The following is a 72,089-nucleotide window of genomic DNA, read 5'->3' as shown; positions in this document are numbered from 1 at the left end:
AAAGGGGAGTTGACTGAGGCCCAGTGCTTGCTTTTGCAGATTTTACCTTGCCTTTCACCGTTTATACAGATGCAAGCCAACGTGGACTTGGAGCTGTGTTGTCCCAATTCCAAGATGGACAGGAGCGTGTCATAGCTTATGCCAGCCGGAGCTTGCACCCAGCAGAGCGGAATGATGCCAACTACAGCTCTTTCAAGTTGGAGCTTTTGGGATTGAAGTGGGCAGTAGCAGATAAATTTAAAGAGTATCTAATTGGAGCAAAAGTGGTAGTATACACTGACAATAACCCTTTAGCTCATCTCCATACAGCAAGACTTGGAGCGGTGGAACAACGCTGGGTGGCACAACTTTCAAGTTTTCAACTTGAGGTGTAGTATCGACCGGGAAAGATTAACATTAATGCCGATGTTCTTTCTAGACTTCCAGAAGCAGGTTATGTTCCTCTGCTGGTGGAGATGGAACCAGCAAGCATTCTCCCTCTGCTGGCAGCTTGGGTCCTAGGACTGTGGAAGCACCGACTTCCCCCTCTTGGGCTATGGAAGCACCGACTCCCCCCTCTTTGGGCTGTGGACGCACCGACTCCTCCCTCTTGGGCTGTGGACGCACAGACTCCTCCCTCTTGGGCTGTGGACGCACCGACTCCCCCCTCTTGGGCTTAGGACGTTCGGGCTCCCCCCACTCAGGCGTAGGACGTTCGGGCTCCTCCCACTCAGGCATAGGACGTTCGGGCTCCTCCCACTCAGGCATAGGACGTTCGGGCTCCTCCCCCATCTCTAGGAAGGTGCAGCTGGTCATGAATCCACCTGCTGGAGACGCTGCTACCTGGGCTGCTGTTCCACTTATAGCTGCCTCCAGGTAGCTGAGGACCAACTCCACCCCTTCCTCCCAGGTGCTTATGGTGTGTTCCCTCTCATAGGCCTCCCATCACTCCCTGTCTATCAGCCACAGGATCCGGGTGGCTATGGGCATAGAATGGGCCTCCAGCCCAGCATTGTCCAGGATCCAGTCCCGTAGTTTAATGACGTCTTCTGCCATTGTCAAAAATAAAAACACTTTTCAAAAAAAAAAAAAAAAAAACCCTTTGTATTCCTGGTCTGGCTCCTGGAGGCCATTATCCCACGCAGGACACCATATGTGACGGGAATGACGAGCGGTGACATCACGGCAGAAGCAGGAAGGACAACTGACACCAGGTACTGCAGTTCAAAAGGCTTGCGCCGTTTTAATTAAATAATCCAAAAATAAAATAAATATTTTAAACACAAACACTGTGCTCACAGAGCAAAATAAAAAGGTTAAACAAAAACAAATCTCAAACACAAAATAAACAATAAATAATACGATCCCAGGTCAGGCTGGGCAGTTGCTGTCAATGTTCCTGGAATCTTTCTTTACGTTTTCTTTTTAAGTTTCGTTTCGTTTCGTTTCATTTCATTTCATTTCATTTCATTTCATTCCATTCCATTCCATTTCATTTCATTTCATTTCATTTCATTTCATTTCTCTCCTCGCTCTCTCCACTCTTGCTCCTAACACCCACCGAGCTAGAGAGCTACAGGCTTTTTATAACAGGTGACCATCTCCCGATTAGCAACAAAATTAATCATTTAATTAATTCGGGAGATGGCCACCTTCTGCACGAGTTTTTCCCCTACTCCTGGCAGAGGACGAGCACCGATCTCGCCTCTGCCAGGACACGTTTTAAAAATAAACAAAACAATAACACGGCGGCGCTTCGCTGTCATAAATATAATTACAATAAAAATAATACAAAATAAATACACAATACACTGCACAGGGGCGGAGGGGGAGACCCCGATCTAAAAATAAATAAACAAAACAATGTACAGGGCTGCTCGCCCTGTTACATGCTGTTTAGTGTATGAGACCCAATGTCTTGTAATTTGCCCAAACATCAATATTTTTCAACCAAACCTTCAGGAAGTATTGTAAGGTCCCTCAGGTCATAGAATAACACATTTTTATTAGGGCTGCCCCAATTAACAGAGTAATTGGACCAATTGACAGATTAATTGGGCCAATTAACCGCGTTTATAGGTGTCACGGGTGACAAAGGTGTATGTGATTTATTGAATTATATTGTTGTGATTTTTAGAATGTTTTATTTATTTTTCCTTTTTTTACAATGTGTTGTTGGAATGATTAATTTAACCACGTCATTGATGTATTGATTTATTTTGCTTTTACATTTTCGTACACACGCTGTGTTACCTGTTCCTATGGCAACGCCACCAGGTGTGGACAATAATTTAATCAGCTGTGCACTATAAAGAGGGAGAAAAAAGAGGATATTGGGAGACGCAGTTCAGAAAACGAGGTCAGAAAACAAAGTGAGAAAACGAAGTTAGAACAAGGCAGAACGAAAAGAAAAGAAAGATAGGCAGAACGCGGGGATAGAGAAAAGAACAAAACAAATACAAGATTAAAGAAAGCAAGGAGATCGGAGTGTTGCAGGTAGCGGCACGGGACTAGGATGTGAGGAATTTGGGGTGTTGTTGGCAGCAGTACGGGACACTTGGTGTACTGGGAACGAGACTAAAGAGAAATCGGGACGTGAGGAGCTGAAGATGATCAGCTGAGCGGCGTTGGCTGGAGAGAAGTAAAAAGCACGAGGACTTTGAGAGAGAGAGCTGCCCAAGATGCTGGACTGGGAGTTGTGGGTCGTCATCCATCAGCTAAGTGTTTTTGTTGTGGTGCCTTATGCTTAAATTGCAGTAGAGTCACACACCTTCTCATTGAGCTATTGTTACTTTTTATTGTAACTTATTAGCGGAGTCTTTTCCCTGTTCCCTGCCTTACATTACAGCCAGAATTAAACTGATGCCGGGCTGTAGTTTACTGCTACAAATGCTGTTAGATTATACTTGGCTGCTACACTAGACAATGCTGCTAAATTGTATCTGCTGCTAAAATTATATAATGCTGCTAAATTGTATCTGCTGCTAAAATTATATAACACTGCTAGACTGTATCTGTTGCTAAACTACATAAAGCTGCTAGGTTGTATATGCTGCTAGGTTATATCTGTTACTAGATTATACTGTGTATTTATATATAGATCTAGATATGTGTATTGACATATGGTTATAGATATGTGTTTGTGATTAATTTTAATCAGTAATTTGCTTAATAGTAATCTTTCTGGTTTTATTATACTATTTTAATTTGTTGTATAAAGTAGCAGATGAATTGAAATGTCTTGAAGTGCACTGATCCTTTGCTTTATTTTTATCAGGAAACCTGTGTCGTGTGCAATATCCTATTTTAGATCGAGAGTGGAGGCCCTGCTCTGTTGCAGATTGAAACGTTTCTTTCTCCACTCAATTGACTCTGGGGAAGGCTTGGTGTTATTAGTCTGTTGGCTTGGACTCAGTGGTGGAGTGGCGCCCCCTGTTGGGGAAAGGGATAATTGAGCAGTTTTGAAATTTGGGGTGGCAGGAGATTGGAACCACGTCCCCTACCGACAATCCAGCCAGGGCAAGTGCAATATTGAATACTGGTCATGCACATTATTTTACTGTATTACTTTGACTTTTCTTGTTAGTGACGAGGTGTGCCATGCCAAGTTTTGAATATTACCTGTTTCTAATAAAGAATTGCATATTGCTTCTCGTCTGTGTTCTTTGATGTGGGCTAGTTGCTGTCCCCCTTTGTTGATAATTCGAACCTGTGTCAATGAAAGTAGAAGGTAATTATAATAGAACAGAATTCCTTATTTTCTTTAAACATAAGGTGGCGTAGTCTGGCTATTTATTTTGGGGGCGCGACATAGGCATACCTAGAACCACCATGGCTGGACAATTTGATCGGCGTATTAAAAACACCATAAATATTATAATGAAAGGACAAACAATTGAATATAAGTCATAGTTTTATTCAGCGTCATATAAAGCATTTACAATGCATATTCATTGCAAGACTCAATGCACGAAATACTGTTAATACAAAAAAAACACGTACAAATACACTAAAAGGCTACCCCGTTAATATCAGGAAACAAGTTTGTATTTGGTTTACTTTCAGCACACTCAAAAAAGCTTCACAACTGAATAACGTCACAAAAAAACCTGTATGCATTATGTGTACCTTAAAATAAGTTAAATCCAGTTTTCTTATCATTTCATCCTGAGCCTCAGGGTCACTTCATTGCTGTTGAAAAACAAATTGGTAAGTTCGCTGTACAGCCATGTGTGTATTTATTGGAACATTCAGTATGACGTGCATTATATTATTATAAATATTTAAAAGAGACCCAGCATCTATTTACCATATTTCCCAGGAGACCCAGCGAGTATTGGAGACCTGCGATTATTTGAAGTTTTACGGTATACACAACCGAAGCTATGCATTTATACACAGATGTACTATAATCGAAATGACATGAATAATAAACATTTGAACACAATGGCCTTCATTTACAATCATTTACAAAGTAAGTGCTGGCAGAAATTACACAGATCCTGCGCTTTTCAAACTATGCAGTGTACTGTCTTTGCGCATTTGGCACAGCTATCAACAGTAATCCAGACTTCTCGCACCAAATGCTCCACGGGCATATACTAGTGCAATGAAAGTTTCTAATTCCTCCAAGGGCATTGACCCGGTATCATCTTGTAGTTGTTGGTGGGCTTCTGCTTCAGTGCAACGTTGCATGTGGTAAAGCTTATCCATGTCAATCAATAGGTGAAAAGCACTCAATGCACTCTCATCAATGTTACGTTTTGCATATGCCGTGGGCCCTGGAACTTCCCTCAAAATGTTATGTTCACCCCTTCTACCTGGAGCTTCAACACCAGGATTTATAGTGTTCCAAACAGTGCCTTAATTATCAGCCTCTCTGTGCCAGGTGGTGCTGGCTGCCTCAGGTGAAGTAGCGGCTGGCATCCTTGCAGGGGCTGCCACAGGATTCCATGGGATTTCCTGCGCCCCCTTCATGCATTTGGTCCTGGTACTTCGCTGGCATCCTCCTCACTGTCACTGCTGCTGGAAGATTCACCTTTGCAAACCCTATCAGGAGGCTCATTGAAACAATAAAAATGTCAGAAGACCGCTCACTTGAGGAATGCAGACTGATATAAACAAACTTCAATACAGATTTATCAAGGCCCAAACTGATAAATCCAAATAATAATGCAACATTTAATTGCTGTAATATGTTTTATATGTATTGGTCAATTTGATAGTATTTTATCTTGCTAATATCTGCAGCTGCACGATTCTTGCTTTGTCAGGGTAATTAGTACATATATTTAGGAAGTCAGGAAAGCACAGCTCCGTATTTTAAACACACGCACAGCAATTTAAATTTAAATTCCAAAAATTGTCAAAATGACCACTGTGGTCGTTCTAGTGTTAATCAATTAAAGAGTTGATCGCAGATTATCATTATTTTTTTTAATTTAATTGTGCAAACTTTTATTTTTGTACATAAAATAAAATCAGCCATTAGAAGATCTGCATTTTCTCTGCGGCAGCACAATCATAAGTGAGCAGAGGCGGGACATAATTGGGGGTTTAACCAATGGGAAAGCCCAAGATCTGACTGGATTTGCAGCTGTCCAATCATTAGTGAGCAGAGGCAGGACATAAAAATGATAGGGTAAGGGTGTAAAAATAGCTGAATTTCACGCGATATTGCTTATTATAGAGACCTTTTGAGTATTATATTGAGAACTTCAAAGTACTATTTCAAATTGCTATTTACAAATAAAAATATCATCAGACAACAGAAACATTATAGTCAATTTGGTTACAAATCAATTTGCAAGAAGAACTTTCTAAAAAAAAAAGAGGTGTGCACCACAAATATCCAAACTGACACAGGAAGAGAAGGGATATACTTGCAACTTCCAAAATTGAAATTATAAAAGGTTTACCGGTAGCTGTCAATTAAAAAAAAAAAAGTATACTGCTGGAACTGCATTTTGTTCAGTATAGAAAAGGCGACATGGAACAGCACTGGCTACAGCAATCTAAGATATCTAACGAAGTCAGCACAAAAACATGAGCGTTTCCAAAGTCACTTGCGAGCCACTTTTACACTCAAAACTTTTGGACAAACCCGGATTGATGTTAAACTGGATGAGCAGAAGTGTAGAGATACAGTACATCACAATGAGCAAGTAAGAAAAAATCACAAGGTTCTTAAACCCTTGATTAATTCTGTTGTTTACTTTGGCAAGCAAGAACTGGCATTCAGAGGGCACGATGAAGGCACCAATTCCTCAAAAGAGGTAATTATGTGAAATTACTTTCTCTGATTTCTGACTATGACAGCATTCTCGGGTACCTCTTTCAAGATTCAGAATGGCTTAATCTCTTCGGTGCCTCAGGTTCTGCTAGATGCAGAAGTACAGGAAGCCAAGTACGTAGCTATAATGGTAGATTAAACCACCGATTTTGGAAACTCAGCTCAGCTGTCTTGTGTTTTCAGGTATGTGACTGACAGTGGCCTGAAAGAACGGTGGTTCTGTGAAAATGTGTTACATTTACTAAAATAAAAATAATAATAGAAATGCTTTTAAAAAGACCACATTCCCATTTTAATATTGATTTTTTTAGAATTACTATGCAGGACAGCTGCTATAAGATCGTTATCTTTGTTAAGAATGTGCATGGATTAATCAACTAATGCCCATAAATTAACCAATCAAATATTTGAATGTATCTCTTTGAAAACACTAAGCAGAATACATAATAAAAAAAATACTAAATATAGTGTTGAAAAATGGTTTTTGAAGTACTTTATAATGTTCCTCAGTGTTCTGAAAAAAGGACACCAATTCCAAGATGCTACTTTAAAAAAAGAGAGTGTAATACAGCCCAAAAAATCCTGGTCCCTTGAGAGCATAAAGGGTTAAAGATTGAAGTAAATGCTTTCAAAGTATGTCCTATTGTACCTCCAGACTAACTTCCTGATCTGCACACTTTCTGGCAGAGTCTGAATGCAAAGGGTGCATATCTAAACTCAACGGTAGTTTTCAGCATTGAGTCAACAAAAATGTTACTAAAAGGTCACCATTTCTGGGTATTTAGGAATGCTTTGTTGATTAATGGACGCCACTGCAGTGGCTGCTGCAGCTGTCTGTGAGGGTTTTATGTGGAGAAAAAAAAAAATAGAAATATCTTACAAAGCAGATTCTATGATGGAAGCTCTGGATATATTGGCAGCTTACTGATACAAAGCGCAATGCAGAGACACGTGCAAAAGTGCACAACTATGTACCAGACCGGGTCAATCTATATTCCGAAATAGATTTAAGTAGCAATTCAGACTTTCTCGGAGCTCAGTGCCGGTATATGCTAAAACTTAGCTAGGGTGTAGGGAGAAATGATAGTGGAGCTAGGAGGGAGCAGAAAGGTCAAGACAGCGATAGGAGAGTACAAGAGTTTTGAATTGGATGCGAGTAGTGATAGGGAGCCAGTGCAGAGAGCGGAGCAGCGGTATAGCATGGGAGAAATGAGGAAGAGAAAAGACAAGGCGAGCAGCAGACTTTTGGATGAGCTGGAGCGGATGGATGGCAGAGGCAGGGAGGCCGGCAGGAGGGGGTTGCAGTAGTCAAGGCGGGACAGTACCAGGGCCTGAACTAGGAGCTGATGGAGTAGTCAGTGAGGAAGGGGTGAATTCTGCTATGTAGCTGAGGAAGAAGCGACAGGTTAACTACTTTCAATCTCCAACCTCCTTTCCACGTATTCAAATGCTGCTACGCGGCATCCAATGACCCGTATGTTGCTGAGGAAGAAGCTACAGGAGTGTGCCAAAGTAGAGATGTGCTGAGAGTAAGAGAGAGAGGGGTCGAGGGTGACATCAAGGTTCTTGGTGGATGAGGAGGGAGAAAGGGTTCTGGATTCAAGAGGAATAGAGAGATCAGCAGTGGGTGAGGAAGAGGGGGGGAAGAAAATGAGGTCTGATTTGAAGAGGTTAAGTTTGAAATGATGCAAGTACATCCAGGAGATGACCGAGAGGCACATCGAGATACGGGAGGAAACGTTGGGGTCAGAGAGGGAAAAGGGGAAGAAGGTCTGGGCATCATCAGCATAGAGATGGTACGAGAAGCTATGGGAGGAGATGAGGGGACCAAGGAAGCGGGTGTAGAGAGAAAACGGGTCCCAGGACTGAGCCTTGGGGGACACCTGTCAAAAGAGCAAGAGGCAGAGGGTGAGCCATGCCAGGACACCAGCTACGTGCGATCAGTGAGGTAGGAGGAGAACCAGGCAAGAGCAGTGCTGGAGAGTCCTAGATCAGCGAGGGAGGACAGGAGAATAGAGTGGTCAACCGTGTCAAAGAGGAGGGGGGTCGAGCAGAGAATATGTTCACAGGAAAGCAGAGAGCTGGTGATGTACCACTCGCTCAAAGGTTTTAGAGAGGAATAGGAGAAGGGAGACAGAACGGTAGTTCTGGAGGGATGAGAGATCAAGGGAGGTTTTTTTTAAGATGTGGTGATGCAGGCCTATTTGAAGAATAATAGGGGTTGCAGTGGCTGACGGGTGATGGGTGAGGTGAAGAGTTTGAGGATGTCTGTGATTTTGGAGGACAAGGAGGCAAAGTCATCAGCCAAGATAGAGGAAGCTGGAAGAGGGGTGAGGGCTAGAGAAATGTTTATGGGGATTGTTAGTGGAAGACTGAATGATAGAGTGGAAGTAGGAGCGTGAGGTGAGTGTAGAAGAGAAGGAAGAGAGGAGCAAGCGATAGAGATCTAGTGTGCTAAGTATTAATTTGATTGTACTACTGTACTGTATAGGCTTATTGTACAGATTTATATTTTTGTAAAGTGTTATTTCAGTGCAATGATTTATATTTAAAATACACTGAGAACTGTAAATGTATGTGTGTGCGATTTTATTGTATTGTTTTTAAACCCGACCTCCTTATGAAGGATCGGACAAACATGTCTGGTTATGTGAGGGGTTACTGTATGATTATGAAAAGATTTTGGAGGTGAATAAGAACATTGCGATGTTGGACCAGGACTGCAAAGGGTTAACAAAAAATGTTATTTTGATTCTTGCACCCTTGCATGTAAAGATGTTATCCTTTGGACACTCTCTGCTTCAGAAAACCACACCTCAACTACCACTATTTTATTTGAAAAAATGTCACACAACTCTCGCTATAAATCTTGCTAAGACGCAAATAATATTTAAATTAGTATATTGCAGCTCTCTTCTTTAACATATTTTTTCTTAGTACATACAACAAAATATGCACTTTGAATTGAATTGTCGTAACGAAAATGCAAATTGCGGTATGTTTGCGCTGCGACTGGCCCATCTTGGTACATCTACCCTTGAGCTGGAGAGCTATCTCGAGGAAACGCACACAGATTTAAAAACGCAGGAGGCTATGTTGATTCCTTCAGACATCCCACCTATCAATCCACCAGAAATCCAAATGGAAGACTGCACACCTAAATGGAAAGAAGTAGAGCGAGCTGTGAAAAAGGCAAGGGCGTCATCATCTCCTGGGCCTAAGAGCTCCGTACAGAGTGTACAAGAGTTGTGTGTTTTCAGATTTAGATGTAGGCTCATGTGTAGGGCTGTGCTTTGCGTTTTCAGATTTATGCTCATGTGTAGGGCTGTGCTGTGGGTTTTCAGATTTAGGCTCATGTGTAGGGCTGTGCTGTGTGTTTTCAGATTTAGGCTCATGTGTAGGGCTGGGCTGTGTGTTTTCAGATTTAGGCTCATGTATAGAGCTGTGCTGTGTGTTTTCAGATTTAGGCTCATGTGTAGGGCTGGGCTGTGTGTTTTCAGATTTAGGGTCATGTATAGAGCTGTGATGTGTTTTTTTAGATTTAGGATCATGTGTAGGGCTGGGCTATGTGTTTTCGGGTTTGCATAGCTGCTCTACAAGCTCATTGTTGTCTTTTTCACAGTAGATCAGCAGAAAATAATATTTAAGGTGGTACACAACAGTTTTAGATACATTCTGGTGGGCAATGTTATACATGAAAATCAATGCAAAACATAACTTTTTTTTTCGAATTTGTTATAAACTGGTGCCGTGCTTTAAAAATACTTGCATTGCACATTTTGTATAATTTAATGTAAGAATAAGAAAGATGTTGACAAAGCACAGCATGTTATTCATGAATATCAATGGATTTATTTTTCTTACATATTTTTGCCGTATGCAAATGTTGGTATTATTTCGGCAAAAACTTCAGACTTACAGACTGGTGTTAACAAATTTGCCTAGATGAAAGCGGGACGCTAGCCCCTTATTTTATTTTATTTTATTTGTGATTATCTGCATATACAGGTTATTTAAAACTTTGCTACATATTTCTACTTTTGACATTCACAGAATTGTGGTGCTTATTTAGCAGTTTATGTTCATTGGTTTATATTTGATACAAAGTGTCATTCTTTGTGGAAAGTAGGTGAAATGTATCAAACTTAATTCAAGGTTGTAAGTATTGTAGCGTGCACGGGACAAGGCAGCAGTAGGGCTGGTAGGTGACGTAATCACCCACAAAGACATAAGCCCGATATACGCTCCTTGCAAAGGACCCGGTTCTTTTGTACAGCGGTATCGGCGCTATGCTTTAGTGCGAGAGGTCCCGGGTTCGCGCCCGCCCTCCGCCTGTGGGTGGATTGCCTCGCCCCGTGTGATGCGCCTGCCTGCGGGAACCAGGATCGCTACAGTATGTATCAAATCTGGTGAGATATATGTGGATGGACACTCTAATACTAGAACCCCCATGTCAGTCAATTTGTCCGTTCTTGACTTTTCCTAAATATATGAAGTAAATAACCAGACAGTGTTTGAGCAGCAGATTTGCATAAATGACAAAGATAAAAATGCACCCCTAGAACCGCCAGATGGTTATATTGACCGAGTATTACAATACAAGATTTTTTTTTTTAGAATATTCAATTTTTTTTTACATACACTATACAAGACACCCCCCCTCCCACCTTTAGGCCACATCACTATGTATTTCATTGTGGAATGTGGGATGGTGTAGCTGTATGCTATTCCTTTGCAACTCATGTCTTTTTTGACATGCACAGCGTGTGGATGTAAACACCTGTGGATTACAATTTTTTTTTTTTTTTTATAGACAATGTCACAGAATTTTTTTCGAGAAATATTGAGATATTATTTAGTTTTATTTGAGAGCAACGAGTTACGCCCGGCTTCAGACAGATATTTGCCCTGACTGGATTTGTACAACAATAACAATTTATTACAGTTTTTTAAAAAATTTTGTAGTTGTGCTGTATGTGCTAATTTGAAAAATAAAGCCTTTTATCTTTAATTTGCCATTTAACACTAGAAAGACGGAAGATATCCTCATACCTAAAGCACTGCAGCAGTCTTTTTTTGACGGCTGTATTCAAAACACTCTAAATAGTATAACGAAAGGAGAAACAGTTGGATGTAATTCACTTTTTTTTATTTAGTACGTCACATAAACATCTGAACAACTGAATTCTTCTCTGTGCATTCTTTGTAAAGTACCCATACATTGCAAAACACCTGACCAGGCCACCGGCAGGAGCCAGCTTTCACAGAATACTTCTGTGCCATCTGATCCAAAACATCAACTCCATATTTTGTTGTGTTGTAAAACTCCACGGTTTGTATTTCATGGTAATTGACTGATGAAGTGTGTTGAGCAGAAGTAAATTTTTCGATGGCTTACAGCTAAACACATTGCGGACTGGTAAATAAAAATAATAAAGTAGAATACCATTATAATCAAAATACAATTGTTTTCTGTGTGGCTGTCAATGTGACTGCTCCTGGGGCTTTTAGGTATAATTTAATATATCTCCTTTATTTCTGCACTCCCACGTTTGAGACTTTGTGACAGAAATACAATGATTCTTGGTTGTAAATCTCCCTCCCGACCTGTGAGGGTGCTAAGCAGCGAGAACAGTGTTCTTTCGATGGGCTGTTCTGACAGTTCTTTCCCAGGGTCGGGAAGTCGGCTAGTCTGGATGAAGGCGAGACTCCGTTGCAAGAATGCATTGACCCGGAAGGTAAACAATGTGGCTGCACTCATTTACCAAGGGGTCATGTGTGACAGCATAAAAGGGGACGGAGAATCGTAATCTGTTAATTCGTTTTGGGTACATGTATTGGACACCGGAAGGACCCGTGTTAAATGTACCGTGAGTGTTTTTTCTTCGTTTGTCTAACTGTTACTTGTCTGTTTGTTAAACGGCTAAATAGGAGCTGTCGCCAGAGGCCAGCACCCACCCAGAACATCACTGCACAAAACACTGTATTTATATTCACCACTAGCACTACTGCACTCACTAAAGGACTGGTGACCATGTATGTTTTGTCTGTGTGTGTCTATTTGTTTGTGGATTTGTGTGTTATCATTTGGGACTTCCCCATGCATTACTTATACAGAGCAGTACCAAGCATTGAGTACTGCCTGTATTTCATTATTGTTTTCTGTTGGTCAGTTTCGGCTATTGGATTAAAAATAAAAGAACCATCATATCACCAGTACTGTGTTTGTCATTGTTTGGAGCACTGCATCACCTCTACACCTGCACACTATAACCCACTTTGCAACACATACGTTATATGAACGCTCAGCCCCATATGTGTTACATGAGTGGAGAAAATTACATTTTAAAAACAAAAACCGCCAAAAGGACTGCCGCAGTGCTTCTAGTGTTAAATACTGTGTTTCTGCTATGCAAATGTTAGATATGATATTCATGAATAAAACTTTTTATTATTATTATTATTTATTTCTTAGCAGACACCCTTATCCAGGGCGACTTACAATCATAAGCAAATACATTTCAAGTGTTACAATACAAGTAATACAATAAGAGCAAGAAATACAATAGCTTTTGTTCAAGTGTGACAAACCACAATTCAATAATACAGCAGATAATAGTGATAGTTACATCAGGATATGATTAAATACAAAATACTACAGGTTAAACACTTGGCAGATTACAGTATTCTGAAGTACAAGATTAAATGCAGTAAAATAGGGGGCAGATAAGAGCAAAATAAAGCACATTTAAATGAAGGGTGATAGTGTCCCAGGATACAAACAGAGGAGTTCTACAGGTGCTCTTTGAAGAGGTGAGTCTTGAGGAGGCGCCGGAATGTGGTCAGGGACTGGGCAGTCCTGACATCTGTAGGAAGGTCATTCCACCACTGCGGAGCAAGGGTGGAGAAGGAGCGGGCTCTGGAGGCAGGGGAGCGTAGCGGAGGTAGAGCTAGTCTTCTAGTGCAGGCGGAGCGGAGAGGTCGAGTGGGGGTGTAGGGAGAGATGAGGGTCTGGAGGTAGCTGGGTGCAGTCTGGTCAAGGCATCTGTAGGCTAGTACAAGAGTCTTGAACTGGATGCGAGCGGTGATCGGGAGCCAGTGGAGCGAGCGGAGTAGTGGAGTAGCGTGGGCGAAGCGAGGCAGAGAGAACACCAGGCGGGCAGCAGAGTTCTGGATGAGCTGGAGCGGACGGGTGGCGGACGCAGGGAGGCCAGCCAGGAGGGAGTTGCAGTAGTCTAGGCGGGAGAGTACCAGGGCCTGGACCAGGAGCTGGGTAGCATAGTTGGTGAGGAAGGGTCGGATTCTTCGGATGTTGCTCAGGAAGAATCGGCAAGTGCGTGCCACAGTGGAGATGTGCTGGGAATAAGAGAGGCAGGGGTCCAGGGTGACTCCAAGGTTCTTAGCTGAGGAAGAGGGAGAGAGTGTGGTAGATTCCAGAGGAACAGAGATAGAGAGATCAGAGGAGGGGGAGGAGGAGGGAAAGAAAAGGAGGTCAGATTTAGAGAGGTTGAGTTTGAGGTGATGCAAGTGCATCCAGGAGGAAATAGCCTACAGACAGGTAGAGATACGGGAGGAGATGGTGGAGTCAGAGGTGGGGAAGGAGAGGAAAATCTGAGCATCATCAGCATAGAAATGGTATGAGAAACCATAGGATGCGATGAGGGGGCCCAGGGAGCGGGTGTAGAGAGAGAACAGGAGAGGACCCAAGACTAACCCTTGGGGGACTCCTGTTGAGAGAGGGCGAGGTGTGGAGGTTGCTCCATGCCAGGTTTACCTGGTAAGTGCGGTTGGAAAGATAGAAGGAGAACCAGGCCAGAGCAGTGCCAGAGATCCCCAGGTCAGCAAGAGATGATAGTAGAATAGAGTGATCAGCAGTGTCAAAGGTAGCAGAGAGCTCGAGGAGAATTAGGACAGAGGAGAGAGAGGCAGCTCGGGCACACTTAAGTGATAGGACGGCGGTTTCAGTGGAGTGAGCAGAGCGGAAGCCAGATTGGAGAGGGTCAAGCAGAGAGTTGTTGGACAGGAAAGCAGAGAGCTGGCGGTGTACAGTCCACTCAAGGGTTTTGGAGAGGAAGGGTAGGAGGGAGACAGGACGGTAGCTCTGGAGGGAGGTGGGGTCGAGGGCAGGTTTTTTGAGGAGGGGAGTGATGGAGGCTTTTTTGAAGGCAGAGGGAAAGATACCAGAAAGTAGAGAGGTGTTGAGGAGGGAGGAGATGAAGGGGAGTAGAGCAGGAGCAGCAGCTTGAAAAAGGTGAGTGGGGAGGGGGTCCAAGGCACACGTAGTGGGTTTGTGACCCTGGAGCAGGGAGGAGAGGTCAGAGTCTGAGAGGGGCAAGAAGGTGGAGAAGGAGGGCGAGTTAGTAGGGGATGTAGTGGGTGTAGGGGTTGGAGCAGGAGGGGGTGCGGGGGAGGGAGAGGTGTTAAAGAGTTTGCGGATATCTTTTGAGTTGTATCCGATAGTTTGTCTTTCATTTTCATATCAAAGGTGTTTAAAAATGTACCGGTTAAAATGCCTGGTGCAGGGATTCTAGGTAGTAAGAAAATCTGGTGGTTCTAGTGCTAAATTAAAGAGTGAAACTGCATTATTACCCCTGGCTCTTTTTGTAAAGCCCATGCAATACATTACCTTTTCTTTTCAATGATCTGAAATAAGAGTCAAATGTCCCTAGCTGCTACTCTAAAACAGTTTTTTAAAAATGATGTTGTACCGCTATTTGTTTAATGTAGCAGTAGTTACAGTATGTACCTGTGAAATGTTTACTTAACTGGCAGCAGAGCAATTCGGTTAGGGTTACCTACCTACTTTTAAAACACAAAAGTTTCAGTGAAAACGAAGACCGTAATGACATTTACGAGTTTGTTATAGTCAGTGTTGTGCTTTAAAAATTCTTGCATTGCACATTTTGTATTATTTATTTTAAGAATAAGAATGACGTTGACGAAGCTCTGCATGCTATCTCGTTGTAAACTGGCCCAGTTTTTTTCTCATTCATGATGCTATTTAAGACAGAGAATGTTCAATGTTGACACACCTTTGTCGCCGCCCGCCCCCGCCCCCATTTTTCTGAAATGACATCCCTGTCTGCAAGGCTAGGGGTGAATCACCTCTGAAGATCAATCAATTTCCCTTAATTGAACAAGTTATTTGCTTAATTGATTAATAACTTCCATGTGTTCCCAGTCTTTAGAAATTAGCAATTTAGGGTGACCTACAAAACTTACTGGATAGGGGCTCTCCAGGACCGTGTTTGGGCAGCACTGCCCTACTGCATTCAGTTTGAGAATTAATCTTTTATGTGGGACTTTGTCCCAAGGTCTGCACCGCAGCTAACATCAAATTAGGTTAATGTTGCCACAGGGCCATAAACAAGTTAAATTCCCACAAATTTTTTTTTATTTTTAACTTAGATTAAACAGTAGTAAATATATCAGAAAGTGGCATTTCAAAATCACACAAGCCTGATTGTACTTTAGTGAAAAAGTTGGCTACAATTATTTTTTCATTAGATTTTGTGACAGTGGTCACAGAAATCATGAAAATCGTGAATTTGAACAAAAGTCTGTGAAATCTAGGAAATGAATATAAAAACACATTTAGATAGGCCTTCCTTTATTTTTTTTTAAAAATTTGGTATGTCATGCAGGGCTGGCGTAACCGTATAGCCAGAACAGGCTACTGCCTAGTGCAGCAAATTAAAGGGGGCGCAAAAACAGTACATAATTACATTTTATACTAAACATTTCTTTAATTGTAAAATGTTCAACATCTTAGATCACTGTTTCTTGTTCTGCAAAACGTATTGCTGATGTTATGGAACCATATCATGAGCAGTGGTGTAGTCCTAAATCTGGAAGTACGGGAAAACTGGGGTGGGGGGCCGGGGTGATCATGCCGGTGCGGTGTCACGCGAAATCTGGTCTCCCCTGGGAACAGGCTCGTGGTTGTTGAGCCCGTTGCTGAGCAAAGGACGCATTGAAGTTCCTTGCATATTCAAATGGGGCGTGGCATTATTGGATTTTATTTAATTAGCCTGACAATGATTCTTATAAAAGAACATTGCTAATACAGAATAATCGAAACATTTTACTGATTTTATATCTCTGAAATTCTCTGATGACTATCTTGAAAATCGCTAGATTTGTAGCTAGATGCTTTTGACAACAAATCTTGTCAAGTCAGCCCTTAAAGTTACTAGATTTGGTGAGAAATTTGCTAAATTTGCAACACTGCTTGAAGGCACCAAAAAAAAATTGATTTCCCCACGGCTTATTATTGCTTTGACACAACAAGGAAAGGAGATCGCTTCATCTGTGCCCAGGCACTGAAATTAGAGCGGTTGTGTGCCATTTAAGCATTTTCGTAACACATCGGTAAAGATTCTTTAATATTTTGAAGTTAATTCATAAGTCAAGGATCTGCCTGTAGAACAAAGTACCAGAGGACTTGCTGTGCACGATTATATGATTACTAACCTACCCGTTAGATACCAGTTTTAAAGTAGTTAAGGAATGCAATAGGATACTGTACAAATAAGGTACAATGAAAATACGATGTGTTTGAAGTAACTTGCGTATCCTGTATCAACTGTTATTTATAACTCTAATGTCATGTATGGTGGTAGAATCCATTGATCATAAATAATATCATTCTAGACCTGACAGTAGATGTCATTACTGTTTGTAACCAGAGTGATGATTGTATATAGTTGTATATACTTTTGTGACGATGTAAAAAAAAAAAAAAAGCATAATCTGGTGTACAATAAATTGTTTATACGACCCTGACGTTTGCTGTGTCTCGTTTAGCGTTCTGTGTATGGTAAGGGTACAGGGCACGCCGTTAGTGTGTTTATGTGTGTGCGTGCATGTTGTAGACGGTACCCTCCTCCGAGGCTGTAAGTGGCGTGGGGGGGGGGGGGGGGGGTTGTTATGGAAGTACTGTTATAGAGTTCTACAGTTGAACACTAGAGGGGGTAGTCAGATTCTGAGAGAGATTAAGAAACAGAGTGGTTATTGTGGTTGTACTAAGATGGAGGAGTAAAATTGTTCAGTTTATAATGCTGCTCTCATTCTTTTTATTAAAGAATACCTAGACATAACAAATTGGCGACGAGGCTGGCCTTCCTTCACTGCACCCTCCTGCTTCTTTCCTGGAATGCCTGGGTGAACCGAAAATAACTTTTAAAGCTTGGAAGCGGGTGTTTGATAATTACTTACTTGCTATGGGTGGCAGTGACCTTTCTGCTGAAAGGAAAAGAGCCTTTCTAATTCACTGCCTAGGAACAGAGGAGGGCCAGAGGATCTACAATACATTGCCACTTTCTGCGGATACTTATGACGGTACTGTGCTTGCATTGGACACGTTCTTCACTCTAAAAGTAAATGTGGTTGCCGAACGCTATCAGTTCAGACAACAAGCTCAACATGTTGGTGAGTCTACCGATCTTTATGTTGCTGCATTAAGGGAACTCGTTATTTCGTGTGCGTTTGGGGAAATGACTGATGAAATGATACGCGATCAAATTGTAGAAAAGACGTGCATTCCTCGTATTCGGGAAAGTTTGCTACTGGAAACAAATTTAACCCTTGATAAAGCTCTTACGCTGGCCAGACAAATTGAAGCTGCCATTACAGAAGAAAAGTTATCACTGATGGGGAAACAAGACACGTTGCTGCTGTGATTAAAAAACCTTTAATGAGCAGACAAGGAAAAAATAATACTTCATATTGTTTCCGTTGTGGATCTGCTAGTCATTTAGCAAATGACCAGTCATGCCCTGCTAAAACCTCAAAGTGCAGATCATGTGGAAAAGTAGGACATTTTGCTAAAGTCTGCCAAACTGCCTCGAGTTCAGTAAATGAGCTTGCAGTACCCGAAGTTACAGTGCTTAGTGTGCAAAGCTATAACCCCAGTGGAGGTAGACTGCTGTGCAAAATTACCATTGCAATGCCACAGAAGATGTGTACCCTTCATGACAAACAAGCAAAAACAGAGTTCTACATCGTGGAAGCAGGAACACCAATACTAGGGATGGATTTAGTGACTTCTCTTAAACAACAAATCTCAGGAGACCAGCTGCTTTCAAATGTTCCAAACACATGTACTGTTCTGCAATCTGCTGACAAAGCAGATTGCCAAATGCCGGTTGCCAAATGACAGTTTCGGCAAACCAAACTGTGCTTCCTCGGATACTCCATTTCACCAGACGGCTTATATCAAGATGAAACTCATGTTACTGCTATCGTGGATGCTCCCACACCAACTGATGCTACAAGCTTGCACTCTTTCCTTGGACTCAGTGCATGGTACAGTAAATTTGTGCCAAATTATGCTACTGTAGTAGAGCCTATGAGAAAACGACAGCATGGGAGAAGTACAGTCATGGACAAGTACAGCGCAGTTAGAAGCAGAAAGGAGGAATTACATCTTGAATAGCTTTAATCAGAAAACATTGCAGCTTAAAATCTAACAGCGGCGTGTCTTTTTCTGATAACAAGCTGAAACTTGGAGCAGCTGATTCAAATACCGCGCCATTCTGAGACACGGGGGAGGGGGCGGAGCCCGCAGCACAACGCAGTAACAAACAAAAGGCAGACAGTTTTCAGAGCGACAGCGTGTGGAAGCGACAGCGTGGGAGAAGTACAGTCGTGGACAAGTACAGCGCAGTTAGAAGCAGTTTGAAAGCAGGTTGACAACTGCAGAAGCTAAACTTCCAAAAAAAATAAAAAAGGTCTTCAAGCTAGTAATCTGTGACAACTGCATGATGTGGGAAATCTGAGAAAACCCAAAGGAGCTCAACTAACTTTGTGTAAAGTGCCGCACGATCCAGGACGCTTCAGCGAGTAAGTGTGCTAGAAATGGAGCTGGAGGAAATGAGACAGCAACAGCTTGAGGAGCTGACACACCCACAATTCATGGAAGTCTGCACCCCTAGCAGACTGAAAGCGACCAGGGAGCTGGAAGAGAGTCAAAACAGCTGGGTTCAGATAGGCAGAAGCAAGGAAAAAAAGAAAGTTTGTCAAACACAACCACCAGAAATCCAAACATCCAACAAATTTGAGCCACTTCAACATTTAGATGACCAAAACCAACATCAAGAGAATGAAAGAAACAACATCCAGGACCCTATAACAGTGCTGGCCAGGCAGCAAAAAGAAGGGAGGTCATGATTGTTGGGGACTCCATATTGAGAAACACAGCAAGTTCAGTTCGCAGTTTGGACCCCCTTACTACAACAATTTGCTGCCTTCCAGGAGCCTCTGTCAAGCACATCACTGAGAACGTGGACAGGCTCCTAGAACGAACAGGAGACAACCCGGTAGTAGTTGTCCACATCGGTACAAACAACATTGGAAGAGACAGGCCAAGATCCCTGCAAAACAAATTCAGAGAGCTAGGAAGGAAATTAAAAGACAAGACCAAAACTGTGGTATTTTCTGGGATACTGCTGGCACCTTGCAAAGGACCATATGGACAGCTGGAAGTACAAAATCAAAATGCATGGCTGAAATCGTATGGAAACTATAATAAGATCTAAAATGGAAAATTACCTATATGGTAACAATATCCTGGGAGACAGACTTTTTTGAGAATGCAACACTGACAATGGATAATTGCAAAGCATATGACATGGTTTATTTAGATTTCCAGAACGTTTTTGACAAAGTCCCACATAAAAGATTAATTGTCAAACTGAACACAGTAGGGATTCAAGGAAATGCATGCACATGGATTAGGGAGTGGCTAACATGTAGAAAACAGAATGTACTGATTAGAGGAGAAACCTCAAAATGGAGCGAGGTAACCAGTGGTGTACCACAGGGATCAGTATTAGGTCCTCTGCTATTCCTAATCTACATTAATGATTTAGATTCTGGTATAGTAAGCAAACTTGTTAAATTTGCAGACGACACAAAAATAGGAGGAGTGGCAAACATTGTTGCAGCAGCAAAGGTCATTCAAAATGATCTAGACAGCATTCCGAACTGGGCAGACAAATGGCAAACGACATTTAATAGAGAAAAGTGTAAAGTATTGCATGCAGGCAATAGAAATGTGCATTATAAATATCACATGGGAGATACTGAAATTGAAGAAGGGAACTATGAAAAAGACCTAGGAGTTTATGTTGACTCAGAAATGTTTTCATCTAGACAATGTGGGAAAGCTATAAAAAAGGCCAACAAGATGCTTGGATATATTGTGAGAAGTGTTGAATTTGAATCAAGGGAAGTAATGTTAAAACTTTACAATGCATTAGTAAGACCTCACCTAGAATATTGTGTTCAGTTCTGGTCACCTTGTTACAAAAAGGATATTGCTGTTCTAGAAAGAGTGCAAAGAAGAGCAACCAGAATTATTCCAGGTTTAAAAGGCATGTCGTATGCAGACAGGCTAAAATAATTTAATCTATTCAGTCTTGAACAAAGAAGACTACGCGACGATCTGATTCAAACATTCAGAATCCTAAAAGGTATAGACAAAGTCAACCCAGGGGACTTTTTTGACCTGAAAAAAGAAACAAGGACCAGGGGTCACAAATGGAGATTAGATAAAGGGGCATTCAGAACAGAAAATAGGAGGCACTTTTTTTACACAGAGAATTGAGAGGGTCTGGAACCAACTCCCCAGTAATGTTGTTGAAGCTGACACCCTGGGATCCTTCAAGAAGCTGCTTGATGAGATTCTGGGATCAATAAGTTACTAAAAACCAAATGAGCAAGATGGGCTGAATGGCCTCCTCTCGTTTGTAAACTTTTTCTTATGTAAAACGTTTGGGTGGACTGATGCTGCTCAGAGCAGTTTTGACCAAGTAAAGAACATGATTGTGAACAGCCCTGCTCTAGCTCTGTTTGATACAAGGTTACCAACAGTTGTCTCTACAGACGCTTCAGATTACGGACTTGGTGCTGTTCTTACACAGATCACAGAGATTGGGTCTGAACAAACTGTTGCTTTTGCCTCCCGTAGCTTATCAGCAGCTGAAAGGAAATATTCCATTGTATAAAAAGAAGCACTGAGATGTGTCTGGGCTGTTGAGAAATGGCATACATGGCTATGAGATAGAAAGTTCCTTCTTCGGAACTTTATTTCTTAGCAGATACTCTTATCCAGGGCAATTTACAATTGTTACAAGATATCACATTATTTTTACATACATTACATTTTTTTACATACATTTATCCATTTATACAGTTGGGTTTTTACTGGAGCAATCTAGGTAAAGTACCTTGCTCAAGGGTACAGCAGCAGTGTGCCCCTCCTGGGATTGAACCCACAACCCTCTGGTGAAGAGTCCAGAGCCCTAACCACTACTCCACACTGCTGCCCTGCATACCTTAATTCAATATTGATTAATATATTTGCAATTAATGATCACATGGAATTGCTATATTTGGCTGGAGCTAATAGATAATGGGTAATGACCTGGAAATCGTCACAGGAGAGAAAGAGGGGAACCACAACCAGGAGCCCATAGAGGAAGAGGGGTTTGCATGCATGGTGGTACAGCAGCTCAAAGGGGAAGACGCAGAACAGATGTTTCCAATGACATACGTGCCACTGTCATTGACCATGTAATAAATCATGGCCTTTCAGTGCGAGAGGCTGGGCAGAGGGTGCAACCCAATCTAAGCAGGTCAACTGTGGCATCAATAATTAGAATATTCAGAAATGAGAATAGGTAAGTGTGGCAAAGTGCCCCGCCCCTGTGTGCATTTGTGTGTTCTGTGTATGTATGTATGCGTGCGTATGTTAATGTTGGTGTATAGATTGGTACACGGGATATAAACGGGTCTGTGTTTCACGTGTATTTAAAAAGTGTAGATTTGTATTTAGGCACGAGGATGGCACATCACTTCACGTGCAGATAAAATATGTATAATGTGTGGCACGGGGTTGCACAGAATTAATTCACGTGCTGGGATTCAAGTGAATAATTAATTAGTAATTGAATCCCAGCACAATAGTATATATAGACGCACATTTCATTCACTCAGGGTTAGGTGTTCGGTGAGTGGAGAACGGGATTGGAGACGGAGGTGAAGTAAAGTAATAATAATAATAGTAGTAAAAGTAATAGTTAAATCTGCTCACCGTGTTTGTTCGTCTGTCCTGCACCGTCTGTTTAGTGGTTAGTCGTTTTGTATGTCTGTTTATTTTGGCGCAAGTGCCGTGTCCTGTTTTGTGTACTGTTTTCAAACCTTTTATTTTGTTAATAAACGCTGAGTGCAGCCATTGCACTCAGCTCATCATCACCACCGTCTCTGTGTGTTTGAATTCCTTTCTGGTCTGACGCCACCCACTCTGGCCGTCTTTGTGACAGTAAGTGACCATATATTACTTCACTGTATTACAGTACTATACGATATACATGTAAGGAGTTTTTCCGTCATCCTCCTTGACCATCAAAATTTAATTATATCCATTTATAGAATTGAACGACAATCCCGCTCTGGTGGCCGAGGAAGAGTCTTCAATACTGAACAGGAGGCTGCCATTGTAGATATATATGCTGGTTGCAAACAACTCAATACATTTGAGGGAGATCCAGACTACAATTATACAAGACCAGAACATTTTTCAGAATGTACATAGTGTCAGACTGGCAACTATTGATTGGGTCTTGAAACGACACCAACTAAGGATGAAACAGCTATACAGGGTACCTTTTGAAAGGAATAGTGAAAGAGTGAAGGAGATTAGGTTCCAGTATGTACAGATAAGGGTTCATCACAGTAATGTATTTCCTTACAATATTTCATTGCAGACAGTTGGAATGGCTACCCATGTTCATTTTGTGTTTCTCTCAGAGAATAATGGAGCTTGAGGCAAATGTGTTGCCACATGTCTTCATATACATGGATGAAGTGGGATTCAATTTGTCCGAAGTGAGGAGACGTGGGAGGAACATCATCGGTCACAGAGCCACAGTCAATGTGCCAGGCCATCTCAAGAGAAGGTGTTCTTTCCCACATCCCCACTGTTGGACCATACAATACAGCACACCTAATTGCATTCCTCGACGTCTTGTACAATAGAATTGTACCCCCTGAAGAGAAAGAGCTGGTGAGGCCTGATATGCCAAACTTTGTGGTTATGGGACAATGTAGCATTCAACCACTCTCGTCTATTAAGAGAGTGGTTTGAAGCCCACCCACGCATGTCCACGAAATTCCTCCCTCCATATTCGCCTTTTCTTAACCCCATCGAGGAGTTATTTTCGACCTGGCGATGGAAGGTGTATGACAACCATCCGTATGACCAAATGTCACTTCTCGATGCCATGAATGTGGGTTGTCTGGCAATCTCCGCAGAAGATTGCCAAGGATGGCTCCGACATGCCAGGAGGTTTTTCCCTCACTGTATTGCGAGGGAAAATATTCAGTGTCATGTGGATGAGAATATCTGGCCTGACAGACAGCAAAGAATGGATTATGTAAATGAACAATTTTTTATTGTTGCTTTTTTATGTAATTTTTTTTTGTCGTAACTACCAGCTTGGTCCTGAGTTTATTCAGTGGACTTGATTTATGTTTACTATAAAGTATTTCCAGCATCATTCGATGTATCAGGAACACTACTGTAACTGAATAAAGTAAAATCTTTTGTCAAAGTATTTTTTGTTATTGAGTGAAATTCTTTCTACTTTGGTCTTCTTGATGTAACTCAACTCAGAGAACATGAATACAGCTCATGCTGTGGTGAAATGTTTACTTACCATTTACACTTATTTTACCAACAAGCAGACTATAGACAAAGAGAGCATGTACTCAGGGTTGACCATGTCATATTGATGCTCATAGTTAGTATTTATTGTGCCATGTGAAATGGCTGATAGAAAGAACTTTTCATTAGATAATAAATTATACTGTTTTGATGGACTTATTTGATTTTGTGACATGTATTTGCTGTTTTGAGAGTCTTAGTGCCTTTTGCAAATGAAATGGGCAGCAGTGTGGAGCAGTGGTTAGTGCCCTGGACTCTTGACTGGAGGGTCGTGGGTTCAATTCCAGGTAGGTGACACTGCTGCTGTACCCTTGAGCAAGGTACTTTACCTAGATTGTAACAATTGTAAGTTGCCCTGGATAAGGGCGTCTGCTAAGAAATAAATAGTATTTTGCAAAACATGTTACAGTTCGGGGGGTTGTGTTAAATGTTTTGAAAAAGTGGATAATGTTTCAAGAAATGTGCTCCACAGATTGAGAAAAACTGTAAATGCTTAATAATGGATCGCGTGCTTGCAAGTCACTTTGGATCCCTGCTAAAAGGCAATCTGGATGATTCCAGTGCATTTACAAGGTTAACAGCGTTAACCCTTTGAGTAGTGAGTTCTAAAATGCACTGCCGGTCCTACAGGAGTGAGTTTTTTTTTTCTGTGTTCTGCATGCACTTGATAATTAGTGTCTCATGCTTCAGCATAAGATACTTCTTGAAATATGGAGCAACGCACAGAGCTTGGCGCCGCCTCTGCTGTCACTTGATGTTGGTGGTAAATATTCTTCACTTATGTCTTCACTGACACACTCGCTGACATCCGATTCAGTGGAAGAATTGTAGGTATTTTAATTTAAAATCGGAATCTGAATTCAGTATTATTACTAATACTTTTTTCTCACTGAGTGATTTTTGCTGGTTTACAAACACTGTTGACATTTTTGTGACTGGGTTTATTATATGTAATTCAGTCAGTATCTGGCAGAGGGCGCAAGAGACCAATAAAAGGTGTTACAGAAACCTAGTTACAATATTATGTGATCAGGAGTTTTGTAGGCGCAGTAATTCAAGTTTAAAGTTGCACAAAGTACTGGTACGTTCGTACTCCCTGGGGACCAGAGAGCAGCGAACGTACCGGTACGTTCGTAATACTCAAAGAGTTACTACTTAACACAATAATACAGGTACGGTTATCACATACTTAGCCCTTAGCCCAGGCATGCAAACCTCTAAAGCACCCACCGCTAAATCCTAAAACATCCAATCAGTCTCTGAAGTGAAAATATAATTCCTATACCTTATAGCAATGCATCAATATAAATGAGATATACATTCAAAATTGTTCTTATCTTCCACTATATGGAAGTGTAGTTGTATAATACAACGTAAAAACAAGAACTGTCTTTAAAAGGTAGACTTCTTTAGACGACCAAACAGCAACCAGCTTTTTCAGAGATCTTCAGAGCATGGACCATGCAACTTGTAAGATCAAGTTGAGTGACACTTGACTGGGGTTTACCTCTGAGTTTTTTTCCCCCATTTAATATGTCAGAAGACCAAATTAAATCTAATTATTTGTTCTGTTTTGATAGCTCTTACCTCCCTTTTCAAAATTAATTGAATGTGAGCTCATGGTTCACTATCTTCCACCCCCCCCCCCCCTTTCCCTAAAAATTAGGTGAACTGGAGTTCACAGGGTCCTTGCTACCAAGTGTAATACAAGTGTATGTGTATATATGAGAGAGAAAACGCAGAGAAAACCTTTCAATGGCCGAGTGAGACAGATAGGAGCCGAGAGAAGCTGGGAAAAAAGGGGGCGGATCTGAGCAATACACATAGTCCCTGCACCACAGACATAACACGGACATAAACAAACAAGATAGCTGCTTCTGCATCCAGTGCTCAAAGAATATCCCAGACATTTGCCAAGCTTTTTGAGATGTTATAGTAATAAAATAATGACTTGGATCGCATTATTGAGGAGTTTGGTGATAAAACAAGTGATCAGGAGATGATTTATCAGTATTCACGACTATGAAGAGGTATATGAGAAATACAGGGAACAAGGGGTGGGGCGGGGCTGGAGATGCAATACTGAGTGTCTTGTTGATATGCAGTGCCTTTTAAACCTGTTTTACTTTGAATAAAATTACTTTTAAACCGCGCGTGTGAAAATAAATTGGACCTGACGTGCCCGACAAGTGTGTGTATGTGTGTGTATGTGTGTATATATATATATATATATATATATATATATATATATATATATATATATATATATGACAGAAGTACTCAATCAAAGGTATGTTTTATTGATTACAGAGTTCAGTAAATGCAAATGAAATAAATAAACAAAAAGAAAAGCTGTCCTCTGGGCTCTAACTACACTTTTCTGCTTTCCCTGTCTAACCCTGCTGAAGCTAACCTTCGAGCAGGTAAAAAAAACAATTACATTTACTTCAAACCACACTTATTGAAAGTTTAGTAGAGCTGGCAGTAAAGGGTTAATGGTTACACAGTTCACCCTCAGGAGGTTTACAATGTTTACAATCTACTTTCGCTGTAGTGCTGCATAAGAAAGAGCGCTAGGCCTGTTTATTTACTGCCAGTACACAGTCCATTCACAAAACAGCCTTAGTTTCAAATGAAATAAACACTGCAGTATTAGCGATCCCTTCCTGGTATAACAGTCTTGTTTGAAACACTAAGGCCAATCTAATGTATCTTTAGAAAGAAAAAAAGATTATTAAGAGCAATCTTAAAGAAAGTCTTAACCAAACCAACTGACATAAAAAGAAGACCTGAATCCATGGTTCTAAACAAACTATCCTTTAATGCATCTCAGTGTATATACAGACGTGCTCAAATTTGTTGGTACCCTTACAGCTCATTGAAATAACGCTTCATTCCTCCTGAAAAGTGATGAAATTAAAAGCTATTTTATCATGTATACTTGCATGCCTTTGGTATGTCATAGAATAAAGCAAAGAAGATGTGAAAAGAGATTAATTATTGCTTATTCTACAAAGATATTCTAAAATGGCCTGGACACATTTGTTGGTACCCCTTAGAAAAGATAATAAATAATTGGATTATAGTGATATTTCAAACTAATTAGTTTCTTTAATTAGTATCACACATGTCTCCAATCTTGTAATCAGTCATTCAGCCTATTTAAATGGAGAAAAGTAGTCACTGTGCTGTTTGGTATCTTTGTGTGCACCACACTGAACATGGACCAGAGAAAGCAAAGGAGAGAGTTGTCTGAGGAGATCAGAAAGAAAATAATAGACAAGCATGGTAAAGGTAAAGGCTACAAGACCATCTCCAAGCAGCTTGATGTTCCTGTGACAACAGTTGCAAATATTATTAAGAAGTTTAAGGTCCATGGAACTGTAGCCAACCTCCCTGGGCGCGGCCGCAAGAGGAAAATCGACCCCAGATTGAACATTAGGATAGTGCGAATGGTAGAAAAAGAACCAAGGATAACTGCCAAAGAGATACAAGCTGAACTCCAAGGTGAAGGTACGTCAGTTTGTGATCGCACCATCCGTCGCTTTTTGAGCGAAAGTGGGCTCCATGGAAGAAGACCCAGGAGGACTCCACTTTTGAAAGAAAAACATAAAAAAGCCAGACTGGAATTTGCTAAAATGCATATTGACAAGCCACAATCCTTCTGGGAGAATGTCCTTTGGACAGATGAGTCAAAACTGGAGCTTTTTGGCAAGTCACATCAGCTCTATGTTCACAGACGAAAAAATGAAGCTTTCAAAGAAAAGAACACCATACCTACAGTGAAACATGGAGGAGGCTCGGTTATGTTTTGGGGCTGCTTTGCTGCGCCTGGCACAGGGTGCCTTGAATCTGTGCAGGGCACAATGAAATCTCAAGACTATCAAGGCATTCTGGAGCGAAACGTACTGCCCAGTGTCAGAAAGCTCTGTCTCAGTCGCAGGTCATGGGTCCTCCAACAGGATAATGACCCAAAACACACAGCTAAAAGCACCCAAGAATGGATAAGAACAAAACATTGGACTATTCTGAAGTGGCCTTCTATGAGTCCTGATCTGAATCCTATCGAACATCTATGGAAAGAGCTGAAACTTGCAGTCTGGAGAAGGCACCCATCAAACCTGAGACAGCTGGAGCAGTTTGCTCAGGAAGAGTGGGCCAAACTACCTGTTAACAGGTGCAGAAGTCTCATTGAGAGTTACAGAAAACGTTTGATTGCAGCGATTGCTTCTAAAGGTTGTGCAACAAAATATTAGGTTAGCGGTCCCATCATTTTTGTCCATGCCATTTTCATTTGTTTTATTATTTACAATATTATGTTGAATAAAAAATCAAAAGCAAAGTCTGATTTCTATTAAATATGGAATAAACAATGGTGGATGCCAATTACTTTTGTCAGTTTCAAGTTATTTCAGAGAAAATTGTGCATTCTTCATTTTTTGTGGAGGGGTACCAACAAATTTGAGCATGTCTGTATCTACATGTACCCATATCCACAGACTCAATCGAGCAAAACAATGTGTTATGAAAAACAAGCACAGGACAGACAGAGAGATAAATAGATATATTGTTGGGCCCAAAGTCCTTGATATAAGTCCAGCTCCAGGTAAGAAGCAAAAACCATAATCAAATAAACGCAACAAAACAAAGTAACAAAGTAAACAAGTCCAGCAATGAAACGAAGCAAAGTAACAAAGTAAACAAGTCCAACAATGAAAATTGGTAAAAAAAAGAATGGTCTCACCACTTTGCTGATGCGGATCCTCTTTTAGCTTTCAGATCATTTCCTGCCGATGGCACAATTTTGTATCCACATGTCGCTTTATCCAGCAATTACAGAGTCCATAGGCTTCTTTGTTAGCATAATTAATACTAACACTTTAAAAAAGAAAATCCTTAAACTCTTACTGGTAAACATGCAAAAAATAACAACAAAGAAAACCAAACAAGAGGGGAAGCACCCACAAATAATAAAAATTCAGCTTGTGCTGGTAGCCAGGAAGTTACACATTGCAAATGCAATCAGGAGCACAGGTGCAGGTGCAGGTGCAGGTGCAGGTGCAGGTGCAGGTGCAGCGTGAGCGTGAGCGTGAGCGTGAGCGTGAGCGTGATCGTGAACGTGAACGTGATCGTGAGCGTGAGCGTGAGCGTGAGCGTGAGCGTGATCGTGATCGTGATCGTGATCGTGAGCGTGAGCGTGAGCGTGAGCGTGAGCGTGAACGTGAACGTGATCGTGAGCGTGAGCGTGAGCGTGAGCGTGAGCGTGAGCGTGAGCGTGAACGTGAACGTGAACGTGATCGTGAGCGTGAGCGTGAGCGTGAGCGTGAGGGTGAGCGTGAGCGTGATCGTGAGCGTGAGCGTGAGCGTGCGTGAGCGTGAGCGTGAGGGTGAGCGTGAGCGTGAGCGTGAGGTCACAAAGTAGAAAAAAACACCCCCCACCTTGATAGACAGACCTGTGCTTTTATACTACCCCTCTTAAAGGTGTATACCCACTTATTCATAATTCTTAATTGAACAAGTATGTGACCACTTTGAGATAATTACATTTCTGATTAAGGTGTCTGGCCAGACTAACTGCAACCAATTAAGTTGCAGATGGGGAGTTTCTTACCCTATTATATGTGGTCGGTGTCACACTGGTAACGCTACGGGTCACTTAAGCAGGGCTTGAATTTCATTTTTGTGTCCTGGGGGGATTTCCCCCCTATGCTGCAGCCAATGGGGGGGAATTGAAAATTTTAGCGGGAATGGCAAAAAAAAGGCACTTTTGCATATAAAAAACTATATATATTTTACTGCATCATCATTCACACTGGTGTTGCTTTAAAATAAGCTGTTTTCAGGAGACCTAACAGCTGTTCATCACTGTGAGACAGAGCACTCTCTATTGCTTTTGCCATTGCCTGACGTGAAATTTTTGCATGCAGCAGAAGAAAAAGGTGCTTTTCTTTTTAACAGCACTCCATTTCTTTTTTTTAACTCTTTACACTCAGCCCTATTTCTGCCTGTTTTTCGCTGTTTTCATTTATGTATGTTTAACTACTGGATTGTTTGTACTGCATGCATGTAACATGTCAAATGAAAGGCCACAAAATTGTCTTTCATATTATGTAAGTTGCAACAGGATCAGGCATACTATATGTGGCAGAGATGAGAATATATGTTAAAAAAAAAAACACGCTTTTCCAAAAAAATCATGCTTGGTCACTGCTATATATATTGTAATCATAGATGGCTAAAACAAAAAAATGCACCATTGAACCTCAATATGAAATGAGGGGGTGGGAAGCTGAGCTTCTAAGCTTTCCAATGATACCGCCCAGTCTAGCTGCTACAATGACGGAGCAATAGACTCAAAACCTAGGACTATATAAAGAAGGATAGGACAGTCAATCCCATGACGAAGTTTGGTACTCAATTACAGGCTTCATTTGTGGAGCCCACTCAGTACTGAATATACTGCTGCGATGCTGTGTTGCAGCGCCAGGATTACCGGTATTTTTTTAGTAACAATACAAAATATAGTTAATATAAAGTGACTGTTATTTATCCGAATTAATGCTTGATTATGTCAAGAAACATTTTGCAAGGGCAAGCGCGAATACGTTAAAACATTGCAAGTGCATTGTAAAGTGCTCTATGGGCTCCAGAAATGGCTTCACTGTTAACTACTTATGACATCATTTTCCTATCGTTCTTTATAGTCCTAGCTCAAAACAAAACCTAAGCTGTGAACTCTGTCACATGATGAGAGGCTTAACTTCAGGCAGTCGTAGTTCCGGCTAGGAGTACTGCATACACACACTGGCTGCGTCCCAAACCATTCCCTAGCACCCTACACCCTTAGACAAGTGTACACTTCACGCAACGTTTTACTGATGTGTGCACTTGGGTGAGCGAGGGAGTAGGGTGTAGGGTGGAGCTAAAAGCGTTAAATGGGATGCACTTCAGCATCATTGCCTTTAACTTTGACTGAGCAAGAAGCTACGCAATCTTTTGTTGTCAGATTGTAGTTTGGACGTTGGCACTATTCCTGTTCCAAAAAACTGTGGCAAGGATTTTGGCAAGTAGGAGATGTCTTCACCGCGCTATTGCACTACTGAGCGAACAAGAGGTATTTAGAACATTTTACATGTATATGGTTATGTGATAGAGAGAGAAAGGCTCAATGTTGTAAATCTTCCTCCCGATCAGAAAGGATGCTGTGTAAGGTCAGTGGTATGCTGCCTCCTAGATGGACCGCCTTGATGGTAGGTGGAAACTGGAAGGTGACCATATTAAGGGGAGCGCATAGTTGCAAGTGTTCGGAGCGACTCCATTGCGATCAGCTGCGGTGCGGCCCTCTATTGGAAAAACCATGTCGACGGGTTGATTGCAGGGAGGAGTTTTGTGAGTACAAAGTGGAAGCAGCTACGTCAGTACCTGGCCTTGTACTGAGAAACTGAACGACCAGCCGGAGCTCGTTGTTATTTTGTTACGTGTTGTTTTGTTGTGTGTTTCAGAGGAGGAGTTGGAGCGAGGGGCTGCAGCCACGGAGCCAGCCCAGATCACCAGAGCACTACCTTCCCTTCACCAACACCAGCACACACCCCTGTGGATTAAGGAGCACACTTTCATGCACAGGACGCTAGGGGTTATTGTGGATTTCTATTTCGTTTGTTTTGTTTTGTTTGGCCTGCAAGCCAGCCGTGTTCCCCCCGATACCATAGTTGGTAGAGGGGTGGTTTTCTTTTGTGTCTTAATAAAACACGGACATTATTGGGACGTATTGTTTTGGGACTGTTTATTTATTCACCACACCACTCGCATACATCACAGGTTATTTTTAAACTTTGAGATAATTTGAAAAACTTTGATATTGGTTAATAAAATAAAAACTTTGCCACATCTTACATTATGTACTTCATAATGTAGCTTAATATTTAGGTTTTTTTTTGTTTGTTTGTTTGAAATAATATTTTAAATAATAAGATATATATATATATATATATATATATATATATATATATATATATATATATATATATATATATATATATATATCACAAAGACGGCCGGAGTGGGTGGCGTCAGACCAGAAGCAGGAAATAAACAGACAGAGATTTGGGGTTTGGTGAAGCTGGGCGCGTGATCGCGCTCAGCATTTAATAAACAGAACAGAAAATAAAAGGTTTGAACAGAACACAAAACAGGACACGGCACTTCACGCCAAAATAAAGAGACAAACAAAACGGACTACACAGACAAACAAACACGGTGAGCAGATACTCTAACTATTTACTTTTACAATTTACAATTACCTCCGTCTCCAATCCCGTTCTCCACTCACCGAACACCTAACCCCGACTGAGTGCTACGTGTCTCTATATATACTGTTGTGCTGGGATTCAATTACTAATTAATTATTCACTTGAATCCCAGCACGTGAATTAATTCTGTGCAACCCCATGCTCACATATTACATTTAATCAGCACGTGAAGTGATTTGTGCTCTCCTCGTGCCTAAATACAAATCTACCTTTTTAAATCCACGTGAAACACAGACCCGTTTATATCCCGTGTACCAATCTCTATACACCAACATTAACACACGCACGCAACATACAACACATAACACACAATTGCACACAGGGGCGGGGCACATTGCCACAATATATATATATATATATATATATATATATATATATATATATATATATATATATATATATATACAGTACTGTGCAAAAGTTTTAGGCAGGTGTGAAAAAATGCTGTAAAGTAAGAATGCTTTCAAAAATAGACATGTTAATAGATTATATTTATCAATTAACTAAATTCAAAGTGAGTGAACAGAAGAAAAATCTAAATCAAATCCATATTTGGTGTGACCACCCTTTGCCTTCAAAACAGAATCAATTCTTCTATTTTTGAAAGCATTCTTACTTTACAGCATTTTTTCACACCTGCCTAAAACTTTTGCACAGTACTGTATATATATATATATATATATATATATATATATATATATATATATATATATATATATATTACTTTAAATCCAATAGGTAGTATATTTTGCTTTATATTGAGTATCACTACGAAATGACTAAAGGTTTTACACTAATTTATTAATCACTGCAAAAACATAATGGAAATGATAAAAGTGTGCAGGATACATACAAGTTTTTTTACATACAAGACAATTCAAATGTCACTCCCAACCCAGCTTTGCGGCGTTTCTTTTCCCTGTGAAGAGGACATTGTTTGCCGCATGCAGCTGGATCAGTTTTAGTGTCTCTATCTCTGTCCCTGCATTTCATAAAATAATAATAATAATTTTGAAATATATTGCTCGCTAATATCATTTGCTAGTTTTGTACTTACCTATCTAATTAATTAATTAATTAATTAATTTAGTCTGTCTGCATACGACATGCCTTTTAAACCCGGGATAATTCTGGTTGCTCTTCTTTGCACTCTTTCTAGAGCAGCAATATACTTTTTGTAACGAGGTAACTAGAACTGAACACAATATTCTAGGTGAGGTCTTACTAATGCATTGTAAAGTTTTAACATTACTTCCCTTGATTTAAATTCAACACTTCTCACAATATATCCAAGCATCTTGTTGGCCTTTTATATAACTTCCCCACATTGTCTAGATGAAGACATTTCTGAGTCAACATAAACTCCTAGGTCAATCGTTTCATCACCAAACTCCTCAATAATGCGATCCAAGTCATTATTTTATTACATCTAAAAAAAGCTCTGCAAATGTCTGTGATATTCTTTGAGTGCTGGATACAGAAGTAGCTATCTTGTTTGTTTATGTCCGTGTTATCTATGTGGTGCCTGGGCTATCTGTATTCATGAGATATGCCCCTTTTTTTCGGCTTCTATCAGCTCCTATCGGTCTCACTCGGCCATTGAATAGTTTTCTCGGCTTTTCCGGAGAAAAAACGACTAGAGACCTGTTTTTTACGTCTTTTTGATGATGTCGGACAGGGTCCGACATAGGACCGCAAAGGGTTAAGTCATTTTTTGGCCGGATTCAAGAGATCCTTAAGTCTGTATCTTTTCAGATAATAAAAAAGCATACATCCTCATTTTTATAACTAACCTGTCATTATTTTCTTAATATAATGAGGTACATACTCATGTCTTTCTTAAACACCTTCTGTAGGTTATCATTCAGGGTTGGCAAATCCCGCTTTTAAGAGCCAACACCGAATCCTGCTTTGAGGTGCCAAAGACTAAGCCTTATCTTTTGAAGGTCTAATGATCTTCAGGAATTATAAGAAACATAAGAAACTTTACAAACGAGAGGAGGCCATTCAGCCCATCTTGCTTGTTTGGTTGTTAGTGGCTTATTGATCCTAGAATCTCATCAAGCAGCTTCTTAAAGGATCCCAGGGTGTCAGCTTCAACAACATTACTGGGGATTTGGTTCCATACCCTCACAATTCTCTGTGTAAAAAAGTGCCTCCTATTTTCTGTTCTGAATGCCCCTTTATCTAATCTCCACTTGTGACCACTGGTCCTTGTTTCTTTTTTCAGGTCAAAAAAGTCCCCTGGGTCGACATTGTCTATACCTTTTAGGATTTTGAATGCTTGAATCAGATCACCGTGTAGTCTTCTTTGTTCAAGACTGAATAGATTCAGTTCTTTTAGCCTGTCTGCATACAACATGCCTTTTAAACCCAGGATAATTCTGGTTGCCCTTCTTTGCACTCTTTCTACAGCAGCAATATCCTTTTTGTAAAGAGGTGACCAGAACTGAACACAATATTCTAGGTGAGGTCTTACTAATGCATTGTAAAGTTTTAACATTACTTCCCTTCATTTATGGCGTCCTACCTGTGTGGAGCCTGCTTTTATTTCACATGCAACGCTACATTGGTGTTCAGAAGTGGAGATAAGGAGTGCATGCTGCATGGAATAAAGCAGGAGCAGGCAGAGAGGCTGGTTGCATCGCCACTACAGAGACACGGCCTGAAGGGGAGGCTGGAGGAGATGGTCGCTGAGCTGAGAGTCTGGAGTGAGTCAGAGAGGGACTTCGCGGAGACCAGTGAGAGCAAGGGGTGGCTGATACATGGCAGCCTGATGGCAGAGTGGGGACCGGGGGCTGTGACAGCAACAGGAAGCAAGGGCCAGCTCGCAGAAGCAGAAACCACGAGACAGCAGCACCCAGAGGGAGGAATCAGGCAACTTCAGCAAGCAGGGGCTGGCGCTCTGCCACGCACAGAGAGGGGCAGTGTGTCACCCACATTAGTCGCAACAAGGAGGGTGGAGCAGAGACCCGAAGTCAGCACACCAGTGGAGGCGGGACCACCAAAGTGGAAGTGACCCCGGAAGGAGCCACAAGGGAACCAGAAATGACTGACAATAACAACAACAGGGTCTACCTCAGTATCCCCAGGTTCGATGGTAAGACTGATTGGCAAATCTTCTTTTTTTTAATTCAGTTTGAGTTAATTGCACAATTACAAGGCTGGACTGATAGGGACAAAGTGTTGCAATTTGGGATGCTGAGGACTTTGTTGACATGGCAGCTGGATAAGACCTGAGTTGAGCCCCGCACCAATCGCAGGAGGGTTGAAGAGAGGCCGAAGGATGGTAAACAGGCTGTGGTGACAGGCAAAAATGCAGTCAAGGCTGGGCATTACAATGGGGCCTTGCCCTGTGAGGCCTACCAGGCCAAATTCAGGATGGCGGCCCTGGCAAATGGCTGGAGCCCGGAGGAGAAGGCAGGGCAGCTAGCAGCGTCGCTGGAGGGGGAAGCACTAGTGGATCTTGGCCCTGAAGAGCGTGGGGATTTCAAAACCCTCTCCACCTGCCGTCGGCTTGGGCCAGCACCTCGCTACTCGCATACAAGCCAGCAGTGAGAAGCTTAGGGTTTTGGCCCTTGCCTTACCCTTGGGACAGCTTGGCCGGGACAGGGACCCCTTCACCCGACGCATGCAGCCAGTTAACAATGGAACCCCCCACGCACCCCCTGGACAGAGACAGCCCGGCTGGCACCCCCATCCTCCCTGACAATTGACCGCGACACACCAAGGAGCCAAGCCCCTGGAACGTCCGCCCGGGGGACCCCAGCCCTTCCCCGGGGCCAATGCCACCATAAGTCAGGACCACAGCCCACTGCTTCACCTGCCTGGGTGAACTCAACCCCTGCTCGGACTCAGCACTGCCGGGGATCCAGACTAATCTCTTCTGCCCCCCCAAGCACCGTCCACCCAGGCTGGGCCGACCAACCCACCAGCTGCTCCAGCCCCACTGCTGCTGCCATGGAAGGAGAACACAGCTCTGGCACAGGTAACCGCTGTCTGGCACCACAACTGCGAGGGGCTTAGCCTGGAACAGCAGGGCCAACTGCAGGAGCTGCTGCTGGAATACTGCAACAGCTTTGCCACCAGCTATGAAGATGCTGACATGATACAGCTAGTGCAGCACAAGATCGATACGGGGGAGGCCAGGCCCATCAAGATGGAAAAGAATGGAATTTGGTGGTTTTGCGTTGACTACAGACAGCTGAATGAAGTGACGCAGAAGGACCTACCCCCTCCCCTGTATCGATTAGTCATTGGACCTGGCCGCTGGCTCGAAATGGTTCTCATCGCTGGACCTTAAGAGCGGGTACTGGCAAGTAGCTCTTGCCCCAGCACGACCAAAGACGGCCTTCTCCACTAGCCAGGGACTGTGGCAGTTCAGAGTGATGCCGTTCCGGCTCTGCAATGCACCACCAATGTTCGAGTGGCATCTGGAGAAGTGCCAGTTCCTCTGAAAAGAAGTCACCTTCTTGGGACACTGGGTCGGGGATGATGGCATCAGCATGGAACCAGATAAAGTAACGGCTGTCTGGAAGTGGCCCCAACCAACTGACCAATGCCAGCTCCGAGGGTTCCTGGGCCTCACGTCCTATTACCGCCATTTCATCCAGGACTTCACTACAATCGCCGCCCTCCTTCACCCGCTCCTGAAAAAGGGAGAGCCCTACGACTGGACAGAGGAGTGCCAGATGACCTTTGCTCTCCGGGAGGCCTTGACCAAGTCCCCGGTGCTCTCCCCTCCAGATCCCTGCCTGCTGCTCTTGCTCGACACTGACAGCAGCAACGCCGGGACTGGAGCCGTACTGTCCCAGCCCAGGCCAGAAAGGGAAAAGGTCTTGGCATACAACAGCCAGTTGCTCAGCAAAGCCGAGCACCGGTACTGTGTAGCCTGGCGGGAGTAACTGGCGGTGGTCACAGTGGTTCGCCACTTCCACCACTACCTCTGAGGGGTCCCCTTCACCATTAAGCTCCAGAGGCTTCTGTCATTCTGGGAACCGGAGGGACAGGTCGCCCGCTGGATCGAGCAGCTCCAGTCTTTCAATTACAAGATCCATCATCGGGCTGGAGTCCGTCACGCAAACACGAACGCCCTGTCCCACTGAGCCTGTGCCAGAGTGGGCTGCACACACTGTGCGAAGAGGGAAGCCCAGAGGTAAGACAGTGCAGGGAGCTGATGCTGGTGGACGCGGCCAGCTGGAGGCAGAGCCAGGAGGAGGAGAAGTGCTTAATGAGACCGGTAATGCAATTACTGAACATGTTACCAATCACAAGGACTATGATTTCCCAGTGTTATGTTTGTATGGCCATGTTCTTAGTAATGCCATTGTTGATGTCATATGTGATGTCAAGTGTAACGGGAAACATACACATATGGGTGAAGAGTTAGGCTGCGTGGCTACTTGCAATTTCCTAAACTTTTGGACTTTTACAACCAAACCTTAATGTTACTTTAATGAAGTTTTTGCCACTGAATTTCCATTTTTTTGTAGAAGGCATCCTGGAAAATCAAACAACCACATCTGCCACATAATGCAGTGATGAAAATACAACTTGAGACACTAAATAGCACAGAAGAAAGAGACACAAACCAAGTATGCAAAGACCAGTGTTGTATTAATACCATTTTAATAAACTAACAAACAATATGGGGGATAATGAATTCCGTGTTTGAATTTTAAAATGGTGCTATACGTAGAATATGCTATAATACAACAAATATAATAGATATTAATATACAAATAATATACAAATATAATAAATCCACAAATAACACATGCACATGATGTCTAGAAGTGCAATACCATATCATTTTAATGAACTAATAAACAATATGGGGGATAATTAATTCCGTGTTTGAATTTTAATATGGCTCTATATAAATCTGGTGATATGGAGCAGTATGTTTATTTTCTAACTCAGCACAATTGACATATCAAAAAAAGTAATTTTTGGTAGGAATAAACATATAATGCATTCATGGTCTTTACAAAATCATTTTCATTTCAGAATGTTCTTTTAAAAACTGTAAACAGGAGCATGTTATCATTTATGTCTTGTTGTCAAACAACATTTTGTTATTGTTAAACTTAGCAAAATGAGGACATCAGTACGTACCTCTGAAAGAAATCTCTATGTATGTGCAGATGTTTCTCATCCGGTCTGTACAGATTATAAACTGCACTGTATAGTATCTGTACTGCTTGAGATCGATGCAGGGTAACAAAATACTGCTGTACTGTCCCTACATTATAAACTGCACTGCATAGTAATCTGTACGGCTTGAGATCGATGCTGGGGAACATCATGCTGTACTGTATCGTGTCGTTGCTTGCAATTGCTGTACTAGCTAAATGCTAGAGGTTGCGTCCCCACCAGTTTAATTGTATAATAAGTAACACTATACACAGGGTCACTTTCATTTTTCACGTTTTATTATTTAAAGCACTGAGAAGTTTTAATACTGACAGCAACATAGGTTTGTTTGTGGAATGAAACGGTATCATTGAACTCCCGACCGTACCATAACAACAAAAGTGAGAGGGGGAAAATGAAAATCATATTTCCTAAATAAACGAATTATTATTAGTTTCCCCAGTGTTGAAGGCACAAGCACAAAAAACAGTATCACTGATTACCAGTTTTAATAGAGAAAGAGAAACACAGATGTGACCCGTGTATGCTGAACTATATATTCCATGTCTCCCTATTCAGTGCAATGGAACGGTGGCAAGTCATGCTGCCTACCAATGACGTCAGACAGCAGTGATGTCAGACATAATATAGTGAAGTCTCTCTACGGCAATACAAAAGTACAAAAATCTTTGACCCAAATATTCAGTTTTAATGGCTTACCAAAAAAGTTTCAATAGGAACATTCATAGTCACACTCTCAATATTTTTCTTCTTCAAAAGGATTCAACACGTAACTCTTGCTGATTTATATTTGGAACACTTTGAATTGGCAACAACAGTCAATGGCTGGAATGAGACTGAAACTGAACTTTATGTGAAATTTATATGGGATTGACTCCTGACATACAGGCAAACTATGAAAATTGAAAAAGCGCTCTCAAACAGAACTTTGACCTCCCAGTCCTTGCTGATTATAACAGGGCAGTTTTCCAGGACCGATGCCGTCAACAAGGAGAGTCTATCAGAGACTTTGGATGTGGGATCCTAAAGCTTATAAGCAAAGCCAATGCTGACTATGACATTGCAACACAGGATTCTCATGCCAAGGACCACTTTATTGCAAATATTGGCAATGGTGACATTTGTTTGCAGCTCCATAGCAACAAACCCAAAACACTGGAGAAGGCTATAAACCTTGCTACAGAGCTCAATCAAATTAGGGAGCTGGAGAATAAAGACACTGCTACTCCACAGATTAGGCTCCATGGAACCCAACCCGCTACCAACACAGGTGCAGCAACGGAGACATGGTTCAGGCTTTGACTGGTGTAGTGGAAACTCTGTGTCAATGCCTTGAGCAACTCCGCACAGAGGTTTGCCAGCTGGCTAACCATCCACAATCTGACCCTGTGGCTACAGGCAGACAGGTGGCCCAGACTTGTCTGGAGCGGGTATCACAGCTCCGGGAGGCAACCAAAGCACTCAAACCTGCAACAGCTCAACAGCCAGCAGAGAAGGAGAGAGCATGCTGGAACTGTGGCTGTCGTATGCACCTCAAAAATTACTGCCCATATTCACAGGGAAACGGTAAGGGGGCAGTTGTGGAGGGAAACACATCTGCCCCCAATAAGCATAACCCATCTGTTCCTTTTACAGCTCTTGTAACTGTAGGCAAATGCAAAAAAATTGGTGCGGTGCTTTATGAAATTCTTGTAGAATCAACGGTTGAAGTTAACCCTGTGCAGTTTCCCCTTGACTGGTATAGCTCCAGTAAGGCTCTAGAACATGCTTATTGGTTTGCTTTTTCCGTCTACGGCGGCGTTGCCGCCTTGGTATATAGTCACAAAGTTGATCCCGGGGGTGTTCAGAATCCTCAGACAGATCTGACTCACCAAGTAGGGGTGTACCAGTACTTATGTTGCCCTCCCCAGCTGAAAATGTATCACGTGGTATCCCACAATATGGCTTAAATCTATTGTAGTGGGTGGTGACTGTTTGGCCATCTTACACCCTTAGACCTCATAAACAGCCTCTGAGATTTGATGTACCACCTTATATGGATCTTTGTAGCACCTCTGCAGTTTAGGAGAAAGACCCTTTTTCTTTTTTAGGTCCCTTATCCAAACAGTCCCCAGGGAGTACGAACATACCGGTACGTTCTGCAACTTTAAACTTGAATTACTGAGCCTACAAATCCCCTGATCACATAATATTGTAGCACTAGGTTTCTGTAACACCTTTTACACCAGATATTGACTGATTTACATAATACTGATTTAATAATACTGAATTCAGATTCCGATTTAAATTCGAATACATACAATTCTTCCACTAAATCGGATGTCAGCAAGTGTGTCAGTGATGACATAAGCAAAGAATATTTGCCATCAACATCAAGTGACAGCGAAGAGGCGGCGCCAAGCTCTGTGCGTTACTCCATGCTTCAGGAGTATCATATGCTGAAGCATTAGACACTCTCACTCCCTCACTCCCTCCACCCCCACCACCTGTTTACCCGGATATGATTTATTCATCTCTCTCTCTCTCTCTCTCTCTCTCTCTCTCTCTCTCTCTCTCTCTCTCTCTCTCTCTCTCTCTCTCTCCCTCTGTCTGTCACCCTTTTTTTTTTGTAATGACATGTTGTTGTGGTTGTTCCACCACGTTGTTTATTGTTTATTGCCTACATGTTGTTTTTTAGTCAAAACCTTTCAATAGACTAAATAAAAAATATATATTTATTTGTTTTATTTATTTACAGTAAAAATGATTTGTCTGTATTTCGTCAGTATTCATTACATACATACAAACATATAGCTTTCAGCTTGTTTGTACGCTGTACTTGCAATAATCAAGCGCATGCAAAAAGAAAACAAAAAAAAACCTCACTCCCATAGGACCGGCAGTGCATTTTAGAACTCATTATTCAAAGGGTTAATTTGGGAGTGGGAAAGCCTTGTGCACCTGGTGAAATAATCAGAGATTACCAATACGTACTTGTGTCTCCGAGGAGTTAAAGGGAGGGGTCCCACTATATCAATACCAATGCGCTCTAATGGGTAAGTAGACTGAGAAGGTGAAAGAGGCACTCTGGGTGCAAGCCCTGTATCTTTCCGGAAGGCACATACCTCACATGTGTGACAGCAGTGCTTAACAGATTCACGCCACCCAGGCCAATAGAGCCTGAATTTTAACTTTTCTGTTAATTTCTCAATACCTAGGTGCCCTCTTGTCGTTGTGCAGAGTGTACAAAATCTGAGGCACTAAGGACAGTGGTACAACAACCCGGTAATGAGGCTCTGCATTAGAGTGACGTTTGTACATCAGTAACCCATCTTTCACTTCTAACTTTTCCCACTTTTCTTTGTATGGTTTATAGACCCCCTTACTTGCTCTGGAATTAGCCTACTCTCGGACCTCCACTTTTTCAATTTGGAGATAACCAACGAGATCGGTTGATCGTGTGTGTGTCTTTGTGTGTGTTCTACTGTGTATTCTTTTGGGACTGTAACCCGTTGTTTTGAAACAGTGCAATACACATTGCTGTGTATAATACACATTGCTGTGTATTGACTGGGATTATTCTTTGCGGTCACCAGACCGGGATTATAAAATAAACATTTCTGTTTAGATCATGAACTTTGTTGTCTGTCTTCTGTTTCATAATCACATCACCTCTACACCTGTGCACTGCAACCCACTTTGCCACAATGAGGAATGCAGTTTTTGGCCGATCAGTGGGTTCCACCTCAATCTACCAGTAGCCGCTAGCCTGAATATCTATGCAACAGATCTTTTACTGCTTTTAACAGGGGGGTAGGTAAGTCAGCACTATCCAGCTGTAGGGTGTGCATAAGTGCCTGCTCCGTCCACCCCCCCTGAGCATCTACTTGGCACTCTAGCTTGTGTAGCTTAACATCACATGTATCCTTAACATGGCCCAGCTCCCCTTTAACAATGTCTGGAGATGATATGAACTGACCTAATGTAGTACCACTTTTAAGTGTCTGGGGTTCAGATGCTAAATTAGCTAGATAAACCATAACCTGACCGTTTTCGTAGTTCCCAGAGAACATGCCATTAAGAGGTTGTGCCGATCAGTAAAGTAGTCGCTTGGTTTAATGAGCCTCTCTAAACCATTACTGTTAGCAATCCTCTCTACTTTCCAAGCTATCAATATTTCAGTGCGTGATGGAATAGTGATATCATCCAACACCACCACTCGACATAAAGCTGTACAACTACCTTGCAGTACCACAGGTATTTTCTTTCCCAGAATTGTATATGTTTTGTCACGTAAGTCTAACACAACCCCATACTTGGTTAGGAAATCTGTCCCCACTAACACCGCATAGCCTGCATCTCTTGCTACTATTAGCTCGCACACTAGTTTCAAATTTTCAATTTCTCTTATGGTTTGCCAACCCCCTAGTACATTTAACTGTTGCCCATTTGCCACTTTTACCACCCCTGAATAAAGTTGTAACCTTCCTGCACCTCCCCCAGTGGCTTCACATCTTTTCAGAAAACCACAGACACCTCAGCCCCTGAGTCTACAAGAATTTCACAAGGAACCTTCCCAATTTTTCCAGAAATGTACATGCATTTGCCTACAGTTACAAGAGTTGTAAAAGGAACAGATGGGTTATGCTTATTGGGGGCAGATGTGTTTCCCTCCACAACTGCCCCCTTACCGTTTCCCTGTGAATATAGGCAGTTATTTTTGAGGTGTCATAGTAATCAAAGGCTTTGATTATAAGCTTTAGGATCCCACATCCAAAGTCTCTGATAGACTCTCCTTGTTGACGGCATCAGTCCTGGAAAACTGCCCTGTTATAATCAGCAAGGACTGGGAGGTCAAAGTACTGTTTGAGAGCGCTTTTTAAATTATCATAGTTATAAATTATCAAACTTCTTTGAAGTTTTACTTGTAGTATTAACAAATAGTAGATTAAACAGCAAAAATGAGCTTATTTACTTTTAATTTATTGAAATGGACCGCAAAGGGTATTAATCGCTATTGAAATAATTGCATAAGAGAAGTTATAAATATATTTATTTCACGCCTCTACCCGCTGTTTTAATTGCATTTGGATCATTCCAGACACCACCTGATACTTGAGCGTAACAAACTCAGTAATGCATTGATTATTACTTGTACTGTGATTCTTGAAATGTATTTTTGTTTACGACTGTAAGTCGTCCTGGATAAGGGCGTCTGCTAAGAAATAATAATAATAATAATAATAATAATAATAATAATAATAATAATAATAATAATAATAATAATAATAATACATTTTAAAAACAAAACATCAAAGTCACAGCATGCATTATATTCGGGCCGGGACATTTCAATTTGATGAGAATAAGCAGAGTGTGACATTAACAGAAGTGACATTAAATTTGACTGTATTATAGCTATGTCTGTCTTCTTTTCTTACATTTACACTGTAAAACTGAAGTTGGCTTATTCACCAGCTTCTTATTCACAAGCTTATTCGCAAGCTTTTAAGTGCATAAATATATGTGTCTACTTTGAAGAAGTAACCTTGCATTTAAAGGGTTAAATCACTTTGGGCCACCGATTTCTCTGCCGGTACCTGACAAGGGGCAACCCCTCTGCAAGCCCCACTTGTATTTATCCCGGCCCAACGTGGTTTACTGGGGCAGAACACCGGGTACACTTGCAACATATGCCAATCGCTCAGCTTCTTGTTCACTTTATGTATCCATGTTGAATAAGTAGCCTTGCATTTAACAGGTTAAATCACATTGGGCCGCCGATTTCGCTGCAGGTACCTGAAGAGGGGCAACCCTCCTGTAAGCCCCACTTTTATTTAGCCTGGCCCAACGTGATTTACTGGGGCAGAACAGAGGGCAAACATGCCACGTATGCCAATTGCACAGCTTCTTCGCTGGAAAAAGTCTTGCATTTAAAGGGTTAAATCACTTTGGGCCGCTGATTTCTCTGCCGGTACCTAACAAGGGGCAACCCCTCTGCAAGCCCCACTTGTATTTAGCCCGGCCCAACGTGGTTTACTGGGGAAGAACAGCGGGTAAATATGCCACATATGCCAATCGCTCAGCATCTTATTCGCTTTATGTATCTATGTTGAATAAGTAGCCTTGCATTTAATAGGTTAAATCACGTTGGACCACCAATTTCTCTGCAGGTACCTGGAGAGGGGCACTCACTCTGTAAGCTACACCTGTATTTAGGCTGGCCCAATGTGGTTTACTGGGGCAGAATAGCAGGCAAACATGCCATATATGCCAATCGCTCAGCTTCCTATTCGCTCTTTATGTGTTGAATAAGTACAGAAATCGGCGGCACAAAGTGATTTAACCCTTTAAATGCAAGACTTTTTCCAGCGAAGTAGCTGTGCAATTTGCATATGCGTCATGTTTGCCCTCTGTTCTGCCCCAGTAAACCATGTTGGGCCGGGCTAAATACAGGTGTAGCTTACAGAGAGGGTGTCCCTCGTTGGGTACCTGCAGAGAAATCGGCTGCCCAACGTGATTTAACCTGTTAAATGCAAGGCTACTTATTCAACGTAGATACATAAAGAGCGAATAAGATGCTGAGCGTTTGGCATATGTGGCATATTTACCCGCTGTTCTTCCCCAGTAAACCACGTTGGGCTTCGCTAAATACAAGTGGGGCTTGCAGAGGGGTTGCCCCTTGTCAGGTACCGGCAGAGAAATTGGTGGCCCAAAGTGATTTAACCAGTTAAATTCAAGGCTACTTCTTCAACATAGACAAATACATTTATGCACTAAAAGCCAGCGAATGAGAAGCTGGCGCATAAGAAGCCAACTTCAGCCTCCTCTGTTAAACCACAGACGTTTGAAACATTTGTATGTAAATGGATTGTGTGTATAGTAAAAAAAGTGCTCTATTCCTAAACAGCAGTGTTTATACCTCATTATACCTGGACTCTTGACCGGAGGGTTGTGGGTTCAATCCCGGGTGAGGGACACTGCTGTTGTACCCTTGAGCAAGATATTTTACCTAGATTCAGTGTAAACAACTGGATAAATTGGTAATTGTATGTAAACATAATGTGATATAATTGTGACAATTGTAAGTTGCACTGGATAAGGGTGTCTGCTAAAAAATAAATAATAATAATTTAAATGCAATCTGCTGAACTATTTGCATTTGACTTGGTATTTGTATATTCTGAAATATAAGAATTTGCATTTGAATTTCAAATCATGGGAAATCTTAAAAAATATTTCAATTTTACACACTTTTCAATAATAATTCTCATAATAAAGTAGAGAGACATTTCAGTATTGCTGGTAAAGTTGATTAACCTGAAAGATGCAAACTAAAGGACACTTTTGAGAACTTCATGTTTATTATACATAACAAAGAAAACAATTAAAAATAATAATTGTGCAATGCACACATATATAAATATATATATATATATATATATATATATATATATATATATATATATATATATATATATATATATATATATATATATCACATAATTTATGTCAGTTTTTCACAAACCTGGTCCTGCGGGCCCACTGTGTCTGCTGTTTGTGTTCCAACTGAGTTCTCAATTATTAAATTGATCCCCCGATTGAACTAACAATTAGTGACTTAATGCAATGTTAGAAATAACTTGAAATATCCAACTCTTTTGGCTGCTTTCACAAACCCTGATCAGCACTAATCTTGGACTACCTTACCTAAGTTAATATTAGGTAGTCCCAGATTAGAGTTAATTTAAGCCTGTGCAGCCAGCCATTTCTACAAATAATTCAAATGCTCTGATTAGACATTTTATTCATTCAATTGAGGGTTCAATTCGTAATTTAAAGCTGAGTTGAAACACAAATCAGCAAACACTGGGTCCTCAGGACCAAGATTGGGAAACACTGTTTTATGTAACTTGCTTCCTATATTGGTACATACCTGTTAATTATTATGAACTACATGATTACTGTGTTTATGTCGTTATTATATAAACTGCTTTCTTTGTATGTCACCTTGGATAAAGGCCTCTGCCAAATTCATGTTAATAAATTGACATTTGTTGTATGGGAAAGTATTTGAGGTCCATTTAGCATTTGTCACATATTTGCATTTGTATTTAGTTTGGTAGTAAATGTATCACATTTGCATTTGTATTAAGCAAATTCGCAAGAACATTGACATTGCCACTGGTCTAATCAATTTCCTACTATCTGGAAAACACAAGTATGCTCAAAACCATAACCATCAAATTTAACAATGGAGTCACGCATACCTTTCAACATTTATGCTCAATGTTTGAAATCATGGATAGAGTCTACATTGTTCGAGAGCAGTTCCCAGTCATTGGTGCTCATGCAATCACCATTCACAAATGTCAAGGGATGACTCTAAAAACAGTTATGATGGATCGTGGTAACTCCATTTTCCTATGGACAAAGTTTCATTGCACTTTCCACAGTTACTTCCTTAAGCGGTATCCACCTTATCAACTTTGACCCCACCTGCATCTACACATGTCAAACTGCAGTTGAAGAGTACCATCGGCTCAGAGGGATTTATTGTCCGAAGTTGAAAATCTTGAAGGAGACTAACGCACAAGGGACACAAGGTAAAAGATCATGCGCATTTCATTCACCGAGCCATCATTAATGTTCAGGAACAGCGAAAGCCTCAGTCTTCTAAGAGAACATTGCACATACATATCCATTCAGAAGCTTGAGCAACCCCAATTTCACCTCATGCTATGCAAATGCTATGCAATGGTGGCACTCAGCGTTTATTAAACAAAATAAAAGGTTTAAACAGACAGAACACAAAACAGGACACGGCGCTTGAAGCAAAAATAAACAGTCAAACAAAACACACTAACACTTAACAAACGGTGCCCAGAGAGACAAACAAACACGGTGAGTACAACACTTATATTTACGTTCTTATTTATTTGAACTTCTCTCTCTCTCTGCCGTTCTCCACTCTTGAACACCCAACCCCGAGTGAGTCAAACGTGCATCTATATATACTGTTGTGCTGGGATTCAATTACTAATTAATTATTCACTTGAATCCCAGCACATGAATTAATTACATGCAACCTCATGCTCACATATTAATTACTTTAAATGCACGTGAAGTGATGTGCAATCCCGTGCCTAAATACAATTACATCTTAAATATTTCGTGCTGCACACACCCATTTATATCCCGTGCAGCCATCTCTATACACCAACCTTGACACACAACACGTAACATACAACATATAACACACAAATGCACACAGGGGCGGGGCACATTGCCATAACTACCATTTATAACATTGTAGTTTTGTACCTATGTAAATATCAATATATCAATACCTACCAAAATAGACATATTTTTTTCACCACTCAAGCAACTATAAGAATACAATGTTTACACTTTCAATACTGTCCAAAAGTCCTTTCTACCATCATTTTACTTTCAAATCTTTTCTCATTTCTCTTATATTACTCTGCTTATTACTCTCTTGTAATGTCTGTCTGTTTATTTACCACACACATTCTTGAATATCTTTCCCTCGCTTTATTCATTATTTGATGAAGTAAAAAAAGAAGTGATATCTATAACAAAAACATTGTCAATGTAAAAAAACAAGTTAGAAAAACAAAACAGCCATTTAAAGGGGTGATATCAAACACAAAAATACAAGTTAGGAGAAGCAATTAGGCCAATCTTGTCAAGCATCAAGCAAATAGGCACAATTGGAAAAGTGCTGGGGCCCAAGATTCACACAATTCTAATTTAACAATTAGTTAGCGATCTCATATGTGTATCAATTAGATGACTTGCTTAGTCAATAAAACATTGAATAATCATTATATGAAGAGTCTAAACATCATCAATTGAAAATATCAATATTGACAAGTTAATTACACTGAACAATCAAATGACAAGTCGTCTTTAATAATTTAAGCTATATACACAGATTTTACCGATCAGTTAAGCAGACAATCAATTATCTAATGTGTATTAGTTAATTTAGTTATTTTACAAATAATTAAATAACCCTAATATGAAGAGTATACCATTATTTTATTAGGCAGACTTGATATCAACAAGTTCATTATCCCAAGCTTCAAAGGTAACTTGTTATTTGTATAGTTCATCAATCTTGTGTAGCCTACAACCATCAATGCAAAAATGGAACACAGGCATTATCAACAAGTCACCAAATAAATGAACAATTCACATTATCAGTAATTGTGAATACCAAATTTTATGCATTGATCAACTAGAATTAAGTAGCAGTTATACAGTAGACACTCCTATAAAATAAATACACATATCAACCATAACTACTTATTCTTTAATCCAATCTTCAAAATGTTATATCTTCTCAATCCTCAATTAGTGATGACAGGATATACCAAGTAGAGATAAGAACTGAGATCCAGGGTTTCATTTAATCCATGTGATTCCATTGTTTTTTAGGTAAAAATCCAAAAGGACTCTCTTCTCAAAAGATGTTTAATTATATTACCTCGTCTTTCAGGGATTGTTACTTTTTCAAATCGCTATATATTTTAAGATGCAGAGCCATGATTAAGTTTTTTATAATGTCTAGCTTTGGCATAAAAGATTTTTGAACTTTTGTATTGCCGTAGGGACTCTACCTTCACTATATACAATTGCCTTATACTGGTCAGCACCTCTTCCATATTAAACATTGTAGTGCACTGTGGTCAGGTGTAGTGGTGCAGTGAATGAATCAGGTCCACACAATCTTTCTCCCAAAACAGTCTGCGTGAATTAATAATAACCAAAAATAATAACAATAACACCAATAAGTCCACCCCTTTACCAGCGATGGTATTGGGGGGTACACGGCAGCTCTCTTAACAAAAAGTAAACAAAAACGGGACTTTGTCCGTCCCCACGTTCTCCGTGCACGCAGTGCTCTCGGTCCTGAGACGCGTGGTGCCGTGAGTGGTGCGGTGCGGTGCTGTGCTGTGCAGTGCAGGGACGTGCTCTATATATATATTGCCGGTCCGCGACTCACTCCTCCTCTGCAACACAAAACACACGTAATCCAAAATCCACGTAAGCCGTCTGTTTACATTCTCAGCGCAAGCGGAGGTTTTGACATAGCTGCTTCCCCTTTGTACCCAGCAAACTCCTCCCTGCAGCCAACGCGTCGCCATGATTTCTCCAATAGAGGGCTGCCCCGCAGCTGACTGCAATGGAATCGTCCTGAGTACTTGCAGCTACGCGCCCCTCCTAATATGGTCACCTTCCGGTTTCCACCTACCACCGAGGTGGTAGATCTAGGAGGCAGCATACCTTCCCCCTTACACAGCGCCCTTTCTAATCAGGAGGGAGATTTGCAGCATCGATCTTTTCTCTCTCTATCACATATCTCACCCCTCAGAGTGATGCCGAAGGAACACTCGGCCAACTCTACATTCCCCAATGGTCACCCCTCCCTTGAAAAAAAATCTGCATTTTGATGCTCCTTACCCGCACGATGTTTCACTGTATAGTGGAAGGGTTGCAGCGCCAGATACCACCGAGTTATCCGAGCGTTATTGTCCTTCATCGTGTGTAACCACCTTAAAGGAGCATGATCAGTGACAAGCGAGAAAGAACGCCCCAACAAGTAATAGCGAAGAGCATGAGTAGCCCATTTGATGGCTAAACACTCCTTCTCAATGACGGAGTAGTTAATTTCCCTAGGAGCCATTTTTTTGCTCAAATAAATGATAGGGTGTTCCACTCCGTCAACTTGTTGGGACAGGACCGCCCCCAGACCAATGTGGGAGGTATCAGTCTGAAGGATGAACTCTTTGCTGAAATCTGGTGAAATCAGAGCGGGGGCTTGACAGAGTCGCTTCTTAATCATATCAAATGCTTCCTGACACGGCCCTGTCCATTTAACTAATTTTGGAGCAGCCTTTCGGGTGAGATCGACCAGGGGGTTGACTATGGTGGCATACTCGGGGATAAAACGGCGATAATAGCCGGCTAACCCCAGTAGTGATCTCACCTGTGACTTGGTTCTCGGGATCGCCGTCTCCACCAGTGCCTGGACTTTGGAGGAGACTTGCCCAGCTTGGCTGTTAGCCCAGCCCCCCTTAGAGACTGTAGGACGGCTGAAAGCCTAATAATATGTTCCTTCCAGGTGGAGCTAAAAATCACTACATCATCGATGTATGCGGCTGCGTACTGATGATGAGGAGCTAAGACCTGGTCCATCAGTCTCTGAAAGGTGGCGGGAGCTCCATGCAACCCGAAGGGCATGGTCCAGAAATGGAACAAGCCATCTGGGGTAGAGAAAGCAGTTTTCTCTTTTGAGCTCTGAGTGAGTGGAATCTGCCAGTACCCCTTCGTCAGATCCAAAGTCGAAATTAACCGCGCCTTACCCAGTCGTCGAGGAGCTTGTCCACTCGGGGCATTGGATACGCATCAAACTTAGAGATGGCATTGACCTTCCGGAAATCCACACAGAACCGAGTGGAGCCGTCCTTTTTGCCCACCATCACGATAGGACTGCACCACTCGCTCCGGGAAGGCTCAATGACTCCAAGCTCGAGCATATACTCCACCTCCTTGTGAACGGGACCCCTGCGACTCTCCGGGATCTGGTACGGTCTCTCTCGGACCCTGACACCTGGCTGAGTAATAATAGCATGAGAAATAACATTAGTTCTGCTGGGCAAATCAGAAAAAACATCACTAAACCTTTCCACCAACTGGAAGAGCTCACGTTTCTGATCCGGAAGTAACTGTTCTCCCATCGGAATGTTAGTTGTAGCTAATGGATTGACAGTGGGACCAAAATCCTCTTCTAAACTGTCACCAGCTATAAACAGGGCCTCCCTTTCATTCCAGGTTTTAGCAAGTTAATGTGATAAATTTCTGTCTTATTGCGGCTTGGGTTGTCTAATTTCATAATTCACATTGCAAATTCCCCGCATCACATCATATGGCCCCTGCCATTTAGCATACCACTTAGACTCTGATGAAGGAAGTAGCAGCAGTACTTTATCACCTGGCCGAAAAGTCTGAATTCTTGCTTGTTTGTTGTACTGCTGCTCTTGGCGATGCTGAGCTAGTTTTAGGTTTTCTTGTGCCAAATGACCAACCAATTCCAGGCGGTCTCTTAACAGGATTACGTATTTGACTATGTTTTTGGAAGTTTTTGTTTACTCCTCCCACCCTTCTTTCACAAGATCCAGAATGCCCCGTGGTTGCCTCCCATACAGCAGCTCAAAGGGAGAGAACCCGGTCGAGCTCTGAGGCACCTCTCTCACTGCAAACATCAGGTAGGGGAGGAGTTTAGCCCAATGTTTCTGCTCTTGGGTGACAAACCGCTTCAGCATCTGTTTTAAAGTCTGATTAAAACGTTCCACCAAACCGTCCGTCTGCGGGTGATAAACAGAGGTTCGAATGGACTTAATTTGCAACAATTTATACAATTCTTTCAAACACTGTGACATGGAGTTCGTTCCGTGATCAGTGAGGATTTCTTTTGGAATCCCTACTCTCGTTATAATCTGTACTGACTCTCGAGCAACTGCTGCGGCACTAGTGGATCTCAATGGTACTGCCTCTAGATATCTGGTCGCGTAGTCCACCACTACCAAAATGTGCGTGTATCCAGAGTCAGACTGGCTCAAGGGACCCACTATGTCCATAGCAATGCGTTCAAAGGGAACTGAGATCTGGGGCAGTGGGACCTGCGGGGCCGGGCGAACCCGCCCCGGCGCTACTTGCTGGCATTCCGGACACTCCGCTACATATCGCGTCACCTCACTATAGACTCCCATCCAATAAAATCGAGCCAATATTCGTTCCCGAGTCTTATCGCTACCTAAATGGCCCGAACATGGGACATCGTGAGCCAACCGCATGATCTCACCTCGAAAAGACTGAGGAACGAGTAATTGTGTTACAATCTGGCTTGTGCTCGTGGCTTGGGATACCCTATACAGCAAATGCCCGACAATAATGTGGTGAGGATATGTAAGCGGACGGTTATCCTCTACATCCTTCCCCTCGATAGACCGAACCTGTCCCCAGATGTGTGCCAGCGAAGGATCATTCTTTTGTTCCAACGCTAGGTCCACATCTCGGTCCCAGAACTTCGGGATATCGAGCACTGGGGGCCCCAGTAACCTGCCCCCGCAGGTCACACTGAGTCCCAATCCCCTTTCCCTTACATTTAACAGACTCTGAAGTTTCCTCCACCAAACCCCAGCCTTGTCTTATTGACATTCCTTCCCATTTTTCGACCCTTCGTTCTTTTTTTGTTTTTTTCGGGCGAAATCGGGAATAGAACAAATCAGCTTGCAGCGGGAATATTTTCCCAATAGTTTCCCCTGCTGCTCCCATGGTCTTACCGGAGACTGGCGTTACCGTTTTATTAATAATTTTTTCAAAATATGGCCAGTCTCGACCTAAAATAACTGGATATGGCAACTTTGCAGCCACTGCCACGATTACGCGGCGGGTATGACATCCAATCGTCACATCTAATTTAGTGAGGGGGTAGTTCTTGTTATCCCCGTGAATACAGGAAATGACCACGACCCCGCGTGACCAACAAGGTACCCCCGCCAACAGAGCTTCTTCAATTAAAGTCTGCCCACATCCTGAGTCCACTAACGCGTGGGTACTCACATCACCAACCCCTACATCAACAATGCAAGGCCCCTCCCAATCATTACCCCTGGAGTTACCTGGTGCTGTTGGTAAGTAATGGGAGGCGGCACCACATTCCATCACCGCCGGACATTTCCGCGCAAGGTGGCCGACCTCCTTGCACCGGTAACACGTGGGGTGAAAGGGCGCCCACGGAGCATGTATGTCCCGCTGCTGGTTCGGCAGTGGGGAGGGGTTCTCTGCTCTCACCCCGCTGGGGGTCGACCTCGCCCTCCATTGGGGTGGAGGAAGGCCGCCCGTGGGGTGCCGATGAGAAGTAGCCCCGTGGGGGGAGGGGGTGAAGTGCTGTGGGGGTCCTGTCCTTGGAGTCGGTCCTGTCCGGGGTCGGTTGGAGGGAGGAGCGGGGGTAACGACCACAGGAGCTGATGCCAAGGCATCCTCATACCCCTCAGCCAATCGGACTGCTGCCTCTAGCGTGGTGGGTCGATGCCTGGTGACCCAGTTCTGGGTATCCGGCCCCAGCACCTTCACGAACTGCTCTATGGCAATCAGCTCGGTGATCTTTTCTGCATCGTTGGTGCCGGGGCAGAGCCACCGGGTCACATGATCCACTAGTTGCTGGGGCGCTGGTACTCCCGGAACCGGCGGCGGTGTGTCTCCTCTGTGATGTCCAGCCGCTGGAGAATGGCCTGCTTCACCTGGTCGTACACCAGGGCTTGCTCATGTGTCAGGGCTTGGTAGGCTGCCTGGGCCTCTCCAATCAAATTGGGGCCCAACTGGGTAGCCCACCACTCCCAAGGCCACTGAGCTGCTGTTGCCTGCCTTTCAAAGGCAACTAAGTAAGCCTCAGGGTCATCCTCCAGCGACATCTTCACTACCATTACCCTTGGTTGGGGTACTGCTGGTTGAACCACCGGTTCCCTCCCCGATTGGCCTCCAGGAACAAGCCATGCATCCTTTCCATCATGGCCGTCAATGATTCCTGATGCCTCTGCTCCTGCGCCTCCAACAGCGCTGCCAATGCGGTTGGGTCCATTTATAATGCCTCTTCTTGACACCAAGTGTGGTCAGGTGTAGTGGTGCAGTGAATGAATCAGGTCCACACAATCTTTCTCCCAAAACAGTCTGCGTGAATTAATAATAACCAAAAATAATAACAATAACACCAATAAGTCCACCCCTTTACCAGCGATGGTATTGGGGGGTACACGGCAGCTCTCTTAACAAAAAGTAAACAAAAACGGGACTTTGTCCGTCCCCACGTTCTCCGTGCACGCAGTGCTCTCGGTCCTGAGACGCGTGGTGCCGTGAGTGGTGCGGTGCGGTGCTGTGCTGTGCAGTGCAGGGACGTGCTCTATATATATATTGCCGGTCCGCGACTCACTCCTCCTCTGCAACACAAAACACACGTAATCCAAAACAATAAAATAATACAGTCTCCGGCCGTCTGTTTACATTCTCAGCGCAAGCGGAGGTTTTGACATAGCTGCTTCCCCTTTGTACCCAGCAAACTCCTCCCTGCAGCCAACGCGTCGCCATGATTTCTCCAATAGAGGGCTGCCCCGCAGCTGACTGCAATGGAATCGTCCTGAGTACTTGCAGCTACGCGCCCCTCCTAATATGGTCACCTTCCTTCCCCCTTACACAGCGCCCTTTCTAATCGGGAGGGAGATTTGCAGCATCGATCTTTTCTCTCTCTATCACATGCACAAATGACTTTTGTTACACACTGTGGCAGAATTGACCGATGGTGTGGTGTAAAATGACAGACTCCAGTCCAGTTTTACAATTTAAGCGCTTGGTTTTTATTTCCCTTTGCCCCAAGCTACCAAAACGCGCTCCAAACAAATAATAATAATAAATCAAATAAACAATAGGGAAGCCGGGATACACAACAATGTGTAACCCGACAAAATAACAAGAAACGGGGGTTGTAGTCCCAAAATAAACCAACAACAAAACAACAGTCCGTCTTCTTTGTGCAGTCCAAGCACGGGGAAAACACGGGGTGATAAAACTCAGCACTTCCGGGTTGTCGCTCCTCTAGCGTAATCCCAGAGCATCCCGTTAGTGCTCTAAAGAGACAAGGAGTAGATGGGTTAACAGGACAGTCCAATCCACAAAACGTCCTGTCCTTTAATTCCCTCCCTCTGTTTCTCTATTAGTTAATTTTAGTTTCAGTTTCTCTCTGTCTCTCTCTCTCTCTCTCTCTCACACGCACTGTACCTTGTCAGAAGGAACAGAACCCCGGGCCACGCCCCCTTTTGTACGCCCCGTCCCGTCCCCATTGGTCAGCGAGGGCAACCGCCGTCAGCCAATGCGTGATTGCCACTGCGCTTCCAGACCGGGTCTGTGACGTTGCGCACCGCGACTCTGCCTGCTCCTCCTCCCCAGTGCCCTCACCGGTCGGAAGGGAGATCTAAAACAAGAATTCACTCTCTCTTTGTCACATATCCCACCGCTCAGAGTGGAGCCGAAGGAACACTCGGCCAAACCTACCAACCCCATTACTCCCCCCTCCTGGGAAAAATAATCCGCATTTTGGTGATCTTTCCCTGCACGATGTACCATTCGATACATGTAAGGCTGCAATGCCAAATACCACTGAGTTATCCGGGCATTGCTATCCTTCATAGTCCTTAACCATCTGAGTGGGGCGTGGTCTGTGACTAGATCAAATGAATGTCCCAGTAAGTAATATCTGAGGGAGTGAGTCGCCCATTTAATGGCCAAGCACTCCTTCTCTACAACCGAGTAATTGCACTCCCTAGGAAACATTTTTTTGCTGATGTAAAGAATGGGGTGCTCCACCCCGTTAACCCTCTGGGACAAGACCGCCCCCAAACCAACCTCTGACGCGTCAGTATGGAGGAGGAATCTCTTGCTAAAGTCTGGTAATATTAGCGTATGAGCCTGGCACAGTTTGCGCTTAATGGTCTCAAATGCTCCCTGACACTCTTCTGACCACTTGACTAAATTTGGCGCACTTTTCTTAGTGAGGTTCACCAGAGGATCGACCATGGTGGCATACTCGGGGATAAAGCGGCGGTAATAACCGGCCAATCCTAACAGTGACCTCACCTGGGATTTAGTTTTGGGGACCGCCGCGTCCACCAAAGCCTGGACTTTGGTGGCTACGGGTTTCACCTGTCCGTTTCCCATGATAAATCCTAAGTACTGAGTTTCAGATTTCGCGAACGCACATTTTTTTAGGTTGGCTGTCAGCCGGGCAGCCCTCAGAGACTGAAGGACGGCTGTAAGTCGAATTACATGCTCTCTCCAGGTGGAGCTATATATCACCACATCGTCAATATAAGCTGCTGCATACTCACGATGGGGATGTAACACCTCGTTCATCAGTCTCTGAAAGGCGGCGGGCGCACCATGTAACCCAAATGGCATGGTTTTAAAATGGAACAGACCATCCGGAGTTGAAAATGCCGTTTTTTCACATGAATCGCGGGTTAAAGGGATCTGCCAATATCCCTTCGTCAGGTCCAAAGTTGAGATAAACCCGGCCGTCCCCAGTCGGTCGAGAAGTTCGTCGATCCGAGGCATGGGGTAGGCCTCGAACTTGGCAATAGCATTGACCTTTCGAAAATCGACACAGAAGCGATTAGTGCCGTCCTTCTTGGCCACTATAACAATAGGACTGCACCACTCGCTTCTGGAAGGCTCAATGACCCCAAGTTCAAGCATCGCCCTCACCTCGTTCTGGACGCCACTCCGCCGGCTTTCTAGGATCCGGTAGGGCCTCTCCCGAACAGTGACCCCTGGCGGAGTAATAACAGCATATTTGGAAGGTTAGTTCTGCCGGGCACGTCAGAAAACACATGCCCAAATTTCCCAATCAACTTACGCAATTCTACTTGCTGATCTGGAAGTAACTGTTTACCCATTGAAATCTGGCTGGGGATAGGGGTCTCTATACAGGGTCCTAAGTCATCCTCCATCTCGTCTGGGGCTATGAATAAGACCTCCCTTGCCTTCCAGGGCTTTAACAAATTGACATGATAGATTTCTGTTTTATTTCGGCGATCGGGCTGTCTAATTTCATAATTCACTAATCCTATGGCTCGTATCACCTCATATGGCCCCTGCCATTTAGCACACAGTTTCGATTCCAATGACGGAAGAAGCAGCATTACTTTATCTCCTGGCCGAAAGGCTCGAATTCGTGCATTGGTATTGTAATGCCGCTGTTGCCGCTGTTGAGCCGATCTGAGATTGTCCTGAGCCAGTCGACCAATTAAATCAAGGCGATCACGCAGTAGGAGCACATGCTGCACTACATTTTTAGAGGAGCCTTTGTGTTCTTCCCAACCTTCTCTCAACAGGTCGAGGATGCCCCGTGGCTGCCGGCCATATAATAGCTCGAAGGGGGAAAATCCCGTTGAGCTCTGAGGCACCTCTTTCACTGCGAAGAGTAGGTAAGGAAGAAGGGTAGCCCAATGTTTCTGCTCCTGACTCACAAACCGTTTCAGCATTTGCTTCAATGTTTGGTTAAAACGTTCCACCAGCCCATCCGTTTGGGGATGATAAACGGATGTCCTAATGGGACGTATTTTTAGAATTTTGTACACCTGCTGTAGCGTTTTCGACAAGAAGTTTGTTCCATGATCAGTCAATATTTCTTTTGGGATCCCTACCCTAGCCATAATCTGACTTAACTCTTTCGCAATTGCAGTGGCACTAGTGGACCGCAACGGAACTGCTTCCGGGTACCGCGTTGCATAATCCACCATCACTAATATGTGTGTGTACCTGGAATCAGAAGACAGCACTGGCCCAACTATGTCCATTGCAACGCGTTCAAAGGGAGTGGAGATAATAGGCAGTGGGACCAGAGGGGCGGGGCGCACTCGACCCGGTGCTACTCTCTGACATTCTGGGCAGCTAGCTACATATTTCGCCACTTCGGTGTAGAGCCCTGCCCAGTAAAATCGAGCCAGTATTCGGTCCCTCGTCTTGTCCACGCCAAGATGTCCTGCAAAAGGGACGTCATGCGCCAGCCTCATGACCTCTGGTCGACAGGACGGGGGAACCATCATCTGTTTGACAGGCTGTCCTGTGCCCGGGGCTGGGTTTACTCTATAAAGCAAGTGCCCCTCTACCACGAAATGGGGATATACCAGCGTCCCAATGCCGTCAACATCCTTACCCTCAATAGACCGGACCTGTTCCCAAGCGTGCACCGGAACGCCGGAACTCCCGGAATCTGACCCGATGAGTCTCCCCCGTGATATTGAGACGGCGGAGGATAGCCTGCTTAACCAGGTCATACTGGGCGGCATCGTCGTCAGTCATGGCCCGGTACGCTGCTTGTGCTTCCCCGATCAAGCAGGGACCAAGTTGGCTCACCCAGTACTCCCGGGGCCATGCTGTGGTGGTAGCCAACCATTCAAAGGCTACAAGGTAGGCCTCCGGGTCATCCTCCACCGTCATTTTCTGAGCCCGGGCCTTCGGGGCAACCAGCACGGGACCCGTCGCCGCTGACGTCATCCCCATCCCCTCTCGATAAGAGCCGTGTATCTCTCCTCCATCCTCCGTTCCTCAGCCTCCCTCTGGCTGTCCAACGCCTCCAGGATCGCCGACAAAGTGGTTGGGTCCATCCCACGATGACACCACGTGTGGCAGAATTGACCGATGATGTGGTGTAAAATGACAGACTCCAGTCCAGTTTTACAATTTAAGCGCTTGGTTTTTATTTCCCTTTGCCCCAAGCTACCAAAACGCGCTCCAAACAAATAATAATAATAAATCAAATAAACAATAGGGAAGCCGGGATACACAACAATGTGTAACCCGACAAAATAACAAGAAACGGGGGTTGCAGTCCCAAAATAAACCAACAACAAAACAACAGTCCGTCTTCTTTGTGCAGTCCAAGCACGGGGAAAACACGGGGTAATAAAACTCAGCACTTCCGGGTTGTCGCTCCTCTAGCGTAATCCCAGAGCATCCCGTTAGTGCTCTAAAGAGACAAGGAGTAGATGGGTTAACAGGACAGTCCAATCCACAAAACGTCCCGTCCTTTAATTCCCTCCCTCTGTTTCTCTATTAGTTAATTTTAGTTTCAGTTTCTCTCTGTCTCTCTCTCTCTCACACGCACTGTACCTTGTCAGAAGGAACAGAACCCCGGGCCACGCCCCCTTTTGTACGCCCCGTCCCGTCCCCATTGGTCAGCGAGGGCAACCGCCATCAGCCAATGCGTGATTGCCACTGCGCTTCCCGACCGGGTCTGTGACGTTGCGCACCGCGACTCTGCCTGCTCCTCCTCCCCAGTGCCCTCACCGGTCAGAAGGGAGATCTAAAACAAGAATTCACTCTCTCTTTGTCACACACACACACATACACATATGTATACCTATAATACATATATATATATATATATATATATATATATATATATATATATATATATATATATATATATTGTGATAAAACTCAGGGCATGGTCCTGAATGGGAGATATGTGAGGGCAGAGATTTTGTTAGGACTTTGTCCTTTCACAACATGGAGGTCCCAATTGGACTACAGTTCCCAAAATGGTCGCCCACCACAAACTACACTACACAGGATCCTTACCAGGTAATTAAGGTATGTCAGCACACCTGCAGGTGATCAAGGGTAATGACCAGCCCTATAAAAGGAGCAAACTGACAGTACCACAGTGAGAGGGGAGTAGAAGGAGTTTGGTGCTGTGTTTTGATAAGGTGTTGGTGTGTTCTATTGATTTCTGGATTGCAATATTGTGTATGACCCTGGACTGTTTGGATAACCCTGTTGGCTGTTTTGACCCTATTTTGGATGACTACCTGATTGTTGGCACACTCTGGATTAACATTACGACTCTGATTATTGGACTTCCCTTGAAAATAAACACGCAGGTAACATCCTGTTTAAAATAAACTTACACTCGTTGTGTCTATTGTGTTGTCCCCGCTCATACTTGTGAACAAAGTACGCAAAGAAGGACTAACTTTGTCACAATATATATATATATATATATATATATATATATATATATATATGTGTGTGTGTGTGTGTGTGTGTGTGTGTGTGTGTGTGTATATATATATGTGTGTATAATATACACACATACACACACACACATATATATACAGTGCCTTGCGAAAGTATTCGGCCCCCTTGAACTTTGCGACCTTTTGCCACATTTCAGGCTTCAAACATAAAGATATGAAATTGTAATTTTTTGTGAAGAATCAACAACAAGTGGGACACAATCATGAAGTGGAACGAAATTTATTGGATATTTCAAACTTTTTTAACAAATAAAAAACTGAAAAATTGGGCGTGCAAAATTATTCAGCCCCTTTACTTTCAGTGCAGCAAACTCTCTCCAGAAGTTCAGTGAGGATCTCTGAATGATCCAATGTTGACCTAAATGACTAATGATGATAAATAGAATCCACCTGTGTGTAATCAAGTCTCCGTATAAATGCACCTGCACTGTGATAGTCTCAGAGGTCAGTTTAAAGCGCAGAGAGCATCATGAAGAACAAGGAACACACCAGGCAGGTCCGAGATACTGTTGTGGAGAAATTTAAAGCCAGATTTGGATACAAAAAGATTTCCCAAGCTTTAAACATCCCAAGGAGCACTGTGCAAGCGATAATATTGAAATGGAAGGAGTATCAGACCACTGCAAATCTACCAAGACCTGGCCGTCCCTCTAAACTTTCAGCTCATACAAGGAGAAGACTGATCAGAGATGCAGCCAAGAGGCCCATGGTCACTCTGGATGAACTGCAGAGATCTACAGCTGAGGTGGGAGACTCTGTCCATAGGACAACAATCAGTCGTATACTGCACAAATCTGGCCTTTATGGAAGAGTGGCAAGAAGAAAGCCATTTCTTAAAGATATCCATAAAAAGTGTCGTTTACAGTTTGCCACAAGCCACCTGGGAGACACACCAAACATGTGGAAGAAGGTGCTCTGGTCAGATGAAACCAAAATCGAACTTTTTGGCAACAATGCAAAACGTTATGTTTGGCGTAAAAGCAACACAGCTCATCACCCTGAACACACCATCCCCACTGTCAAACATGGTGGTGGCAGCATCATGGTTTGGGCCTGCTTTTCTTCAGCAGGGACAGGGAAGATGGTTAAAATTGATGGGAAGATGGATGGAGCCAAATACAGGACCATTCTGGAAGAAAACCTGATGGAGTCTGCAAAAGACCTGAGACTGGGACGGAGATTTGTCTTCCAACAAGACAATGATCCAAAACATAAAGCAAAATCTACAATGGAATGGTTCACAAATAAACATATCCAGGTGTTAGAATGGCCAAGTCAAAGTCCAGACCTGAATCCAATCGAGAATCTGTGGAAAGAACTGAAAACTGCTGTTCACAAATGCTCTCCATCCAACCTCACTGAGCTCGAGCTGTTTTGCAAGGAGGAATGGGCAAAAATTTCAGTCTCTCGATGTGCAAAACTGATAGAGACATACCCCAAGCGACTTACAGATGTAATCGCAGCAAAAGGTGGCGCTACAAAGTATTAACTTAAGGGGGCTGAATAATTTTGCACGCCCAATTTTTCAGTTTTTTATTTGTTAAAAAAGTTTGAAATATCCAATAAATTTCGTTACACTTCATGATTGTGTCCCACTTGTTGTTGATTCTTCACAAAAAATTACAGTTTCATATCTTTATGTTTGAAGCCTGAAATATGGCAAAAGGTCGCAAAGTTCAAGGGGGCCGAATACTTTCGCAAGGCACTGTGTATATATATATATGTGTATAGTAGGGATGCACCGAATCCAGTATTCGGATTCGGCCCGAATACCTACTTTTTTAGCAGGGTTCAGATTCGGCTGAATACTTAGGATTCGATGATTCAAATCCGAATCCTATATCCGGCCAGACACACTTCCATTTTAATACATCCCTTCAGTGTGTTTAAAATAAGACACGAATCCGGCATTGGATGTAACTGTTGTAGTTAATAACAAGAACATATTTGATGAACTCTTTCGCAGCTCTCAACTCCCTAAAACTTACTGGTGTAGCACACACTAAACACATCACGCTGCTGCTGAATGCAAACATATCCCTGTATGCAACAGCACAGTCACATCACAGTTTTCATGCTTTTGTGCTTTATTGCTTTGTCTGAGACGTGTTCTAGAGATCATACTTAGAGAAAAATAAATAAAACTAGAGTTGCCAGCAACTATAAGGCTTCCAAGGTACTAGCGAAGCATTAGAATATGTGTTCCATAGTAAACATGGCCCTTTCTGCACTATCTAATAAGTGACAAGCCATTTGACCATTAGGAAAGGTCACAAGCAAGTGTTCCATAGTAACTATGGCCCTATGTGCACTCTATAAGGAGTTATAATCAAGTTTTACATTTGAACTTTAGGAGAGGTCAGAGGTCACTGGCATGGACAAATTTTCAGAGCATGTATGGCTTATGTGTCTTACATAGTAACCATGACCCTATCTGCACTCTTTACGGAGTTATAAGCAACATTGGTCCATGTTGGCCATCTTGGATTGATGAAAACTCACCATTTGAATTTTGATGCTCTCATGTTTAATAAGATCCCTGGAAAATTTCAGCTCAATCAGTCCAGCGGTTCTGGAGGAGTTGCATTTTAAAGCTAAAATGTACAATTCCAAAATGTCGGCTACGTGTGATGTCACGTGATATGTGTAATTGCACACCCCTCCTCAACATATGTGAAAAGTTTGAGGGCAATAGCAGTAATGATTTTTGTTGTTTTAGTGTCTTCAAAATGAGTTACCAAAAATACAAAATCCAATATGGCTGCCAAACCATGTGACCTATTCGCTCAATTTATTTTCAGGGTCAACTAGCCATAGTCATGTACCACCATACCAAACTATGAGTGATTTCTTGCAACAGATTTCGTTTCATGGGCTGTTAAAGTCCTTTGCAGACGATAAGAAATAACAATAGTGATAATCCTATCATAAGAGAGGTCAAAGGTCACAGGCAATGATTGTTTTTGTTAGAACACATATGGTTTCCTATATGTGTTCCATTGCAACAGTGGCCCTATCTGCATTCTATAAGGAGTTATCGACTACTTTCACTTTTGACCTCTGATGTCATAAACATGGCCGCCATTGACGAAAACTTTTTCTTTGAATAACTTTTAAAGATTGACCATTCATAAACATGTACAGCAAGTTTCAGAGCTCTAGCATTAGCGGTTTCGGAGGAGAAGAGTTTTGAAAATGACCAAAATTTTGCAAAAATCTAACATGGCTGCCAAATCAGTGTTATTTTGTGGTTGTCATTACTTCCCTTTGGTCTCTACAACTGTGTGAAGTTACAAGAGTTTACGTGCATCTGTGTTCATTTTATGGAACATGCAAATTTTGGGCAAAAAGTCGATATGGCGGCCAAACCATGTGACCAATTAGCTTCATTACTTTACTGACATTACTTCTCATAGTCCTCTTAGCAGAGTTTCATAAGTCTACAGCATTGTACCACTGACATATACTGCAATATGTGTAAAAAGATCAATGCTGAAATCTCATGGCCCACAGTAGCCATGCTTTTTTACTGTAGCAACTTCCCTTGAACAAGAGTAAATACTTAGATCATTTATGTTCATTTTTGCTTCAATCAGATAAGCGGATTCTGAGAAGAAGATGTTTTTGTTATTGATGTTATGCAATATAGCTGCCATACCACGCAACCGATCAGCTTCTGATGCACGTGCCCTAATCTTGGACTATCCCTTAACAAATCTGTATTGCTTATTCAATGCAGTGATTCGCCTAGAACTAAAATGTCTGATTTTCAGGGGGTTGTTCATCAGTAACCATGCGATACTCACTGTTTCAAGTGTCTTTATAGAGTAAGCTATTCTGTAGCATTGTGTCTATACTTTTAATTACCTAAAATAGTTTGTTCCAATAATAATAAGCTGGCGAACTTGCACCACCCCCTAGTTAAAATCCAAACATATATATTTTTTCTGGTTTGTTTTAGGCAAAGTACAGCGATATTTTTTTTTTTTTTCAAATACTTAGTGTCTGTGTGTCAATATGTGTACAGTTCTGTATATGCCTGCATGTCCACAAGGTTATTTTAAGTAGACAGACTGTAGTAGGTCCTTATTATTATTATTATTATTATTATTATTATTATTATTATTATTATTATTATTAGCGTGTGTATTGTGTTTTTTTTATATTTATTACATTTATAAATGTGTAGCTTTTTTAAATAGCTGCTACTCAAACATCATTCTGACAGAAAAGCTGCTGATGCAGCTCCATTTACTTTCCACCTCAGCATAATTATATGTGCCATTTAAAATGTTTACAACATCAAAAACATAACCTGAAGATAAAACTATAATACCCAACAATTATATATCTAAAAGGGCTGTATTTGTTGTTGAACAATATGCTAGTAAATGACATTTTACGTTATTGTAATGTGCCAATACAAGTTGAACCATTTGGGAGCTGCTGTGTTTTATTTAAATAATTTTTAAACTATTTCGTAGCCTATTTGATATGTGTTACTGTGACAATATGCCCCGTCCCTGTGTGCATTTCTGTGTTATATGTTGCGTGTGGTGTGTTCATGTTGGTGTACAGATATTGCTGCACAGGATATAAATGGGTGTGTGCAGCACAAGTTATTTAAAATGTATCATTGTATTTAGGCACAGGGATTGCACTTCACTTCATGTGCATTTAAAGTATTTAATAATATGTGAGCACGGGGTAGCACAGATTTAGTTCAAGTGCTGGGATTCAAGTGAATAATTAATTGGTAACTGAAACACATCACAATTGTACATATAGATGCACGTTTCATTCACTCGGGGTTGTGTGTTCGGTGAGTGGAGAACGGGTGTGGAGAGGAGAGAATTTAAAAACAAAGGAAAATATATGTATTTTTATTCACCGTGATTGTTTGTCTGTTAGTCCACTGTTTGTTTTAGTGTTAATCCGTTTTGTTTGTCTGTTTATTTTGGCCACAAGTGCCGTGTCCTGTTTTCTGTTTAAACCTTTTATTTTACAATAAATCACTGAGCGCCACAGCGCTTCAGTTTCACTTGCCGCTACTGTCTGCCTGTGTACTCCTTTCTCGTCTGACATCACCCCTACAGCTAGCCTGTCACAGTTACACACACGGTGCATTTAAATCAACGTGGGTTTTATTTCGCTGGCAGATTCAGGTCACTCATCACAGTATTTTTTTCTCATAGGCTCCAGAATCTCGAGATACTAAGGCAGGTCAGGTTTTTTTTTAACTCACCTCTCTAAACTGCAATGTATTCCACATGTAAAGTGAGTGTGAATTGATTGAGCAGTTTAGTAAATGTACTTAATTGTTTAATTGTAGTGGCGATTTTATCCGGAGAGCCTTGTAAGAACAATTCAATCGTATTGCTTGAATTTTTTTATACAGTAAACAATATCTATCAAAACAGCACAACACCATTACTATAGATAACTTTGCACTCACCTGCACTCTTTCATTTAACCTTGTGGCAGCAGGTAAAGTTTTTATTTGTTTAATATTTCTTGCTTCACACAGTCCCGCCCAGTCAGACTCAGAAAGCCAATCAGCTGCTGTATAGGTCTGATTGATGGAAACAATCTTCACAGGCAGGTGTGTGCTATTGGTAACAATTAAGTAAAACAATTCAATTAATTTAGCGACAGTTCGCACACTTCACACTCACTTTACTGAATACATTGCAGTTTAGAGAGGTGAGTTACAAAACCTGACCTGCCTTAAAGTGTCTCGAGATTCTGGAGCCTGTTGGCAGCCTACTCTCAGATCAGGTGACACAGGTTGAAACGTCATTAAAGAAAATAGTGGGTTATGACAAAGATGCGGCTCACCTTTGTTGTCAAGGTAAAATAAACGGTTCTGTATTTTGACATTTCTGTTGTGGGGGGAGGGGGCTAGCGGTAAATTGTGTAAATTTCAAAATGAAATCTTATTCAGGGATATCTTTCCATTCGGTAATAAAAATACTATGAACTAAAAGGCTCAAAACAATAGATTGTGCGTGTCCCTACTTACCTGTGTTCCTGGCTCACTCCGCCAGAGGGAACCCAACCTCTACTTACCTGTGTTCCTGGCTCACTCCACCAGAGGGAGCCCAACCTCTATTATTTATTTCTTAGCAGACGCCCTTATCCAGGGTGAATTACAATTGTTACAAGATATCACATTATTTTTACATACAATTACCCATTTATACAGTTGGGTTTTTACTGGAGCAATCTAGGTAAAGTACCTTGCTCAAGGGACAGCAGCAGTGTCCCCCACCTGGGATTGAACCCTCCGGTCAAGAGTCCAGAGCCCTAACCACTACTCCACACTGCTGTGCTCCACCGCCACCCTTTTTGGCTCTGCCCAGTGAAATGCCTGTTCCGTGGACTTGTTTCAAACATACATGCTTGCAATGGGCTTGGAAACTGTGGGCGATCCTCGTACATGCGCTATGCTGATACACTGTTATGATATGATTATCCATGTGCGGTATACAGTAGGTGATCAAATAAGCCATAAACAGTGGAATGCCTTAAAAGCAACTGAATTTGTATGAAACTAGCTCCAGTTGATTAAGTAATTAACAAAATATGCTAAAGGCATTCTTTAGCACAATTAAATTGTGATGAAACATGATCTAGACATACTGTACTTTATTGCAAGCTATTGAGAGTGTCAGACTGTAAGGATAATTAAAGGCATTTACATTTTAACATACATGCAGAGACAGTACCTCAGATAAGTTGCATACTCAGTGTTTTATTATGCACTGAAAAAATATGAATTACGTATGACATTTAAATGTAATACGTAAAGAAAACATAGCAATTCTGGTTGAGTTTGCATGTTATCAAGCTTCATGTACTTCGTATTCCCGGCATCTCAATGGTCAATTGTGAATACACTGCATGTGGTAGCTAGATAATGGATCATAATTGTAGCCTGCCTGAGAATTGACAGAAACAAGTGACAAATAAGTTTGGGTTTTTAGGAAAATAAAAAAAAAGGAAAAAAATGGATGGTTTAATCCATCACTTGCAATGCATGTGTAACAACCATTAATGTAATAACTAACAGATAATGTAATAATCAACAGATAATGTAATAACTTAACGTAATAAAAATGTCTGCCCTATAATGTAATAACTCGGCTTGCCTGATAATGTAATAACCTGCCAACCAATAATGTAATAACTGCCATGCCACCATTGCAAACCTGCCCCGATGAGTCATCCGTGATCTCCAAGCATTTGTCCATGTAAATCTGATGATCTGTGACTGCAATATGCCTTTCTTATCTAGGCATATGGGCAAAACTACAAAAAGGTACAAATCCTCTGATGGTGGGGGGAAAAAAATCAAGTTTTTAGTAACTAACAAAAACAAGATATTGGCGTACATGGTCAGAGATGTTTTTTCTGTCTGTTATATAGAATGGTTGTTGAGTGCATGAGTTATGTAGATCATGATGTCTGTTATTTTTGGGGATTGTTCTTAAATATTTGCTATGTATTTTTAAATCAAACATCGTAGATCCAATAAAATTGTGGTCAATAATATATATATTTTTTTCAAAATATACATTAACTTTTTTTTTTTTTTTAGCCAAACACTTATGTTTTCATGAAACACAAGTTGAAGGTTTATAAATGAAAAAGACCTAAACTGTTCTACTTCAGTTTCAGTTGCCTGTATCTATGGCCACCCATTTCACCCCTTTAATATACTTAATAGCTAATAAATACTGGTCCAACACAACTTTAATGTCGGTTTACAATACAGCTGAAGAAAAAACAAAATAGCATTAATTCACAGGGATGGGTGAAGGTTCCTAGTATATAATGGTAAATGAGGAAATGCCACATTAAAGGGATATCTTTTTTTCATACTTTGCAAATGGTTGTCAATAACTTCTTATTACTCTTGCCTGGAAATCTATTGACGTACTATTATGTGTGCCTTCAGTGATAGATCAATTAGACCTTAAACCTCATCAACTTCCTTCCATTATCCCAGAAAGTAATATAGATATACTCCCTAAAGGTAGCCCTTTCAGGTAACGTTAACATTTTCGACAACAACTATCACTATAGACTTAGGGTGATACAAAATGTCAAAATGTCAATTAATTAAAAACAATGAGAATGGACATGTGGCATTTTGGAATCGAGCTCTCTCACACACAAACATATACCAAGCATCAAAAAAAAACTTATCACTATTATAACACAATTTTTTTTTTAAAAAAAAAAGGTATATAAAATGATGGACATTGACAAAATGTTTTTGGTTTCTTTTTAATCACTCGATTATTCACCCTTGACCATGACATGCTTGAGTGACTATGACTGAAGCATATGCACTTAATCACCTAATTAGTGAGACAGTTGATTGGACACTGGATATGGAGTGATTTCAGCTGTTGAATTGCAAGCCTGAATAAAAGCAATAAAGAAAATCACAGAAAAGAAAAAAACAATATGCCACGTCTGTCAAGAGAGCAGCACCTTTGTGCAGTCGGCATGTTGGAGGCTGGACTAGGACAGCGTACTGTGACTTGCCGTCTTGGGTGCTCACAGCCAGCAATTTTAAACCTGGTGAGACGGTATAACCAGGCACACTCTGTCAATGACAAGCCACGAACTGGGAGACCAAGAGTCACAACACCTGCCCAAGATCGACAGATCATTTCGCAGCATCTTCGTGATGTCAATTGTTAATCAGCACAATAAAAAAGTCACTGCATCTGCACTAAAACAGAGTTTGTCATTTTTTTCACATCTAGTGAATTTTATCCAAATATAAGTGATACGTTTCTTTTGATGTTCAGTAAGTGTGTATATATAACTCATTTATCCAGCAATATCTATATATACTTTTGCTGGATATTTTTGTATTTCAGACTCCTAGAAGAATCTGATCAATTATATTTCTACTATCTACATAAAAACAAACTCTTGGTGATTCAACAAAATCATTAAGAAATGCTTTGTCTATATTTTGATGGCTATACAATTATTATTCTATTTCAGTCCCCTCTGAACTCAAAGTTGAGGATTGGCATAATATTGACTTTCTGTGTCGTCTGGGTCTGCGTTACGGGGTTGGGACGTTGGCCCATGGATGAATTCACCTACAATGTCATCCTCAGGATGCTTTGGGGGGAGTTTGTCACAGGAAGGAAAGAACAAAAGCCCAACAAAGTGCTGTTGTCAGATTCTGGAGAAAACAGAGTTACTCCCTCAGTGAAGATCAGCAGACTATATTATGTGATGGGAAGAAGGTGGTGTACAGAAGTGTAATATACACACTAGTGAAGAAGGGCATGAAAGAAACCAAGGGTGCTGGTGCGAGGAAACTGAAATTCTGGTTGTGAGAACTGTATTCCAGTATTAGCGAATGTAATGTGCAAAGGACATTAAATTCCTCAAAACGCTATCAACTGCTCAAAGCAAGGTTCAGCAACAAGCCGATTCTCAACCCTATAAAAGCTAAGGAAGTACAAAAGTAGACATCAAGTAGACTTAGTGAATATGACAAAATGGGAAGTCATGCACAAATGGTGTCACTTATTAATATATACTGACCTTACTGAATGTCCACGCCCTGCATGGGACACATGGTTAGGCATGGTTTATCATGTTGATAATGAGGTATTAGTTAGAGTCAGCAATAGTCGACATCGTGTGCCAAAAAAACACCATGTAGTGCACGGCAGAATTATCAAAAGAAACTTGAAGTTGTCCCAGAATAAAGTGTGGTTTGTTCCCCCTAACAGTGAAAATAGCATTGAGAAGTGGTTCTCAGTCTCTACAAGTATTACCAGAGATGCAGAGCGCAAGCGACGGAAGCGATCCATGTCTCTGTCTACACCCAAACAAAGTCAACAAAGACAAAAGTACCTGATTCCTTACACACATGAGGAATGACTTGCATCATACATGTAGCGTCGGATTGGGTCATATCATTCTGTGTATGAAATTAACAGAAATGGAATATACAGAGGGGGTCCTAAGCCATTCTCTGTATCTGCTTGGTTTCTTGTCACAAATTCCCCCACTGACAAAGAATGCTTTTAAAAAGAGTCGTAAACTAAATACTGGACAAGTGGTTTATCTTCACCATCACTCAATAAATCCTGTGGCGCTGTCAGCGTCTTGCAAAGGGTACAAACTAGGGCTGTCAAGTGAATAAAAAACGTAATCGCGATTAATCTCACGATTAAAAAAATTAATCTTAGTTAATCTCGGTTTTAATCGCATATTAAATTGTTACAATTACTACAGCCATTGAATTTAAATTAGTTTTATTACTGATGCTATTGTTTTTATTATCCTTAACTGTAAATAAAATAGTTTAAAATGTATTTATTTATGTATTTATTTAACCAGGAAATTTACCTATTGAGACCACCACCAAAATGCACTAGGGGCAATAATTTAGAAATTACAAATACAACCAACACAATAAAATGTGCAGTTCATGCTTGATCAGCAGCATACAGAGATCAGAAAACATAATACATAGGATATCTGTTTTTAAATGTGATTTTTTTAAATAAAATTATAAATATGTAGCTATAGTAAGCACTTTTAGGAAATGAACTGTTAATTGTGAAGAGAACATACAAAAAAAAACTGTCATCATATCCAAAAACTGCAAACTAACAATTGTTAGGCTTTTACATACTATGTGCAATTGTTAGGCTTTACATACTACACGCAAAAAAAAGAGCAACGCAGCTTAACTCATTTATTATCATGATCATACTTAGCTTGATATGGGATTGCAGCGATCCTGCATTTCTGTCGAAACTGGTGGGTTTAATTTGTTGTTATTTTGAAAGATGAAGGTGTGTTCAGCACACAGCAGACTAGATATACTCGTGTTTGATATTGGAACTCACTTTGACAGTAGACAAGTAAGCGTCTTTCTGTCCAGTGAGCCCGTCATCCGATTAATCCCATTCATTTTTAGTGCTTTGCTCCATTAAGTGGTTCAGTGACTAACTTTCTATTTAAACAATAACTGCACTCAGACACTCAATACAATGTTGCCGCGGCCGGGATTGAAGTACGGTGTGCTAAAACTCAAAACACTGCGATTAACGTGCGTCAAAATAATTAATCTCTAAAAACATTTATGTGTTAATCGCAGAGGTTAACTGTGATTAATTGACAGCCCTAGTACAAACCAAACAGAAAACAGTTAATCTCATAAATCCAGCCAAAAGGGTGGAAACAGCAGACCAATTGAGAACACTGGGCCATCTCGGAATGAGAACAGCCAATGGGAAAACACTCCAGAAAGAAGTAGGAAAGGACCAGCGCGACATACACATAAGGCTTTGCACTTTGACATTCTGAAGATCTGTAGCCTGCAATCGACTTGAACAGAGATACCGTTTTCAGAAACTCTGAAATGGTATAACAACCTTAGTGTGTGCCTTAGTGTGGGAGTCCGCAGCTTAAGATGTCTAAAATCCTAAAAGTACTTGGAATCGAATATCCAATTTAGCCCCGATTGATCACCGGAGTAAAAGAGATTTGAACGTGTTATTTGAAGTCAACAGAGATTGAAATATATTCAACCTATTAAGCTAGTAGTGCCGGAGTTTGCGGTGGAATATCCTAGGTGTAACCGGATGAAGAGTGCCCATCTTATGGAGAATTTGCTGTTGCAGTGGGATACCTAAATAGTTAATGACGCTTGTTTTTGCAAAAACATTTTCTTTCGTACCCTAAAGTGGAGACGAAATGTGAAGAAAACAGAAACCGGAATCTGAACTTTTCCTTCATCTACAGGAGCACCTTTGAGTGCCTGTTTTGTTGAAGACACAGATTAGCTGAAGGAGGTGCGAAAGTCTGTTAAGTATTCAATACGTAGTGTTTTATCCTCGTATGAATTCGAGAATAACCCAACCTTAAAGTAGAATAACGTTTTGTCATTGTGTTTAAAGCTAGAATCCAAA

Source organism: Acipenser ruthenus, chromosome 6, assembly GCF_902713425.1.
Source record: "Acipenser ruthenus chromosome 6, fAciRut3.2 maternal haplotype, whole genome shotgun sequence".
Classification (NCBI taxonomy): domain Eukaryota; kingdom Metazoa; phylum Chordata; class Actinopteri; order Acipenseriformes; family Acipenseridae; genus Acipenser; species Acipenser ruthenus.
Note: the sequence above shows the minus strand (reverse complement) of the source record.